The sequence below is a fragment of the Lissotriton vulgaris genome, chromosome 6 (assembly GCF_964263255.1).
Source record: "Lissotriton vulgaris chromosome 6, aLisVul1.2, whole genome shotgun sequence".
NCBI classification, from domain to species: domain Eukaryota; kingdom Metazoa; phylum Chordata; class Amphibia; order Caudata; family Salamandridae; genus Lissotriton; species Lissotriton vulgaris.
The window spans coordinates 1,773,876,064-1,773,948,152 of record NC_141694.1 but is presented as its reverse complement, the minus strand read 5'-3'; the positions used below and the strand labels follow the sequence as shown (position 1 = coordinate 1,773,948,152).

The 72,089-nt window shown below is 45.4% G+C and overlaps 1 protein-coding gene across 1 annotated transcript; it reads left to right on the top strand.

Annotated features, from left to right (window-relative positions):
* Window positions 1-19,955: 19,955 nt before the first annotated feature.
* On the top strand, window positions 19,956-49,942 carry POMC (proopiomelanocortin). Its single transcript, XM_086925485.1, has 3 exons — window positions 19,956-20,033; window positions 45,360-45,498; window positions 49,033-49,942. The coding sequence occupies exons 2-3, from the start codon at window positions 45,370-45,372 to the stop codon at window positions 49,684-49,686; spliced, it is 783 nt and encodes a 260-aa protein (XP_086781611.1). The 5' UTR covers window positions 19,956-20,033; window positions 45,360-45,369; the 3' UTR covers window positions 49,687-49,942.
* Window positions 49,943-72,089: the final 22,147 nt, after the last annotated feature.

Genomic DNA, 72,089 nt, shown 5'->3' with positions numbered 1-72,089 from the left:
TCTGCAGTGAAATTATGTTTTTTTTTTCAAAACCTTTATTGACAAGTTCAGTATAATCAAAATACATTTTGCATCCGATCAGAGCAACGTACACAGTGGATTGTTAGCCAAATATCATAAATGTAATGACATTACCAACATGCAAGAGACGAATTCCGTGAGTCACTGCTATGATACCAAAATGTACACATTTACTAAAGGAGGTGGGGGCCCCACTGTAGGGATGGGGCAAGCACAGTAAGCAGGGGAAGCAGGGGGATAGAGGGAGGCAGTTACTAACCTGTACCGGCGACCGCCGCGGGCGGGGTACAGGCAGGGAGCGAGGGGGAGGCAGCACAGCTCAAATGAAGTCGAGAATGAAGATATGTCACTAAGAGTCCCCATATGTCAATTGGGCGAGATGTCGCGGGAAGTAAGTCCCAGAATTCAGATAGCAAGGTCTGACATCTCGAGGCGTCTTCAAGCCAATGAGTGAATTGGGGCGATAGTTTGTTACCCCAGCACAGGGCCGCCCTACGCCTAGCCAGAATGAGCTGCATTGCAGTCAGGCGGCGAGAAGCATCCGGGCAGAATTTACCAAAGCCTAGCAGACACAATGGTGGATCAGGCTGTACCAGTGCAGAGGTTATCTCGGAGATGGCTGTGCACACCGCCTGCCAGAAATCTGACACTTTAGCGTACAGCCATGCTAGATCAGCAAAATCTGCAGCAGGGGCAGCGCAACGCATGCAACTATCATTGGGTAAGAGTCCCAATTTGTGAAGCTGAGTAGGAGTGCGGTATAGTCTATGTAAATATTTGAAATGAATAAGACAAAGCCGGTAGTTGGGTGACCGTTTCTTTGTATGATTGCAGCAGTAGAGCCAGTTAGCCTGGGCGATATCCATGCCCAAGTCTTCGCCCCACACCACGCGCGCTCGATCTGTGGAGTGGAGGTTGACGATAACGGGAGGGCGTATAATTTAGTGACTATTTTATGAGGAGTTGGGGATGTATATATGAAATCAAGAGCAGGCATCATAGGCGGAGGCTGGGGGAACATAGGATGTAACTCCCTACATATATAGCGCGCAACTGATAAAATAGTAAAGTGTCCAATGGACCAGAAGAGGCGGGAAGAGAGTAGAACGTGTCACCGGGATAAAGATTTGCCAATGTCGACAGGCCCAAGCGTGAGGCATGTTTGGACATGCTGGTTGATTGGAGAGGGGGAAAAGCAGGATGCCGCACAATCGGCATGGTGATAGCCGATAGCATTGGGACATTGGCGCAGTCCGGACCAGGCCTAGCCCAAGGGTTCGACTGTGTCCACCACTGCACACGAGCGACTCGCCGGGTCAAACAGTGCAGTAGTCATTGGCCAGGGAGATCAATGTCTGTCTCCACAGCCACGTGTGGTTGATAAGGAGAGGGGTGGGTCCAAAAATGCAGAAAGCTGGCCTGGGCGCTTAAGGCGTAAAGCTTAAAATTAGGAGAGCCCATACCTCCTACCGACATGGGGAGAGTGAGGATATCATACGCAACCCTGAACTGCTTACCGGCCCAAACAAGACAGATGATCAAGGAACACATTTTATGAAAGAAATGAGCAGTGAGGAGAATGGAGATGTTTAAAAAGAGGTAAAGGAATTTTGGCAGAACCACCATCTTGGCAATGGCTATACGACCAGCAAGGGACAGTGGGAGCTGATTCCAATGCAGAATTTTAGACTCTGCCAATCCATCGCACGCCCAAAGTTAGACCTCCAGAGGTTGTCCAAGTCCCTACTCAACCAGATACCCAGGTAGTGAGTGGGGCCAGAGGCCCAAACAAAGGGAAAACTCGGTGTAAATGGTTTGATGGCATCCGTAAGGGGGAACAACATGGACTTTCTCCAGTTCACCTGTATGCCCGACAATCCACCGAAGTGTATTATCTCATGCACATGAGGGCTGAGATTGTCTTGGGGTGGCGAACATACAATGTGATGTCGTCAGCATACATAGAGACCAGGAGGGAGTGGGCCGAGAAACCTATACCTGCTCCATTGCAATCGCGAAGCGCATAGGTGATAGCGGGCACCCCTGCCAAGTACTGCCTTCAATCGAGATGGGATCCGAAACGTGACTATTGATTCAGAGACGAGCCAAGGGGCAAGTATAGAGAAGAGATATCTTTTGTATGAACAAATTGGTAAAACCAAGGCGTGGTAGAAGAAAAAATAAAAAGGGCCTTTCGAGCATGTCGAACGCCTTAGTGGCGTCTAGAAGAAGGGCTACGGAGGTGAGACTGGGGTTGATTTGATGAAGTACCGAAAAAATAGTCCTGCAGTTATGCGAGGTGGCCCGACCAGGAATGGAGCCAGACCTGTCGGAGGGAGCCGCCATGTGAATGCTCGCTGTGGGGAGTGAGGGAGACGGAGACAAATTTGAACTGGTGCACTATCCGAAAAAGTGCGTGCTATATGAGTGGCAGAGGTGACCCAAGTGAGAACATCCGGGGAGGTGATCCAAAATTCAATGTGTGACAGGCAGCTCCTGTGACGCAGGTGCCCTCACGGGCGTTGGTCCACACATGACGCCAGGCATCATACAGCGAGTTGTCAGTAAGTATGGACTGAAGTAAAGTGGTGGTGCAAGGATGAGAAGAGTGGGGGCCAGAACTGTCCAGTGCCACTGAAAGCGTGACATTAAAATCCCCCCCTCAGAGAAGAGCCGCAGAGCTGAGGGAAGAGATAAGGTGCCATATATGGGTAAAAAGATCGGGATCATCCGAGTTGAGGCAGTACACAGCAGCGATCGTCATGAGTTGAGTCAACAAAGAGCCATGTAGAATCATGTATCTACCTTCAAGATCTGTAAGTACCTGAAGAGTTGGCCAGGGGAGACCCCTACATATCAGAATGGAAACCCCCTTTGCATAAGAGGAATAAAACAACGAATGTGATTCTCCCCAGTAGCGCGACTGGAGTCTGGAGGAGGTCTCGGGCAGTAGGTGCGTCTCCTCTCCTGTAAGAGACAAATGTCTACCTTGTGTCGCTGCAGGTGAGAATGGATGAGCCTGGCTTTCCGGTGATTTTTAAGACCACGGATGTTCCAGGTCCAACAAATGGTGTCAGTCATATTGTCCTATACCTTGGTGAAATAAAGTGCAGAGCGAGTAGGGCAGGCATCGGGTAGAACCAGATGATGTGCTGCGACATAGTGGTTCCAACCGGCAGGTAGGCAGGATGGTCACCCTTAGCAAATAGTTGGACAAGTTGGAAGCAAGCTGCATGGGCAGGCCAAGTCATAAAGGAGACCCCCAATGCACAGATACCGGAGAGGAAATAAAAAGGGGGCATAGCCATTTGGACAGAGAATGTGGTGCACAGACTTGCTGCAGAGGACAACAGTGGCAATAAAGTGATGCAATATGACCATAAAAAAATAGACATAACATCAAAACCCCAACCCAATGAAACGCAGAACAAACCCACCCACTCCGCCGAACCTTCTCTCAACCCCCTACAATCCCCAATCCAATCAACCTGGGACCCGAACCTGGCATTGCAAGAACAGATAAAGAGCATTTAGCAAAAACCCAATAACACCCCGGCCAGACCAAACCAATGTGACCCCCCACCCCAACCACCCGCATACTACACAATAGGAGACCTTGAGTCTTGCGAGGCAGTAAAATGCCAAGTGTAATCAGGAGCATTCTGAGAAGTCCGTCCCACATCCTACCACCCCACCCTCGAAGCCCAGAGAGCAAAACCAGAAGGACCCCCAACCGCCGCACCCACTCCAACCCCCCAACTAGGCTGAGACACCATCCTGAACCACCCCAGGAACCCACAACTAGGATGAGGGAAAACAACATTGAAGGTGGGAATTATCCTGTGAGGGCATGGCAGGGCTCGGCGTACTCCCCTGGAAGAAAGGAGGGTGGCCAAGCTAAAACTACATCAGACATCGTGCAGGAAAGGAAATAGCATACATGTTACAGCATTTCAATCATTGTCACTAAGGCGCTTGGTCGCAAAAGGCTGAGAGCTAGATGAAGGGGAACGTGAAGATCTGTCGATCTTCTTAGCAAAGGCGAGAGCGTCTCTGGGATCAGTGAATATAAGTGTTTTTGCGCCTTGCCGTACTCTCAGCTTCGCCGGGTAGGCCAATGAATAAGAGACATCATGTTTTTGCAGTATCCGTTTTGCAGGAAGAAATTTGCGCCGGGCAGCCTGGACAGTGGGAGTGTCGTCCGGATAAAACTAAAGGGAGTTACCTTGGTGTGTGATTTGGCCCATGTCGCGTGCTGCACAGAGGATGGCATCTCGATCTCTGAAATTAAGGAGTTTTGCTATGATGGGGCGAGAAGGTAATCCTGGACCAGGGTGTGGGCCAAGGGAGCGATGTGCGGGTGTCACCAGAGTGAGAAGGCGGGGAGAAGTGGCCACTGGGAGCTGCAGCCCCCCCCCTACAGCAAGTGCAGAGTAACCAGGAGAGATCTTCAGTGCTCCAATCTATGGGGGCAGCTGCGGCTGGCCTGCAAGAGTGGTAAGCACCAGAATTGCAGCACGGCAGCGTAGCTGACAGTGTATGGAATAGGAGGGTGGCCTAGTCCGAGAATACCATACCGATACAGCGCCCCACTTGATCAGAGGGCAACCGAGGAGACGAATGAACACACAGGACACCTCAATAAATCAAAGCATTCCAGCAGCAGGAGACACTCCCCGCAAGGCCAGTGACGATGGGACAGATCAGTTGAGCAAGAGAAATGGGAAAGAAGTGCAGAGTGTATCAACCCAGCAACAGCCACCGTCGTGAGTGTCAAGCATGGATTGGAGAAGGGGTAGACGCTCTAAAAAGAGGTCGCTAGAATGATACAGCGGTGTGTAGAGTAGTCATTCAGATTCCAAGAGCTGCGAGATCACGCCAGCACAGCCCAGGCCCCCATACTGCAACAGGACTGAAGGTCTGCAGGCCAAGGGCAGATTAGGGTCACAGGTGAGAAGCAGGGCCGGTGCAATTCCAGGCATTGTGGCGGCCCCAGGCACCAACAGCAGGGATCTTAGAGCAGCAAGTGAGGTATGCAGCGGTTATGAGCCACAATGAATGCGTCCAGATTTTGGTTCCGACAGAGGGCCGGCCCGCGGGGCCGAAGCTGCGCCGTGTCACAGCCAGGGGGCAGCGGAGCAGCGTCGGTGGCAGGTACAGTTGGGGGCCCACAGGCAGACTCCTCAGATCGTCAGGCAGAGCGCCAGGCGCCAATGACAGCAGGGCCAAGGATTGCCAAGCCGCAGATGGCAGGAGCCAGGGCATAGAGGCAGCAAGGCTCACCACAGCGCAAATCAGGTGGGGGTCAGAGGGGCGCACGTCAGGCTAGGGCCTCGCCAGCAGGGAGACATGGTGGGCCAGCCACACCCGTCACCGGGCCCGGGCGCCCGCAGCCGCTGTGAAGTGCGATAGAGGGGAGGAAAATATGGCACCCATGCCGCATCGCTCCGGGCCCGGTGGAACAGCTTGCGGACCCCCAACCCCACCGGAGATTTCCACTGCGGCGGCACCACTCACCAGCCACAGCAGCAATAAGTCCACCGGTGTCCCGCAGGCGACGCCGTACTCCAGGATCCCGCACCGCAGGAGAAGGAGGCAGGCCCACCCCGTCAGCCTCGAGGCACAGGCCCAGGGATGTCGCCCGGCTGCGCTCCACAGTCCCAAGACGTCGTAGGGGAGCAGGAGCTGGGTCAATCAAGTCCTCGAAGATCGCTGATTCAGGAACAGCTGTCCAAAAGCAGGTAATGTTAAGATGTCCGCAGGATTATGTCGGATTGTGTAGCTTGGCCGGCAGAGCCCACTCAGAGTGCAGCCATCTTGCAGCCGGCCAAGCCATGCTCCCCCTGAAATTATAGTTAGGAGTTGGGGTTTTCGACACCGATAAATCTATTATTGAAGGCATTGGCATGTTCTGCTTAGTATCTACCACTATAAAGTAGAGTAATTATCAACTAGCAAAGAAAGAGAAATTGGATTTTGTGTTATATATCAACCAGTACATTAAAAGTAAAAGGGTATATACAAGGGTATTCTAACATTTGTCAGATTTTAAAATCCACAAAAATGTCATCAGACAGAGAGGTCCAAATTTGCTTAGGTGTAAAAGCCGAATGATAGTTCATAAATGTGGGGAAGGTAACGCCACAATGTTCTTTAGGTTTTTTTTTATTTTAGAAAGAAATACAAGCTATATTTTTGTTCTGGAGATATGCAGTCAAACAATTATCAATTATTTTCAAGAATTCTTGGAAAGCTGTACAGAGAACGTTAACAAATGAACATTTACATAATTTTTAATGCCATCAAGTTGGCCTCACCAAGATAAGAAAAGAGGAGACCCCTTGTCAGAGATTGTATTGATTTTAAGTGTGACCTCTTCATGGTTAATGGGTATTGTATCTGTTACAGAATTGTATTTTAGAATTCCATTCAAACTAGATTATTTAAGACTATGTTTGTTGAGTGGTATGACTTTGGATTTCTCAATGTTCAATTTATAACCCAATACCACAGAATATGTATATAATAGTTTTTTTTAATGGTGAAATTAAAGTGTTAGGATTAGATGTGTGCAATAATATGTTATTCCCATAGTCAGTAAACTTCACCTCTATGTTCGACCTGACAATTTTGGGTGTTAGTCCCCTCCTCTTGTTTTGCTAAATTTGCTTTGCTGGCTTTATCACTGCTAGCCAGTGCTAAAGTGCTTGTGCACGCTCCCACAAACATATTACAATTGGCCTACACCTAATTGGTACATTTAATTTACATGTAAGTCATTAGTAAATAGTGCTACATGTACCCAGGACCTGTAAATTAAATGCTACTAGAGGGCCTGCAGAACCTATTGTGAAACCCACTAACGTACGAGAGAAGAAGGGATTAGAGTCCCAGCGATGCCAGCCGTGACAAGCCTGTAGTTCAGTTTTAAATTTGATTTCAACTGGAAAATAATCCTTTTGCCAGGCCAAATTCTTCCTTTTTAATGCTTATAAGTCATCCATAATGTAGGCCCTAAAAGCTCATAGGGCAGGGTTTATTTATTTAAAAAGTGGGACATGTGCATTTAAGTTTTACATGTCCTGGTAGTGAAAACTTCTAAAATCATTTTTCACTACTGCAAGGCCTATATCTCCCATAGATTTAAATTGGGTTACCTTATTACGTTTAATAAGTGATAATTTAAGTTTGGGAGCAACCTGAAAATTATGTTTTTACTCAAATGAATAGTAGTTTAAAATCCTCTTTAATGGTAAAGTCAGATTTTGAGTCACAATTCTAAAAATGCCACTGAAGAAAGTTGTAGAAAGTTGTTGTTTTCTTGTTCTAACCAATTGTGCTTTCTGCCAGTATCCTGGATCACACGACTGTAAATAACTTGGCAGATTCGCTTTGTGTATTCCTCCTAGACATTGAGACACAGAGGAACGAGATGTTGGCAGGACGGGCCTTTCTGACAGGATGGTTGGGGCAAAGCTGCTCCCTGCCCCACTTACATTTAAAGGGCTATCTACAGCACACACACAAAGGAACCTGAGGTGAGATATGTGAGTTTCGAAGAGGTGCTTCAATAGTGGTGCAGCGAACGCCCATGCACATATGCATGAGATTCTGTGGAGGAATATAGCAGGGGCCTGGGAGATTTTGTGCAGATAGATTAGGATTCCAAGATCACAGTGTCCTTCAAAATGGTGAACAGACAAAATATCGACTCCAAAATATCGACTGGACATAATATCGAGTTTTAAATATAGACTGGACAAAATATCGACTGGACATAATATCGACTACAAAAATATCGTTTTTCAGGTAAGTGAAGTAATATCGACTGTTTAAAATATAGATAGCAAAAATATCGAATTTTTAATAATATATAATATTTTATAGTGTATTTTTATGTAATAATATGTGTGAAAAGTGTGTATTAATGTTATAAAATATTTTATTAAATGGAATTTGTTTTTTTAATAATTGCGTTATGTAATTCTGTAGCGGGTTGTGGGTTTATAGGGGAATAGGGTGGGAAGTAATTTAATAATAATTAATTAATTAATATATGTTTGTAAATATTTATAATTAATAATTAATTGATAATTAATAATAATTAGTTAATTAATTAATATAATTTTGTACATATTTTGAATTAGTAATTAATTGGTAATTGATTAATTGTAATTAGTTAATTACATTAATTAGAGTACATTTTAATATATATAATTTTGTGTTATTGTTAAGTAATTAATTGGGAAAAAATAATATTAATTATTAAAATAATTACAGCTAATGTGCTAATATATTTACTTTATTGTTATTGTTAATTAATAATTAATTGGTAATTAAATAATATTGATACATTTTGGGTAAAGGAGTATTTTTAGGGTTCAGGGTCAGTTTTTAGTTTTTGGGTAAAGGGGCATTTTTAGGGTTCAGGGTCAGTTTTCAGTTTTTGGGTAAAGGGGCATTTTTAGGGTTCAGGGTCAGTTTTCAGTTTTTGGGTAAAGGGGCATTTTTAGGGTTCAGGGTCAGTTTTCAGTTTTTGGGTCAAGGGGCATTTTTAGGGTTCAGGGTCAGTTTTCATTTTTTGGGTAAAGGGGCATTTTTAGGGTTCAGGGTCAGTTTTCAGTTTTTGGGTAAAGAGGCATTTTTAGGGTTCAGGGTCAGTTTTTAGTTTTTGGGTAAAGGGGTATTTTTAGGGTTCAGGGTCAGTTTTGGGTTTTTGGGTAAAGGGGTATATTTTAGGGTTCAGGGTCAACAAATAAGATTGTAATTTTTTTTTATTATTTTCATTTATTATTTAATTATTATAATTTAATTTAAGTATTTTTAAGTATATTTTAGTCATTAAAATTTAATATTAATTTAATTTAACACTGTTTTTAATAAAGTCGATATTTTTTACATCTATATTATTGTTAACGATATTTTGTACTCGATATTTTTGTACTTACCTGTTTGTAGATAGAAAGTCGATATTTTGTCTGTCGATATTTTGGCAACGATATTTTTGCAGGTCGATATTTTGGCAGTCTATATTATTTCAGTGATCCCTTCAAAATATGTTAAAATCTCATTCACAATGCTGCCACATGCCCAGTCCAACACAAAGGCAAGGTTGAGGTCTTTCAGATCTCACACTATACAATCATCATGCTCTTAGGATAGGAAGACCCCAGCTCTGGACTACAGCCTGGCGAAGGCTAAAGCTTTGCCTTTGAACACAGGTCAAGCTGGCCAACCCTCTCACCTCTGAGGGGTTGGCCAACTTGAGCTGTCAAAGTTTGGCGAGAGTCCCAAGTCTGCTCATGAAATAGGTTTTCCATGGCAGCAACTTTTCTTCTGGGAGCATTCCTCCACTGTTCGTCTGCTTTTGTGCAGAGTTTTCCTCCTGCAATCCTTCTGTTTGGCTTTTTAAAACTTTGCACACTTTCGTACATTCATAAAGATGTAAAGAGTTCTCACAGTCTCTAGGGCCGGTACTTGACCAGCTCGTGATACTGGCCTGACCATGACGTACTGCTGAAAAGAGCACACACAACCACAAACAGCAAATCAGGGATCCTCCTGGAAAGAATTCCGGAGGCCGCACAGATCTCAAGCACATCACTGTTGACTAAAGGGACGCAGCTTCTAGTGCCTGTCCTAAGTCCCAGAGCTGTCTCCGTGGAATGCTGTGGTTGGTGAAGCACTCAACAGATCAGGCCTCGGTAAACAACGTTTACCCCGAAACATTTTACCCACAGGGAATTACAACGCAGTCGTTACAATGGCCGCGTTTTAATTCTGCATACCATTACTCCGCAAGTCGGAACTACGACTTGTGGAGGGGGGAGAAGGTGTTGGATTTAAAATCCAACACCTTCCCTAATGTCCGCACATACAGGAGTTGGAATAGTAAATTAGACTATTCCAACATCCAGCGACCCCCTCCGAAAGTCGTTGTTACGACTTGCGGGGTAATGGTATGCAGAATTACCACACTGTTGTTGTAACGACCACGTTGTAATTCCCTGCGGGGGAAAAGACTGCGGGATAACGAGGCATATTCATCTGCAACGCTCTCTTTCGTGACTATTTAATCAGCATAATAACGTCGGCCATTTATATACAAAAAGCCTCGAAGTGAAGTGTCTCTCTATAGAATTCATGTCATTGTTTCCAGAAGCATAGAAGATTGCCACAGGTGTGCTGCAGTCTGAACCTGTGATCTACACACACGATGTACATTCATGACTTAATTTGGCACACAACCTACTGAGCTATCCTGTCAACCTATCCCTTTAGGCAAACCGCTCTCCTCGTCAAGTAGTATGGGTGTACAACCCAGGGGCCTGGTTCACATTTGCACACCTAACTAAGGAACTACAAACGCACATTTGTCGAACGTTTACACGCTTGTAAATATTCCCCATGTGCATTTGTGCATGTGTAAATGCTTGTGATGGTGAGCACTGGAAAGCTGTAACTGTCACAGTTGCCAAGGAGCAATTTGGCATTTTTTTCAGCAGTCACAAAAAAGTAACAAATTTACTTCAAAATTAGGTGTAAATCTATAGGAGTAAATAGGTACAGCCTCTCCTGCTTAGGGATCTGTTGTCTTAGGGTTATTCTGGTGTCTTTTTAACTAGTGGACTTTGATGACAACCAAACATGAATTTAAAGTTAACAGAGGGAGCACAGCAGCTCTAAGACAGACTCACCAAAAAAATTACCTTTCTCTTGTCTCTCTTTATTTCTGTCACTTGTACTCCCAGGGGCGTAGCTTGGTCAGTAACCTTGGTGGGGGGAGGGGGCTTCAGATTTCTCAATAATCACTCTGGCATCTAATGTTAAAATACATTATACAACAAACAGGGTTCTTACAAGCAGTGGAAAGGTAGAGGAATGCGGATTGGTAGGTGTACCAAGTGAGAGAAACACAATATTTTGTAAGATAACCAACATTTTGAGGACTTTCAAAACAGAAATGAGTGTGTGTATGTGTGTGTGTTTTTGTGTGTGCGTACAAAGATCCGAGGTAAAATCCGACAGACGCCTCACCATACCCGACTGAAAGCACCTGTACCCAACTATGCATCAGAAAATACAATTATTAGGGGGGTGTACCTCAAACACCCCCTCTGAAGCTACACCCCTGCATAATCTAGTCCTACAAAATCCAAAATTGGGGTGTCTTCCCAACCCACAGTGCCCCATGGCCGAACAGATTGAATGGTTGGTGTGGACTGGGCCCTTTATATTCCAAGAAAAGTTCACTTCCACTTAAAATCGAATGTACTTCCGTGTTAGTCGAAGTTGTTTTTAATTGATTTGGATTCAAAACGTAGCTTGGATTCACAATAGTTAAAGAAAATGTAGGTGCATGGAAATAAGGGTACAGAGGTTTCCGTGGGTGAGCGCCAGGGCAAAGGCCCCGGTGAGTTATTCATCATAATATCACAGCTCGGAATTCCTGTCTGTGAGTTTGATAGTGAGAAAGTCGGTGAGTCACTTTATTTATTTATGTATTGATTTATTATTTTTATATTGGCTAGCTAGACCGATGGGTATGAGAACACTTTAGATATTATGAGAATGTGTTTAACAGTGAAAAACGTAGGGATTCATGAGGGTAAGAAAGGGCATAAAAAGTGAAGAAACCATACATTATTCAAGTTTTAGAAAATGAACATCAAATCATATTAGAAAGTGAACACCAACCAAATATAACAGTTTGGCAAACACTGTGGAAAAGCTGTACTTCTCTGAAATAAGGCTATGCTGGCTTATAAAGAGGTGCAGTGGGCGGTAATGCTCTATTACTTACCGGTAATCTTCATTACTCCTGGTCCCGTTGTCCTCGGCCCATTCAGAAACTTATGGAGATAATCATCTTCCAGACAGAAAATAAAAACAAGAGGAATGCTGGGATATCCCTACTGCCCCTCCCCCCGGGAGTATAAAGGTAGGATCTACCCAGCAGCCCTCCTGTACAAACAAGCCCAGACAGGAAGGCCGGCCGCCCGGGAGGGAGGGAGGGGCGTATGAATGGGCCGAGGACAACGGGACCAGGAGTAATGAAGATTACCGGTAAGTAATAGAGCATTACCCCCAGGTCCCTTATGTCCTCGGCCCATTCAGAAACTTATGGAGAAATACCAAAGCAGAAAAAGCCGGCCTTCCCAACCCAACAGAAGCCAACCCAGGAAACCACACCAAGGCAGCAACCGCAGAAGGAAAAAGGAAGAACCGGGGAAACCCCAGGCAGAGCCCCCGACAAGAGGGACCCCCACCAGACCAGCAGACACCCAACAAGAGCAAGGGCGCACAGCCAGACGACCAGACCGGCCACCACAGAGGCCAACCAGCCCACCGCAGGAACACCCGACAGTCAACCAGCGACAGGGAGAGCACAGACACCCAAGCCACCACAGGCAAGGGGACAACAGCAGAAGAGAGGCCAATCAAAGAGAAAGGCCAAGAGCCACCAGGCCAAAAAGCCAGAAACGGGTAGAAGAAGACAACCCACGCCAGAACAGGCAGGAGACAAGCGGACCAGAGGAACCAAAGGCCCAACAAAGAAGAACAGCGGAAGCCCACCAGAACCCGACCCGGAAGGCAAGACCGAGCCCAAGGCCAGGGAAAGAGAGAAACCCCAGACACCAGGGAACGAAGAGCAAACCCCAGGAAGCCAAGCCATCAGGTCCCGCAAGACGAGGACACAAGGCAAAGGGAACCAGCACCTCCAGGAAACCCGAGCAGGAAGAACCAACAAGGGCAACCAACCAGGACAAGAGACCCGGAAAAAGAGGAAAGGGAACCGAAGGAACCCCAGGAACCCCAAAACAGAACTCCAGCCAAAGCGGAGGAAACGGGAGCAGGAATCAACAGCCCGAAGAAGGCAAACCCGAACACCAAAGCAGGAGTGCAAACGGACGGGCCAAGGACCCGGAGGACCCAAGACAACAACAAGGGAACCACGAAGGACACAACAACCACAGCCAAGCCAAGCCAAACCAGAAAAAGGCCAGGCAGAAAGACCCCAAACAGCCCAAGCAAAGGACCGGGGCAGGAACCCAGAGGCCAGAGAGACAGAGGCAAAACCACCCCAGAGGACCTCACAGGAGCAACCGCAGCCAGGGAGGAAAGCACAAGCAAACCACACCCCACAGCCCGGCAAGACCCAAGGCAGGGCAAGCACAGGGGACGAACCCCGCACGGCGAAAAACCGCAACCAAGGATACAGACAGGAAGCCAAAGTCGAAGCCAAAGCAACCCGCAGGACCAACCCAAAACACGGGAAGGACAAAGAGGTCAAAACCCCAACAGAGCACAGGCCCGAGAGCCAACAGCCCCGCCGAAGCCCCAACGAACCCCAGAAGAGGCAAGAAGGGAAAACAAGAAGGCAACAGCGTGACGGCCAGAAACAAGAACCAGACCGGAACACACCACACCCACAAGCAACCGGAACCCCACGACACAGGGACCAGACACCCCACAGGCAGACAGGGCACCCGCAAAGAAGTGCCAAGCCACCCACGAAACCCCCAGAAGAGACTCCACCAGGCAGCCCAGGACCGCAGAAAGAGCACAACCAGGCAACCCAGAGCAGGACGCACAAACAGAAGGCAGACCAGCCCAGAACAGGAGCCAACAGGGAGGAAGCCCAAGGCGACAGGCCACCACAGAAAGCCACGGCCGAAAGCCAAGCAGAAGCAAACGCAGGCCACAGCAACCAGCGCAGCGCGCCTCCCACACGGCCAAGCAACGGGGAGACGCGCAGAGCGACCCGGAAGAAACGGGGAGCCGGCGCCCCCGCCCCAAAGGGCCCAGAAACCGGAACACCGGCCAGGAGGAAGCCATGCCGCCCAGCAAGCCCGGCAGGCCGGGAGGCAGACCCAGCAGACATCCTGCGAGACAAAAACCCACAGGCCCAGGAGAGGCAACAACAACGGCCACCCCGCACTACCACCAAAATCAGAAGAGGCAGGGAAGAAAACCCAAGGAAGAAGCCAATCGCACCCCGCAGCTCCAGGCGGCCAGGCATAAACCAACCAGGCCAGACCAAGCTACCGAGCAGACAGCGGAGCGTGGGAACAACACACCAACCCCGAGAACAGGAGGCATGACAGGACCCGGCAGCCGCCAGGAGTCCCCAGGCAGCCAACACAGCAGACACAGGAGGGGATGCCAGGAAACAGCAGAACCCAGCAAAGGGAAGGCCACAGCACCTGAAGGACCAAGCAGACCCCCACCACGCACCATGCCCGACAACAGGCGCAGGCCGGGAGGAACAGAACAGCCGGACCCAAGGCAGCACAAGCCACCCAAGCAGAGGCAGAGGGGAGAGAGCACCCCAAAGAACCAACGGCATCCACGAGATGAACCAGGCGCAGCCAAAGCAAAGGAGGGGTAGGACCAGGAACCCGGAAGGGAAGAACCAGGAACCCCAAGCAGGGCAGAGGCCACAACAGCCAGCCCGCAGAGGAGGCAAGACCACCGAGGAAGAACAGGACGGCAGGCCAACCTGAACGAGGGGAGCCCACAGGACCCACCGCGCAGAGGCCCAAGAAGCAGGAACAACGACCCACTACCAGACGGGGCAGAGAGCCGGAGCAGAAGGCAACCCAAACAGGCCGCCGAAGCAGAAAAGAAGAGACACTGGCACCAGAGCACCAGAGGGCAAGGCGCAAACCAGCAGGCAGGGAAAACCCAACCACACAGGGAACCCACGAGCAAGCAAAGGCAGGAGCAGGAAAAAGAACCAGCCACCACAGAGGCGACCGGAACCCAAGCCAGAAACAGAAAGGGCGAAGAAGAGAACCAATGGAACAGACCCACGGAACGTCCACCACCGGAGAACCGGGGCCAGCCGAAGGCAGCGCGGACCCCCGAAACAGCAGCAGTAGGAAACCCCAAAAGGGAAGGCAGCACAGTGCCCACAAGCAAGCCCGACACAAAACAGAGGCGCAAAACCGCCAGAGCGGAGGCCCACCAAACGCCGCACAGGGGACCCGAGGACCGACAGAGGGTAAAGTGTCCACCAACACAGCAAAAGGAAGCGCCAGTCAAGGCAATCCAGGAGGCGGACGAGCAGCAACCCGGCCGTGAGGAGCCCACAACAAGGAGAAAGGCACCCACACCCAGCCGCAGCGGAATAGCAACAAAGAGAACAAGGAAAGCACCCCGCACAGCCACGCACACAGACCCCCGCACAACAAGTGCACAGGAAGGCCAAAGGAAACCGCACACCCCGAAGGGAAGAGGACCACAGAGCCACCAGACCCAGAACAAAACAGGGGCCAAGGAACAGCCCAACCAGCCACCACGGCATGCAGCTGCGCACACACCCCTCCAGACCCGGGCCTAGGAAAGCATCCCAGAAACCGAGCCCCAAAGCCCAGCGCCGCACTCGGAAGCGCGTTGAGACAACAGGAGGCAAGAACCAAGGGGGGCAGCACCAAAGACTGCAGAGGCAGCCCACCGCCCAGAAACATAGGAGGAAGAGCGCCCCCGCCGAGACTAGAAACTGGACCACCCACCGCCATGTCGACCGTCCAAGCCAAAAAAGCAAGATAGGCAAAGTGACAGGGACAGAGCAGCCCCACCACTGCGGCAGGCAGCACACCCCCCCTCCCAGACCCAGGCCCAGGAGAGCAGCCGACATCCAACAGCAACAGCAGATGCCAAAAACAAGCCTCCGTCGCACACCCCCCTCCAAGAACAACCAAGAGGAGGTGAGCAGAAGGGGCGCAGGGCAGCAAGCAGTGAAGCGCCCCCACACACAGGCAGCACCGGGACCAGGGCCTGCAGCGAAGAGGACAGAACAAGAAAGGCAATGAGACCAGCACAGGAAGCGGAACCAATGCCGAGGATCGAACACGGGACACCAGCCCCAAAGACGGCAGCCATAGCAGTCACGCCACTCGCTCCCGCACCCCATGGAACACTCCGGAAGAAGACATGCCGCAGCCAAGCACCCTCCGGGGGAGCAAGAGAAACGCAGCCCGACACCGAGCACCACGCTCCCAGGCATGCGACAGCAGCAGCAGCAGCCTCGAGATGCTGCAAGGAGGCCGAAAGGGCGGTCCGCGCCGGGAATCGACCTGCAAAAAACAGAGATACACAGAACTCTTGCGTGGGCGCCCAACCTGTCGAGCAACCAAACATGCAAACAATGCCACTGACAGAGGGAGAAAATGTACCGCAAAGCGGGACTCACCCGGAGCGGGGGCCCGATCAGCATCAGCAAGGCCCCCACACACCAACAGCCGGATCCGGGATCTAGCAGCAAGCGCAGCGCGTCTCCCACCCGGCCAGGCTCGGGGAGACGCGCACAGCGACCCGGAAGGAACCGGGAGGCGGCGCACCAGCCGCAAAGGGCCGGAAAACCGGAACCACGGCCGCGAAGAAGTAATACCCCCCAGCAAGCCCGGCAGGCCGGGGGGCATACACAACAGGAAACACCACCCCTGCCCGCGAAGCCATGCAGCCGGGCAGGAGGAGCCAGAAGAGCCTGCACGCCACCCAAGCCCAGCAGGAGCAGGTGCAGCCCAACATCACCAACAGCATCCAGCAACTCATTCTGTCGAAGACAGAAAAAAAGAACAGGAGGGCTGCTGGGTAGACCCTACCTTTATACTCCCGGGGGGAGGGGCAGTAGGGATATCCCAGCATTCCTCTTGTTTTTATTTTCTGTCTGGAAGATGATTATCTCCATAAGTTTCTGAATGGGCCGAGGACATAAGGGACCTGGGGGTAAGAGAGATTTCAGCTACAGGATACCCAAAACCTTGTGATGCCCCAGGTTCATGGATTGTAAGGGATGCTAAGTGCTCACTTGCATGTCAGTACTGTGAAACAGGTAGCAGGTCTCCACCAAGTGTCCATTGGCACCAGCGGCCGGGGTCTTTTTTAAAGACTGCGCGCCCTCCACACAGAGGCGCGCCATGCTCTCCACACGGAGGCGCACCATGCCGTCCACACGGGGGCGTGCCATGCCCTCCACAAAGAGGCGCGCCATGCCCTCCACACAGAGGCGCACCATGCCCTCCACACAGAGGCGCGCCATGCCCTCCACACAGAGGCGCACCATGCCCTCCACACAGAGGCGCGCCATGCTCTCCACACGGAGGCGCACCATGCCGTCCACACGGGGGCGCGCCATGCCCTCCACAAAGAGGCGCGCCATGCCCTCCACACAGAGGGGTACCATGCCCTCCACACAGAGGCGCACCATGCCCTCCACACAGAGGCGCACCATGCCCTCCACACGGAGGCGCACTATGCCCTCCACACGGAGGCACGCCATGCCCTCCACACAGAGGCGTACCATGCCCTCCACACAGAGGCGCACCATGCCCTCCACACAGAGGCGCGCCATGCCCTCCACACAGAGGCGTACCATGCCCTCCACACAGAGGCGCGCCATGCCCTCCACACAGAGGCGTACCATGCCCTCCACACAGAGGCGCACCATGCCCTCCACACAGAGGCGCACCATGCCCTCCACACGGAGGCGCGCTATGCCCTCCACACGGAGGCACGCCATGCCCTCCACACGGAGGCGCACCATGCCCTCCACACAGAGGCGCACCATGCCCTCCACACAGAGGCGCACCATGCCCTCCAGACAGAGGCGCGCCATGCCCAACTACGCCTTCTGCAGACTCCCACATTGTGGTGCCCTTAGCAGGGGAGACAGGAATTTTCTCTCCGAGGACCTCGACTAAACCTCTTTTGTCTTTGTGGTTTGCAGCAGATTTGACAGATATTATGAATAAGCCACATGTGTACCAGACCGATGTATATTTACTGGTAGCTTTTGCAAACGCCTGGCCGTGATTCTTTCCTCCATAAAGGTGGGAATGGACGCATTGACAAAGGTGCATGTCTAAAGGCGTAAAGGTGAATGTTGAGTACAGGTGAATGTCTAAAGGTGTAAAGATGAATGTCTAAAGATGTAAAGGTGCATTTCTAAAGGCGTACAGGTGAATGCCTAAAGGCGTAGAGGTGAATGTCTAAAGGCGTACAGGTGAATGCCTAAAGGTGTAAAGATGAATGTCTAAAGATGTAAAGGTGCATTTCTAAAGGCGTACAGGTGAATGCCTAAAGGCGTAGAGGTGAATGTCTAAAGGCGTACAGGTGAATGTCCAAAGACGTAAAGGTGCATGTCTAAAGGCGTAAAGGTGCATGTCTAAAGATGTAAAGGTGCATGTCTAAAGGCGTAAAGGTTCATGTCTAAAGGCGTAAAGGTGCAGGTCTAAAGATGTAAAGGTGCATGTCTAAAGTCGTAAAGGTGAAAGTCTAAAGGAGTACAGGTGAATGTCTAAAGGTGTAAAGATGAATGCCTAAAGGCGTAAAGGGGAATGTCTAAAAGCGTAAAGATGAATGTCTAAAAACATTAAGGTGAATCCCTAAAGGCATTGAAGTGAATCTCTAAAGGATCGCATTCCAGCCTCATACATACAGATTGTTTTACAAAGACATTTTGTCACATAAATACCTGGCGCACTCATCCCAGATCAGTACAGTGCAGCATCTGGGGTCACATCATTCACCCAGAGGCACTGTGGCCGTAAGTGCCTGCACGTGTGCATTTTCAGAATATGGCCCTTTTTACGAGTGGTTCAATAGTTTCCGATATCTGCAGTAAACTCTGCAACCACACATATCTAAATTATGAGATTTGCTGTATTCATCTCGCCTGGGATATAGTGGGTGTGATCAAGGCACAAGTCCTAAAAAAAGATGTGAGGGTATTAACCAAGTTAGGCAGTATACAAGTGACATCATAGCGCAACATCATGACACGGCTTCACAGGAAGTGACATCACAACCCATGACCTCACAGGAAGTGACATCAGATACTAACACCCCACACATATGTTTCCCAGGTCTGTCATGACCTCATTACGAGATTTAACAAATGAGATTTTGCGTCAGGGTTGTGCCAAAAAATGTGACATCCCGAAGCAAAATGTGAGCCTCAATTTATACATTTATTTTGTAAAACCTCTGGAACAAAAAAACTGGCAACAAGGAGAAACGTGGTAATCTGAACACAAACTCACTAGTGGAATTTCTGTAGATAACAGTCAAGTTATTTCCACCAGTGGATTACCTTCAAGATTTAACATGTTCTCCAGAAATCTGAGAATTTTCCATCACTACCTACCACTAAAGCAGGCCGCGCGCCCTGCACTCCAACACACGCTTTGTTGACCTACCTCTTAGAATCCCTGGTAGATTTTGTATTGTGGAAATCTATAATCTGTGTGTTTACATATTGACCAGCAGCAGTACGTTCACGATAACACAACCCCACACCAAGATGACCTGGTGGAAACATCTGCCGTGGGGCATTGCCCACCCAGCTGTCCTGTCTGCAGGTGGGGCTCAGAACCGAAGAGCTTGTCAGATTGCATCCATCCCCTTCCGCCATATTCCTGCCCATCTGAGCTGCACACACCGACAAACAGACCTTCCCACTACTTTTTTGAGAAACACGTGTCAGGATCCGAGGCTAATCTGTGCCACTTAGAGCCCATCTAAAGGACGGTGACACGGTGGAAGGTCCAAGCACATCTGCTGCCACCAGGGTGCAAATCCAATCGGAGGCCGTGATTTGGAAACTTTGACGGAGCCCGGATGGACGTCCATTCGGGCAGAAGGTGCTAAGCCGCCATTGGTCACGCACCTGCTCCGAGTCACCCCAGCCCCTGTTTACCGCCGGACCCCTCCATTCGCTCCACTCTGCATTTCCTTACCCTCTTGCGTCAGTCTCTCTCCACTTCCCCACCTCCCTCCCCATCCTCGCTCCTTTGTACTCTCCCGCGTTGCTCTTAACAAGGTCTGTCCGGAAGGTCTTGTCGTGAAGGTGCCGCCCCGCGCGGAGCCGGCGCGCGGTATAAAAAGACCAGCTCTTGAGCTGAGAGTTACACTGACTCCAAGGGAGAGGGGAGAGAAGAGGAAGAAAGAGAGAGACGAGAAGGCGACCAGAGTCCGAGGGAGGCCAGACTCCCCATCACCAGCAGGTAAGCTCCCTCCAGCGCCTTATGCTTGGCTCTGGGTACAAGGCGCTTGATGCTGTGACCTTTTCAGGGATGACAATGTTTTGCATCGATCGCGCATTGAAGCTCAGCACATGTTTTGATCCACAGGGCAATGCACAAAGGACTTAGCTGTGAGGTTAGTCAGTGGGTGGGCTTCCGAAGCAGGCTGCCCCCGCCAGCTCTTTGTCCACACTCTCTTCACTTCTGCAAGAGCTGGGAAAGGCCTTGGTTTCTCATAAAGAGAAAACGAGGAATAAATGCGTTTCTACTTACCCAAGTGAAAACAACTGCCATGGTCTGTCATTCTTGAACATTGCAGTGCACAGGCGGGAAAACAGTCTGTTCTCTGAAGATATCAGACTAGGGGCAGGGGGGGGGGGGGGGGGGGGGGGGTAAGCATAACCAAAGAACACAAAAAAAAGGGCTCTTGACAAAGTTCACCAGCATCACCACTCGGGCAACTTTAACCCGACGCCTTGGCACATTCTGCGCCAAAGACACCCAACATTTGCATCAAAAACACACACAAACTGGTTTGTTTCCAAATGCATCTGAAATGTGTCTGCTAACACCACTGTTACCACCTCTAAGGGACTCAACAGGATTCCGGACAAGGTATTGGGGACCGAATCCTAAACCATTTTTGACTGGAGCCATTTTATGCCTGTGGTGTTAAGGTCTTTAGTGCAAAAATCTTTTTTTTCACTCTATTATGAAACCAGGCTCCGGAGGTGCTAGTGTGTGGCAGAAATGTTTGTGCTTATTCGTTCTGTAGCATTTTGTTGTGTTGTGATGGGTTCTGTTGATTTTTGAGCTGCTTTGTGTTTATTTCTGCATTAATGCTCTGTGATATTGTTGTTTTGTACTGTGGATACTGTGTTGTGCTCTGTCTTGAGTGTTTTGCTGTGTTGTGCCCTGTTATGGTTTAGTTGTGTCCTTATGTTTCTTTGTGAATGCTATTGTGTTATGTTTTATTGCTTACTTTAGATATTTCAACAAATGCAACTATATTCCCAGCCACTGGCAGCACAAGCCTTTGAAGTTTCTGTGACAAGGAGAGGTTTACCACAGTCTAAGGTGGTAAGAGCGCTGCTCCACCTCATCAGCTATTTAACACACCAGTCAGCCCAATACTGTGGCGAAGACGGTGCGCCTGATGCACAGTCAGGGCAGAGATCTCCACAGATTAAAAGATAGGCGAGGACTCTCTTTTTATATGTAGAGTTCTTCCCTCCAACTGCGAAGTCTCTGCAGTCGTAAAGTTACTATTAAATCATGAATACCGAAAATAGTGCACTTACACAAAAGTGTGTGTTTACCTTTGTGAATCCGGCACTTAGCGCTCACTTTAGGTGATCTGGCCCTGGTAGTGTATGACGAGAGAATGTGATCCCAAACTCGGTTGTTGCGGCCAGGCAGATTTAGAGGTGCCTCCGAGTGCGTCTCACAAATAGGTGCACTCCAGCACTGCTCTCCATGACACTCCCACAGCAGCGGCTCCTCCGCGGATGAGCGTCGCCCCGTTGCTTTCAGAGGAAAACGAAAAATTAAATGATAATACAAAAGCTTAATTATCTTTTTCTTTTTCTTCATGGTGGGTGCCGAGTCTTGGGGGCAGGGCCATCGTGACAACAGCAGCAGGGAGGAGGAGGCGGAGGAGTGGTGTGCACTGCTATCAGTCTGCATGTGGGTTCTGGCTGGCTGTCTTAGGACGGCCAAACCGACATGCACACTGACATCGCTCCAACCCAGCTGTGTTGCTGGGTGGAGAACAACAGCAGGCACAGGCTCCCATCACCCAGTGAGGGCAAAACCAGTCCACTCTGCCCAATCCTGACACTGCTCTCATGGGTATTACCACCATGAGAGCAGCATGTGGATTGGGCAAAGGGGAGCCTCAGCCTGTGACCAGAGGGGCAGAAGAGCGGCAGGTAATTTTTTTTTTTGTTTTGTTACTGGCAGGCGTGCTGGCCCACCTTTTTCCCCTTGACACCAGCCACTACTGCTCACCCATACAGATACCTCCTATTTGGCTTCAAGAAACAGCTGGTCAAATATTCAGTCTATGTCCTTGACAAACGTGTTGTGTGTAGTCAATCGCGGACCCTATGTAGTATTGTAACTAGCGCAGTGATTGATTGTTGGATAAGCATCCTTGAGTACTATCAATTTAGTGTCAAGTCAATGAAAAGGGGTCACTTGTCAGTTTCATTAAGTGACCCCTGGTGTGTGTTTGTGTCAAAAGCTCAAAGAGTTCTTTCTCAACAATCCTGGGAACTCATCAGGCACCACAATTCATTTGTGTCTAATCACAAAGGGGTTAAATCACTTGCAGCAGATGTGCAGACATTCTGCAAATGAGTCTCTAGATCTTTTGTAAGTGTTTAATCTAGACCTGAAAAGGTGCCTTTCTGTCTACAAATCACAGACCCAACGCCAGGGATGGAGTATTTTTATGGTCGCAGGTGATGCTTACTATTGCCAACATTCTGCAATATTGTGGGATTTTCTGCGATGAAAAGTGAGGTTTGGCGGCAGGAATATGGTACTCCCATCTCAATGCAACAGGAGGTGGCACTGGTGAACAGAAGTAGTCACTAGGGCTACTGTCTCACTGTGTGTCATCACAGACTCTACTTCAGGATGTCAGTTTTCAACCTACGAATCAATGCTTTCAGGTGTATGAGTCTAATAGTCTCAATGGAAAAAGGCCAAGACAGCAACACCCAGAATACTTTAGGTTGTCACAAGTAAGTCCAGGTTTGGAAACGATATAATGTTGGCTTGTAGTACAGTGGTTGCCGTAGTATTCAGAGACTTGCAGAAGTATTTTCCCACTCTTGTTAACTTCATAAATTGATCCTATTCCAAGCAGGTGTTAGAGGAGAATGAGTGTGGGAAGGTACCCAAAAGAGCACCTTTGCCAGGGGATGGGGGGGAGGCATTTGGGGTTAGGGGAAGGTTTTATCCATATGGCTATATGTATTCCATCTGAAAGAAAAGAAAGGGACAATTGCACTAACTGAACATCTACAGGTTACCTTCTCCATACTGATAATCCCATTCACTACTGTTAGGGCTGGCAGGTGGAAGCCACAGAAACTTCAAGACTCAAAGTTTTCTCTTAAGTCCTGTTTGTAAACCACATAAAATAGGCAAAGCTTTACAGGTCCTAGGCATGTACCTAAGCAGTCATGGGGCCTGTTCGAAAAGACAGCTTGGAGTACGTAAATTAGTACTAATTTGGTACTCTTTTATGCACTCAAAAATACCTTTGTGAATCGGTGCCAAAGCATCTAAAATGGGAAAAATCATCACTGTTCAGGTAATATTCATATACAAGTTGTAGAAATCGAAATGTGTACTTCTGTTATCAGAGAGTTGGGCATCTCGGGGACACTCACAAAGAGTACGTAAAGAGCACTCCTGTAGTACTACTTCCCATGCTCAAAAATGCTTCGGTGAAGCAGCCCCGCTATCTGTGAACGAGGCAGGGACGATGAGCGATGCTCCCGTACCGAGATCTTTTAGCATGCTGGAAAGGTTTTGCGACAAGGGTTGCGTATGGCTAAAGCAATGTGCAGGGCGTGTTACTACTAGCAATTGTTTATTAGGATTCCATAAGTAATTAGGGTCATTAATTGAACACAAGTGGAGATAACTTTTGGAAATCTTCGCTGATGAAATAACTATTGATCCATGGTCTGAGAGGCACTGTGCTGTTGTAACTACTCTTAGTGGCAGCGCACCCGCCTGGATTTACAGCTCATGATGCTAGACATGGGGAAGCTCGTCCAGCCCCCGGCTTTCTTTGCATTTGCACATGCAGTCCTGTTTACTCCTTTATAAGTGAAGGACAACAAGTACCAGAATGCAACAGAGGGGATCCAGTCTATGCACTCAATTGCTTCATCCCTATGAAGGGTTTTCGTATAAAAGAGTTATTTGGGCACTATGGCTCTTGTTTTGAATATCTTGCAGAGGTAGTGATGGTTTAGACTAGTCGCACATCAAATTCGACAAACAGTACAAAAATGTGTCACTTTCTATTTGGGGTATATAGAAATTACGGTGCCAATCACGGTGACAGAGATATCCCACTACCAAGGATGTCAGATCAACAGGTAAAAAAATACCTGATGTGAAATGTCTTATAAATTGGTTGTACCTCGGCACTCTATGATTTTAATTTACGCAGTTCGCATTATTTCTTTTTTATCAAAACATATATGTCTGATGGCCAAATATCAGATAGTCATAGCAAGTAGTAGCTCATGAATGGCGGAACGTCCTAGTTACTGTTCCAAAAAGAAGACGGGAACATCCAAAAATTATATGTATTATCTTGTTCTATTTAATGTTGTTTCAATTCAAAACATTCTATAGTATCAAGTACAGTAAGGTTCTTGGCATTATACCAAGAATTCCAAAGAAACAACCTGTACATAGGATATTAACAGTACATGTAATACATAGGATGTTGGCAGTACGCTTGATGTTAACATTCAATTTACAATTTACTTAATCTTTTAGGCACTACAAAAAGACAAAAAGTAATGGCCACGTTGGGAGTCCTGGTCCTAGGACCCTCCAGATCGTGATGGTCCGAAAACAGCCGATGACAGCCAACACGTGTTTCCTTACTTGTAATGTAACTTTCTCAAGGATCGCTCTTAGTACGTAGAAGTAGTGAATATATTTCCTTGACTTCGTTCTGGCTCTGTAAGTTGAAAATCTGATAGGATAGTTCACAGGTCGCATAGGCTACGTTTTCAAAATATATGGGATGCCATAAATTGTAAAACGTGATTGAATAAAAACCGTCAAGTGACCTGGTAAATAGTTAATTCACGTCTCGCCCCGTGTTTCGCTTCTAAACGCCTTGTAAGGGTAATTTCTGGCAAAATGCTCTCGTGTACGGTGTAATCTTTCGATGTGGGCCGCGGCCATATCAAAAGATTACCCCGTACGCGAGACATCACGGCCCGTCCTCTACCATGGACATATCATAGTTCTTGTTTGCTGCACATTACTCGAATTCTCTACGCTACTGTTGAAATCTGAAGAACTGAGAGCCTTTTGCCAGAAATTACCCTTACAAGGCGTTTAGAAACGAAACACGGGGCGAGACCTGAATAAACTACTTAACAGGTCACTTGACGGTTTTTATTCAATCACGTTTTACAATTTATGTCATCCAATATATTTTGAAAAGGTAGCCTACGCGACCTGTGAACTATCAGATTTACAACTTACAGAGCCAGTACGCAGTCAAGGATATTTACTGGCTACTTCACTTCTACATACTAAGAGCGAGCCTTGAGAAAGTTACATTACAAGTAACGAAACACGTGTTGGCTGTCATCGGCTGTTTTCGGACCATCACGATCTGGAGGGTCCTAGGACCAGGACTCCCAACGTGGCCGTTACTTTTTGTCTTTTTGTAGTGCCAAAAAGATTAAGTAAATTGTAAATTGAATGTGAACATCACGTGTACTGCCAACATCCTATGTATTACATGTACTGTTAATATCCTATGTGCAGGTTGTTTCTTTGGAATTCTTGGTATAATGCCAAGAACCTTACTGTACTTGATACTATAGAATGTTTTGAATTGAAACAACATTAAATAGAACAAGATAATACATATAACTTTTGGATGTTCCCTTCTTCTTTTTGGAACAGTAACTAGGACGTTCCGCCATTCATGAGCTACTACTTGCTATGACTATCTGATATTTGGCCATCAGACATATATGTTTTGATAAAAAAGAAATAATGCGAACTGCGTAAATTAAAATCATAGAGTGCCGAGGTACGACCCATTTATAAGGCTCTGGTTTTGAGGCTGTGACAACAACAGCTCTGTGCTGTGACATGATTTACATACAGATGACTGCAAGCCTCATGGATTTTAGCATGATGTGGTGGAAGTTTACTGCATTTGTGATGTGGTAAAGGATTCACACAGAAAGAAACTAGTCATTACAGTCTTTGCGTTGGGGGGTTATCCCCTGTAGTGTCCTGTGGGACACGTAGCTGATTCCAGCCCTCCCACTCCCTGAGGACTGGTCTTACACCCAGTGCTTTAAGTGGGCGGGTCCTACCGGTGCTCAGCACCAGCAGTTCTTAAAAGCATGTTCCGAGACGGGTGCCTGCTGGACTCTGAATTTTTACCTTCAGGGTGATGCAATAGTGCAACCCCTCACTGCTTTTGATGTAACTTCAAATAGGCTCATTTTTCAGTTTTATATAGCACAAACTTGGAGCAAACATGAGCACCAGTTACATTACACAAGGACATATTTATTTTTTGAGTCACAGATGTTGACCCGATGTGAGGCTTAAACCTGCTTTCTCAGCTCAACAGTCGGTAGCTCTAGCCTTAGCCACAACATCGCCCACAACAACAGAAGCATTTTCAATATATATATATATATATATATATATATATATATATATATATATATATATATATATATATATATACAATGCATTCATAGATTCATAGTTGTTGTTTATTTATCTAATGCAATTTACAACCATTGACAAAGCCAATAGTCCTGGCTTGTTGTAGGTGTAATGTTACTTGTGTTATATATCTGGATGAATGGAAAGACACAGCAAAATACCATTGGGGCAGCACACTGTGCTAAGCACAGATTTTTAGATTATGTGTTTTAAGCCACGCCATTAACTACATTGGCCATGCCGCTATGGGAAACTCCCAGTTTCTTCATCCAACTTAAAGACCTGCTTACACCAACCCCACACCCATCCAACACACGAGTGAGGTGACGCCTGCTAATAAAAGGGGTCGCACTCATGTGCACGTTCCCTGGAACAGTTCAAAACCTTTACTCGCAATGTCCTCGTGTGGGGCCCGAAGACCACACCCACTTCTAATAATTGCCAGCGACTCAGAAGTAACATGTTATAAAATTGAAGGCTGCCACATCCTGTTTTTGTGTTCTCAGAGGTCCCTGTCTGGAGAGCCAGGATTACTCATTGGTACCCTTGATGGAATGCTGGGATTGGTTCAGCCAATCAGAATGCTTAGAATGCTGACCCTGCCTGTTGCAGGAATGTGCCTTAGAGTCAGACAGAGACATTAGACGTGTCCACCTGTGATGGTGAAAATGAGCAGGGCACCTGCTAATAGCTTTAATGCCCACATGCCGCAGGGTGCCAACAACAGCTGAATAAGGTTGGTAGACATTCAACCACTGAATAAAGAGCAATAACAGTTAGTTATCATCGGTCCGGAGAACGTTTATGCCTTAACCTTTAAAGAAGTAACCATAATGGTTTGATAGTGGACAATAAAAATATGTCTGATCCATTCCTCATAATGTAATCACAGTAAAATGTGAGCAAATTCATTTTGCTCCATGTTCTGCTATTTTTATTGTTATTTGTGGTTAACGCATCATTTGGAGGCTAATTATGCGTGATTAGTTGCAGGATCTTAATTTTTAACTATTTTGGAAAAACAGCTCTAAGGTAGTAGTTCATGAATTCTGAGCTAAATCTTTTCTTTTATTTACAAGAGGATCCCCCACTTTACTCCCTCTCCTCTATCTTCTACCTGTAACTCTCCCCCTACATTGAATCTCACGGTAAGCATGGCCTTTCCTTCACTACTTACCTTTAACCTCCGTGATTTTTGCTCCAGTTGTTTTTTTGCTGTTACCCTCCCTGCACGCACCCCAGTATTTTTTTATTCTTGGTTTTTTTTTTTTATCCAATAAAAGACGCGTCCCTTCATTGCCCTGCTGGAAAAAAAACTTTACCCGATCTGTACTGGAGCAAAGTTAACTCGTCCCAATCCTTATTACACAAGTAATGTCATGTCATGTCATGTCAAAAGTTTGTATATATCTTATCACCGCAAGGTCTCAAGGCACTTGCAGCATACAAACCGACTTGATCAGAGGGGAGGCTAGACCCGAATAAAGGAAAGTGCTGAAACAGAACCAAAAAGGGGAAACTACTTGGGGAAGAGCCAGGGGCCTTATTTATGAAGGCCTTGCGTCAGTTTTGCGCCGCCGGTGCATCACTTTTTGTGACGCACCAGCGGTGTAAAAAATGCGCCCTGTTGCGTCATATTTAAAAAGTGACGCATCTAGGTAGATGCGTCACTTTTTAAACCCCTGTGCCACATTATACCTGCGTCAGGTATAATGTATGCAGAGGGGGTGTTCCCCCGCAAAAAGCCTCGTAATAGTGACGCAGTGAAATCTATGAGATTTCACTGCGTCACTTTTAGGACGCTGTTGCGTCAAAATCTTGTGCCTGCCTCACAGCAGGCGTAAGACTGACGCAAGCCCTTTCAAATGGGGCTTTCCCCATGTGAAAGGACGCATTGCTAGAGTTGCATCACTTTTGTGACACACTCCAGCAATGCGTCACTTTTGCGCTTACAGATGCGTCAGAAATACTGACGTATCTGTAAGTCCTTGCAACATGATGCGTCATACATTAAATATGACGCATCAGGAATGTCACAAGAAGTGCACAGTGAAAAGTGACGCATCGCTGTTTTCACGCAGCGATGCATCACTTTTCATAAATGAGGCCCCAGGTTTTCAGGGCTTTACGAAATTGCCTGTGCTCAACAATGGATAAAAGGCGGGGAGGCAGCCTATTCCAGAGAAAAGGAGCAAGATAAGAAAAGGACCGCTGACCGTACCTGGAGGTCCGGGGGCGAGGTTGAGTCAAAAGAGATTTATTACTGGACCTGAGGCGCAAAAGTGTATCCGGTCCCTTTAGTAACAGTGCAAAGTTTATGCATCCCGACCCCGGTTCCTGCACTCTTCCCGGATCACGAGCCGCAGCATCCTAGAAAATCATTTCAAGTCAGCGCAGCGGTCGAAGGGTCACCTCAAATGTTTCACAGATTTAACTGTGCACAACTGGCCACGGCCGCCTTGTGTCTCCAGCCGTCTCTAATGTTGCACACAGCTTGCAAATGGATTTCCTACTCCTTTGTGTGAGGCATTAGGATGGTGTGAAAATGACCCCGTGCAGAAGCAATAGCATGTTTAGGCACCAAAAAAAGAGAAGTTCCTTTCTGAGCTAAGGTTTGGTCGCAAAGAGTAATCTTTTGCTGTCAAAATCATAGCACGAGGCATGTGAAATATACGAATTGAAGTGCGACAAAATGTTACATTAAAGCAATCTGGTATCTGCTAAAAAGAGCTCCTGTAAATACGTGTTTATTACGCCAAATATGCTGCCACTTTTAGTAAAGTGTATGTTTTTTTTTTGCACCGTTGTAATATGAAGTAGAAAGCGGGACATTTGAGCAGTGCATATAGTGGGGAGCAGAAGTGGGTACACAATTCAATTATATGCAAAGCGCATGCGCACTGCATGTAATGCGGAGCAGAGGGGCTGCAAGTGCACGCTGTGTGCAAACCTTTCCTCGGTCCCTGCAACTTGGAGCAGAAAGGCAGGGGCGGCTCTAGGCTCATGGTGGCCCTGGGCAGGGAGCATAGGTAGGGAGCCCCGGAAGAGGGGTCTGGGCGGGGCGGACGCGGAGTCCAGTGAAGAGGAGGGGGGTCAGGGTGTTTGGAAGTGGAACAGAGCCGGAGGCCGATTCTCCATGGAGCCATACAGGAGCACAGGCGCGAGGCGCTCGTGAACCGCCATTGCTGCCCGCAACCTGCCTGAAAGACTACAACCCCCAGCATTCTGTGCGGCGCGCATGCCTCGCACCGCACCGTGAGCGCCAGGAGGAGCACAAAAGGGGGTAGGGGTCCCGCAGTGCGGGACGAGCGCGGGCATGCCCGGGCCAAGGGTGGGCCCGTCTGCGCCCGTCCAGGACCGTAAAGGGGCTGTGCCGGGCCACCCCTCTGACATCATCGATCAGGTGGCTCCTGCAGCGGCGAGTGGGGCTTTATATTAGTTCTATGCCCGGGGAAACAAACATTATGAGTAAACGCAACCCTATTCCAGCATCGCGTAACACCAGGACTATTGACAGCATGCTAGAGAGGGCGGTGAATATAGTCAGTACCGAAATCGAACTAACTGAGAGGCGCCTGTCCCTGGGCTTAACAAAATCCCATTTCCCTTTACAAAATGAGCACATCGATATGAGTAACTCCCAATTAACGTTGCCCATTCAGGCTGACCAGGGCCTATACCTTTCATCCCGAGAAAGCGCTTTGGGGGCTGAGAGGATCGTGGAAATTGGACATATAGGAGCAATAGAGGACACTGCATCTGAGGGCCCCTCTAGGGACATCTTAGCATCGGCAACCATGAACACATCCCCAAATCCAGAAGTGTGCGGAGCAAAGAGGAAAAGGAAAACAGCTAAACCGGTCTGTTCAAAACGGAAACAACCACCATGTTTGAAGTCTCAGCGCACCACGCTAACTACGTAGATTCAGGGCCCGAAAGATCCGGTGGACTCAGTATCTGGTAGTGCTCTGATTGACTTAAGCCCCTCTGAGCCTCTAAACCTTTCTGTATATATTCAGACTGAATCTATACAGACACCTTTTTCTAACTTCACACTTGGGGACACAGCCATTGATATTATCATTGACACTTTGCATGACCGAGTCAAAGCGCTCGTTGATAATAATTTTGCAAGTTTATGGAAGCGCCTAGACTGTTTAGAATCTTTAACCAATAGGGTAAATTCGCCGAGTAAGGTATTCAAACAGTCATCCCTACAAGGCAGCACTCACAAAAAACAGATCCAGAGTGAAGGAGTTCCCAATTATACTAAAGAGCAACAGGGGACCATTACCCCCATGCAGCCTCTTGCCTTTGTGATACTCATAGCAAAGCCAAAGATTTTATCCCCCAAAAATCACACCCTGGCTCTGTTAACACACAAAATACAGCGTCTACTGCCACACTATACCCCACTATTCAAACTGGTGTTCCCGCTGTTTTTACAGCCTGCACACATATCGTTGGTAATAATGCTAGTGGGTATATCGAGTCAAGTAAGGATGTTCTAAGACTACCATCAGCGTCCTGTCCGTATGTCCTGATTCTCGCGGGGGTGCCTCCGCTAGAGAGGAATAAATCTGAGTCCTGGGACAAATTAAGGAACAAAAGTATTGATTGGCTGGCTAAACACAAAGGGTATAGGCGGTTTGATATAAATGACATTTTAATGATCTGAAGGGTTGGTTGGGTTGGACCGTCGGAAAAAATCATCAGGGGTGATTGTATTGTTATTAACTTCCGACAACCAACACTTGTTAGAGCAATACTGGCGGCTAAGGAAAGTTATTGCCCCCTACCTGCCAACATATGGGCATTGCCCCTTGGCTTCTTTTATAGACCAACACTTGAGCAACAGCCACTAACCACCCCTTTATACCCGCTTGTAAATAGGTTCTCTGCCCTTTCTGATCTTGATAGCCTAGATTGACCTTCATCCAAATCACAATCCACTGAACCTGTTCCTTTGACACCCATGTTGACTACCCGGGTAAATGACAGCCGTGAACTTGAAAGCATCTCTGTAAATGATTGTTCTGAGCCACATGGCTCATTATTACATGTGTTAAGTTGGAATGTGGCCGGACTGGCATCTAAGTTAAGTCTTGATGAGTGGGCCAAGATGGTAAATAAATATGACATTCTTATGTTCCAAGAGACGTGGGCTATAAAAGAGATATCTTGAAGGGTATGAATGTTTTTACATTATTCCCCCCCCCCCCCAAGCAAGGCAGACCTTCGGGTGGCTTATCGATTTGGGTTAGCATTGCGTTGGGCGGCATTGTAAAACCAATCCCTACCAAAAATGCAACTTTCAAGCCTTGATGTACACACGGGGGGGTCTCGATTTGTTTTATTATTTTCTATAACAATGATTTTTTAACCACGCCTAATATGAATTTTTCCAACCTTTTCAACTTTATTTCGGATATGCATAATCTTATAGGTTAACAAAGACTGGCAGGGATATGTCTGGGTGGTGACTTCAATGCAAAGATTGCTGGGGTAAATACTTCAACTCCCACCCACTACATTTTAGGCAATCCATGCAAAAGGGGGCTTGAATTATTAGACTATCTATTAAACAGCAGTCTCTCAAATGTCATGGATGTCGTAGCCACAAACAATGGGGATAGTTTAATACCCACTTACAGAGGTCTTGGCCGGGCTTCAACTATAGACTATGTCTTCATATCGATAACATTAGAAGACCATTTAGTTAAAGCAGAAGTTAAAGCATCTACCTTTGGGCACCATTACCCAATTTTAGTTTAATTTAGGGTTGCTATTAGACGAGACCCCAGAAAGGAGATAGGGGCTGGCCATCTAGAACCTTCTACAGACAACCTAAGGGTTAAATGGAAAGGTATTGATAATCGCAGGGTGTTCCAAAAAATGGTAAAAACCTATACATCACTCTGTGAGACTTGCCTCACATTGGACGACCCCAATCCAGAGGTAGTTTCTGCATTTGTTTTACTATGTGCAGGCATTAAAAAATTGATCTCGAGACCTGTACCTGCATCTAACCCCAACCCTAGGTGGTTTACCAGCACTTGCTTTAGGACAAATAGAGAATTTAGGGCTGCCCTATCAGCCTCACCTAGGGATACTAGTCTTATTAGGTCATTGAGGCATGCCTATAAAAGAGTGGTTAAACAGAGGCAAGATGTGATCCTAAAAGAACAATGGAGTAATTTGGCCTGTGCTGCAAAGATTAATAATTCAAATGGGTTTTGAACAGCTGCTAAGTCATTGAGATCACTGGGTAATATACTTACCCCGTTAAGCTGTAACATAACGAGCGAAGCCTGGGTAGCCATCTTTTCCAAAATATACGCTGCTACGCCTCACCGTGATGATGCTCTGGATACTTTTGCTGTAACCCGAATCCAAATATCAATAATTGAGATTGCGGTTGCAATTAATCAAAGTCCGGGCAATAAGGCTCCTTGCCCGGACGGGCTACCAATTGACCTTATAAAATTTAGGCCAGAGTTCTGGGCTCCCTTGGTAGTTACTGTTTTTAATAATTTGACAACAACCAAAATCCCCAATACATGGTCTACATCTGTAATTGTTCCTATTTTTAAAAAGGGAGACAGATCCAACCCAAGTTGCTATAGACCAGTTTCCTTAATCGATAATACACTTGAGATATTGGGGAGGGTCCTTTTTAACAAAATCAGAACCTGGGCATAGGAGGAAAATATTTTAAATAGATGTCAGTTGGGCTTCCAAAGCCATCTTAGAACAGTGTCTCAACCTTAATTTGATCATAGGTAAATATACCATCGCACAACACGTCCCCATTTACCGGGCACTGATGAACCTCACCTCTGCCTTTGATTTTGTTAATAGATCTCGGCTTTGGCAATGCCTCTTATACTACGGGTTGGGTGAGGACATAGTGCACTTTTTAGCGTATCTACACAGGGACTTAAGGGCACGGTTGAGAATTAGCACTGATGGGGCAGTCTCAGGGGACATATTGGTCGGAAGGGGTGTCAGGCAAGGGTACGTTTTGGCCCCACTTTTATTTATTCTATATATTAATGAGCTGCATAATGTGCTGTCCGACCTGACCACAGATGTCCCAATAATTAACTGTAATAAATTGCCTGCCCTATTATATGCAGATGATGCTGTTTCAATGGAGCGTACACCCAATGCCTTGTGTATATTAGTTAGGGGTTTTGTCAATTTTATGAATGGTCCGAATCTTTGTACGAATTTTAAGAAATACTTTTTAATGTGCTGTGGCCCTAAAAAATGTCTTATTAATGTCATTACTTCTGGTTCGGAAACCCTGCTATGCACTCGCACTTTCCCGTACTTGGGTTTACAATTTTCCGATAATGGATCTTGGGCATCCAATTTGGCATATGGTGGACCAAATTTTTAAAGACAGTTAATTCGATTTAAAATTTTCCCCAACCAAAAAGAATTGAGGTAGTGTTGGCCCTACTTAAAATTTATAAGACACAATGTGTACCCATTATAACATATGGGGCTGAAATCTGGGGTTTTACAAATTCCAAAAGCGCCCAGGTTGAAGAAAATTGATTTTGTAGAGGAATTCTGGGGATACCGATCTCATCCTCTACTTTTGTTTGCCACAATGAGTTACAATTACCTTACTTAGAGGTCTATATTAGGTCCCGCCCTGCCCTGTTTTGGTTGAAGGTTTGGCAAAATCCGCAGCCACGCTAACAATGGAAATTATAGTCGACTGTTTAAAATGCGAGAAGGGCGGAGACATACCGTGGCTGGCAGAAGTAAAGACTAATCTAATGCAAGTTAATCTTGGTCATATCTTTCACAAACCTGATCAATTAGACCGAATCGATAAAAAGACTGTCCGTGAAGCTTTATACAAATATTATGGGGACATAAGACACGCACAAGAGCTCACCAAAGCATCGGTGGCACATTATATATCAATGATAGAAGATGGTGGTCCCTCTTCTCATTAACCAGCTAGTTATCTTTTAAGAGATATTACCCGCTGGGAACGAAGTTTGCTTTTTCGTCTTAGATCTGGCTCACTAAAATATTTGTTATGTTTTCCCTTAGGCTATCAACCTAATATTGAGGAACAGCCTGCCCTTGTGGCAACTCAGGCAAGCAGTCGATGCTGCATTTTTTGTTCTTCTGTACTTTTTATCAAAAGTACAGTATGCAACTTTTGATTTCGTTCTTTAGGGCTAATAAAATACCGGACCTCAAGGCTGCATATGGAACTATTCTCCAGCGTAATGATGAAAACTTAACATCTCGAGTCTGCACTTTTTTGAAAATGGCTACTCGCTCACGTGCTTCTATAGACCCCTGATAGGTGGGCCAGATTGTATTAGACACACTTTTTAGAATAATTTGCACTTTGCACATTGGTACTTTCTTATATGATGCTGCTACTTGATACACATATTATTGTTATTGTTATTGTTAACTTGGTGTTTTATAGCGCCAACTCACCAACAGGTCTTTAGGCGCTTAAAAACAAATAGCAAACAACAATGCATGAGGAAGAAAGAGAGCCAGGGACCTGTAATAAGATTTATTTACATGGATCAAGTGCCTCCTTAAATAAAAAGGTTTTTAACAACTTCCTAAAATGCAGGAGATTCGCTTCTTTCCGAAGTGATTCTGGTAGATTGTTCCAGATCTGCGGAACCAAAACCGAGATTCAGCGGACCGCAAGACTCGCTTGGGGGTATATAACTCCAAGCGCTCTTTAATATACGCAGGAGCTTGCCCATAGATGGCATTGTAGGCTGTACACAGGCTCTTAAACTCCACCCTCTGTTCAATGGGGAGCCAGTGTAACTTGAGTAGTAGAGCAGAGGCATGGGATCTTCAAGGTAACTTGAAGATCAGACGCGCCGCGTCATTCAGGACCTCCTGCAATCTATTAATCAAGATTTTAGGTAGGTCTAGATAAAGGGCGTTCCCATAATCTAGCCTCGAAACAATGGTGGCAGAGACTACCATACGGAGTGCGGAAAAGGAAAGGAGAGGGGCCAGCTTTCGTAGCTGTCTGATCAAGCCAGTACACATCCCTACTACTGAGGAGATCTGACTGGCCATAGACAACTCATTGTCAATCTTGATTCCGAGACTTTTTACATTGTTTTTCGGTGTCGGTGAGGGCCCTAGTTCCTGGGGCCAGTAGAGATCACTCCAAGGCGAGGCTAGGGTGGAGACCACCAATACCTCAGTTTTTTCCGGATTTATTTTCAACAGATTGGCCGTCATCCAGCTAACCGTATGTCTGAGGATGTTCTGGGCACTAGTTTGTGCCAAGATCGTATTATCAATACTCAGCAACAGCTGGGTGTCGTCAGCGTAGTTAAATACACGACAGCCCATGTTAGCTAGAGAGTCAATCAACGGCTGGAGATACAGGTTGAAAAGCAGTGGGGATAGTGCGGAACCCTGAGGGACTCCACACTCCAGAATACCCACTTTAGAGATGGCATCCCCCAGTTGGATCCTCTGGGTCCTACCGGTCAAAAAAGATTGGAGCCACTGATGGACCTGACCCCTTATCCTAAACGCAGCCAATCTGTCCAATAGCAGGGAGTGGCTGACAGTATCGAATGCCGCCGATAGGTCTAAAAGTATCAGGGCGCTCAGTTTCTTACTGTGTCAATTTTGTAATGATTTACATAATTGTTTAATGTAGTTAGTGTTTTACGTATGTATTTAAACGTAGATGATGTTGTTATGTGATTTAACAGCTAGTCCATCCCTGCTGCTATTCTCTCAGAATCATTTTGCAAATTGCACTCTGGCACTTTATCAAATGATGCTGCCTCCAGACATACCTGTGATAATTCTGTGATGTTTTACTGAACTGTTTTATATCGTTAAAATCTTTTTATGTAAGTTTTTAAACTTAGATGATGCTTTGATGCAAATGTTTATGTGATTAATTATGTAGAAATGTTTATGCTTTTATGGATGTTGCATATCCAAATAAAGATCATTGAATTGTTATGTGACTCCTACACCTTATACCCCTCAAAGTCATATATAACATTTCCTGCACATTGTTTTTCCACGTTTGATTTATTGTCAATGAATAATGTGTTCACATGATGTAACGTGCTCTGACACCTTGCATTGGGATGAGTAGTGCTAATAATACATTTAATAAAAACATGAGTAAGTACTGTTTAAATTATTTGTTTAACTACTCATACAGACTGATACATCTCACAGTCTTATAGCGCATACATACCTCATACACAGGGGTTGAACAAAGTAAAAAAAATGGACGCAATACCAGGCCCAGAGATTAGTTACCCTGTCGAGATCAAGACTAGAGGTGTGCTAAGTTCATAACTACTCAAATTCTCAAAGAAGTTCATTTTGTGAACTTCACCCCAAAAATTTGGAGGCAATTTGTTAACTGCTAAAATGAGGGCTGAGGATTTTTTTCTCCAACAAAGCCTTCTTTGGGGGGAGTTTCACCTAACCTACTAGTTACTAATCTTGGGTTCCAGAGTAGAGTGCTACTCGCCATAAAAAGTGTTTCATTGTCTCGTCAGGGGTCATAAGTTCTATATAAATACATTTACAATTACAATCATATATTTTTAAAAATTTGCTTCAACTTGGTAGAGTCATAAAGTTTACAAAATTATAAAAAGTAGACAAAGTGGTACAGACAATGCTGAGGAATTTTGCACATCCTAGATAGGACTCACAGGATGGGATGTTTCCGGAATGTAATCCCCTATAAGGCTGGGGCAAGTGCATCTCATGCAACTAATTGGAGATGCCTGCATGTTATTACTGTCCTCATTTCAAGACAAACCTTCTAGGTCCTTACTGCGAGTTTTGGCATAATGTTGACATAGTTGGAAACTCTAATTTCTGACCATAGGATTACAGGTGTTGCAGTAATGCCCAATTTGGTAGTGGGAACTCCTGGGAATTTCATGTGACCCCAACTGACACAGAAAGACACACCTGAAATTATGTTCCACAATCTGACATTTTAATAGTTTTATAAATATGTAGCTTAATGTAATCTAATACAAACATTAATCTATTTTTTTTTGTTTTTCTTTTATTTGTTAGTCATGACCAGTAAGCACATAATAAAATATGTCATGAATAGAAGTAAAATGTGGGCATTCTCAAGTGATTATTCTAACATATTGATACACTAAATGTTTAAAAATATGTTGAGTTCATTTTTCTTCCTACTGACAGGTGCTGTTCTATGACATGTTTCTGGGTTCCACTTCCACCCTCTTGAAGCACCATATTATTGTATAAGTGGTTTTAAATAATTTAGCCTGAGTTTCGTGTCTGATAAGATCTCCTGGAAACCGGAGTATTATTTTTATGATTTTTTTTTACCATTTCCGATGGGACAGGAGTCCTCTCTGTGACATCTGAAACCCTCTCTGTTCAGTTTCCCTGGTACTCTTCTCTTCCCCGTGAGTGCCTGTTGTGGATTTGCCCCCAGATTCATCATTCTCCTCTTTTGCGAGTCCTTAATAGCGATTATTAAGGAATCGCTATTAAAGACTCGCAAAACGGGATGCATGTAGAAATCGCAAAATTAATAGCGATTTCTACATCTTCCTTATTTGCGATTAGCTAATTGCTAAAGGCCCATAGGAATGAATGGGAAGACATATCAATGTGCGAATCGCTATTAGCGATTCGCATGTTGAGTTTGCGATTTCAAGGTTTCAGGGGTGTCCAAAGGACACCCTGTTGCACCCCTGAAATGATATTGGGTGCTGGTGTTACGCACACACATGTCCCAAGGACATGTGTGTGTGTAACATACAACTTAGAAAAATGCACTTAAGTGCATTTTTCTAAGTTTCCGCTATTTACCAGGAGGTTTGATTTTGCGGTAAATAGCGGCCCAAAATTGCGAATTCGCAATTTTTAAATGTTTCATGAATTGCATTTAAGGAATCTCAAATAGAGATTCCTTAAATGCAATTCCTCGCAAATTTGCGAATTCTATAATAGCGACTTTTGCATTTGGGATGATGAATCCCAAATGCAAATATTGCGCTCGCAAGGGCCAGATTCTCAGATCGAGCCGAATTTCCGTTGATGAATCTACCTGTTGGTTTTATATGGGGCATGTCTTGATACCAATTACAGAATGAATGGCGTCTTTTGTGAGGCCATATTGCATGTGGCACTAGATGGTGGCTCCTTGCACACTATACAACTACTTCTGGCTTCCTGTCCCTGTAGCAGCGCCTGAGGCAACATGCATTTAGTCCAGAGCCCTCCCTGTAGACTGACCAAAATGAGTTCTACTGCTTGACCAGTTCTGCCTGAGGATAAGCTGAGCTTCTTTCACTGTCTGGTGTGCAGGAGGCCTAATTACATACTTCGCCTATCTTTAGCCATCCTCCCCTTGACATGTTTGACGCCTTGACTGGAAATTGCAAAGTTGGCACCCAGTCAGGCTACAAGGGCCAGCTGACTGAAGCCTATGATGGTTTTTTCAAAGAAGTTAGTCATTTAGGAGCCAGAAGGACCTTGAGGCCTGGATGGCCAGAGCTGAACTGAAAACATCTGCGTTGGCAGGGGATTGAAGATGTGATGTTCCAAGATTGCATTTGTGATGAGTTCGCATTGCCATTGTCTGATCCTGACTATTTCCTGACTGTATGCGAGTCAATCCAGGTCGCAAAGTAAATGGGCTGCTTGCTTGTTAAGTACACTCAACATCACACACTAGGCCTTACTTAGTATGACTTCAACATTTTATCTTTCAAAGACATCCTCAAGCTTTGAAAGACTTTTGGTCTGAGTTGCAAAGAAAACTGTAAAGTAGAATTCTAGAAGTAAATCTACTTTTAAACCTGCTCCTCGCGTAGAGTGTGGTGGGAAGCGTGAACATCACCATCACAGAAAATGTTCCTGTTTATTGTTAGGCAGCTCAGTCTATTTGTACATTTTTAAGTATTGTTCCAAAACTTTGCAAATAATTGTCTGCAAAGATCTTACCACTTCAAAATTTGAGGATGATCCCTTCTAATTTCCCAAACTGATCTCACAACCATGCCAACTGTGCTATTGCTTTATATTTTCAAGTGCTTTCAAAGCAGGATCTTTTATATATATATTTTTTAAACCAAAAAGTCCTAGTTGGTGGGCATTTCCAATAGTATTGCATGATCTACCCTTTTTACCACACTTTTCATCTCATTTGCCTTCCCCTGTTCCGCACTTTCTCGAACAGAAGTGTATACCACCTCTGAGAATCATGACTTATTTTTTAGGAGAAGAGCTCAGTTGTTAAAGCCCCTGGGTAAAACTATTCTCTCTAAAATACTGAGCATCACCCCCAAAGTCTGCAAACACACTAGGTCGTGAAGAGTTGTAAAGAGACTAAATCTATCACTTTATTGTAGGACTTGTCCGGTGCATTTTACAGACCTGCTATGCAGATTATATATGATCCCTGCAGCTAAAGGCACCCCTTTTTCTATAAACAAATTTGATGATAGCACTATGGGACAAATTTAAAGGGGTAACCAATCCAATTTTGCTTTTGTGACCATGAAAATGCTTTTTCTTGAGTACCAATTCCATTTTAAGAGTCTGACTTGGGATTCCAACTGGATACCCATGTGGAATAGGCGTGTTGTAGGCGTCCTTTCCAAATACTGAATCGGTATCTAATGTTTCAATGTTTTGCGACCGAAATCTAGCCACAAAACATAGATATTTTTTTGTTACTGGCAATTAAAAGGAGGAGGTAACCTATTCACAGAAGGGAAGAGGCCCTTTTTGGATTCTTTCTCCTTTGTGAATGTAAAAAAAGTTTATTTAGGAGTAGGCTGTGCTTTAGGAACCACTGCCTCCTTTTAAATAAGCTTAAAATAATAAACTTTTCTTTTTAAATGCAGTGTCATTTTCTTTTTTTATTTGAACATTTTATTTACATATTCGTACCATCAAAAAAAAAAAATGAAAACAGACGAGAAGTAAAGAATTGTATCACAAGTTATATGAGAAACCAATTGATGATAAAATACATTGATAAAAATACATTATGGACTTCAGTTTTAGTATTGCGAAGATATTAAAAATCAAATCAGTAAAGAAATTCATTGGAGTGATAAGAACTGCAAAAGAGTTATTATTAGGTATTGCGGCAGTAACAACCCTGAAAGGCTCTCATGATTGGGCGGTGGCAGGATACTTCTAGTGTGAAAGGAGGGAAGAGTGAAGAGGAATACGTACCTGGAGAGGAAAGTATAAGATAAGGGGGCAGTGCCATTTTTTTTAACGAAATGGTCCAAGGAGAACTAACTCTAAGAAAGCCCTGTCCACCTTACACTGGCTGCCAGTAGAGAAGAGAACCATGTTTAAGGCATTGTGCTACTGCCACCGCATCCTCTCACATAAAAGCCCAAGAAACCTGCAACCATTGCTGACTAAATATACCCCAGGACGAAATCTGAGATCCAGGGACATGGCGCTAGTAAGCATCCCAAGAATATTCAAGGCCCGTATGGGGGCCCGTTCTTTTAGGTACTTAGCAGCCAAAAGCTGGAATGCCCTGCCGATTACCGTAAGAACAGAGCCCAAGGAATGCCCATTCCGCAAGCAGCTGAAGACATGGTTGTTCACAAAAGCCGAGGACGGCACGAACTAAGGACCTTGTAAACCACACTTGTGCTCATCTAGATATGTCTCAGCGCGGGGACACACCGTTGGTGTAACCAGGCGCTTTACAAATGAAATAAATAAATAAATAAATACATTTTAAAAATAAAGTTTGCTCTATTTAGAGAATTACAGACATGATGTTTTGACGACCCCAGCAAACTTGTACATTTGTGAGTATTCAGATTCATTCGACTGGTCGACGTCCACCCTTGAAAAACAAGTATTCTTAAACGCAGAAGAGGATGTTTTGTCCAAAATGGAAAAGGGAAAGGAACGCCGAGTATTTAATTGACGAAAGGGCTATTTTCTCTGTAAAAATTAGCTTTGTGCAGGTCACAGACTAAACACCCACATACCAGGTGACCATTGATGAATTCTCACACCAATAGCATCCCACAGCTGCAGCACCGCCCCTCCTCTTGTTGTCTGTTCGCCTCCTATAGGTCACCCCTGCACCCACCCACTCCTTGATGTAAATATCGCCTGGGATGCTGACTTGCTGCATTTCCCCTTTACCTTTCTTCTGCACTACCCACTGAAAACCCCCATTGTGTACAATGTCTTTCATTTGTACATATGACTGCCCCATACAAGTCACATACAATGACATGGTTACCTACATATGAATTACTTATGCAGATGTTCCACCTAGTGTTGTAGAGTGCTCCCAGGATGACTGGAGCATCTACACAATGTTGGAAATCTCCTGGAGGTAACCCGGCATTTACAAAATCTGCCTTTGAAATCAAACCCTCAGATATGAATGTCCATACAACAGAACGCTCCATTGTACGTTGAGCAAACTCATCACAAAGCTAAGAATAGTGTAAAGGAACTAGAAACGTTGTTGAGTTTGGAAGATTACTTATTGCAGGGATAAAATATGACATTTCGTTAAGGCGGCAGAGGAGGCCTAGAAACTATAGATCGCAGAGGAGGGGTTTTTTTTAATGTGGATTTTGCAATTTTTAGGACTGAGCGTTTGACCTGCGCATCATTCCATGATGTTTTATTGGAGGTTGAATGTTGGCGTTTGCCATGCAATGCCAAGCTGGCAAAGCAGAGATTAACTTGTTTAAAGCACTATTACACTTGCACCGATGCAAACATTTTTTTGCACAATATTTGCCACTTGTGTAATAGGTACTGAAGCAAACATGTTTGGTTATGTTCTGTGTAGTGTTACATACATTTTTTGTACCTGTGTACAAAAATCATTTTAAAGGTTGTGAAACAATTGTGTATTACACTTGGCATATCTACTGCTTATGAGTTATTGTACATGTAATCGTTGCGCTTTCGGCACAGTTTATTTTGATATCCTTATTGAGAGGCTTAGGAGGGCCGGGGTCTCGGCAGGAGCCAGCTCTTGGATTCAATCCTTCCTCAAGGCAGAACGTTTCAGGTTTTTGTGGGGGAATCCACCCCCAGGGCATTACCTCTCAGCTATGGAGTTCCTCAGGAATCCTCCCTGAGCCCCACAATTTTTTATTTGTTTATGAGGCCATTGGCCGAGGTCATCCAGCAGTATGGGGCAAAGTTGTCACGCAGATGACACTCAGCTGGTGATATCTCTAAATCACCCCCTTAATGACCCATCCGACATACAAACCTGCCTGGAGAAGGTGGCTTCCTGGATGCAACATTCGTGTCTCAGGCTCAATGGAGACAAAACTGAAATCATGTATCTAGGTAACACCTCCAATAAGGAGCTCAAACTGGCATGGCCAACCTGTCCGGGGCCCCCCCGGTCCCGAAGTCTAAAATAAAGAGCTTGGGCTTGTGGCTAGATAAGTCACTTAAAGTCGACCAGCAAGCAGTGTTAGTGTCAGGGGTCTGTCATGGCATCCGCTAAATGCTGCAAAAAGTCCTTCCCTTAAGGATATCGCTGCAAACTCGTCCCCCAGTAACAAAACCAGCCCCCACCCCTCCATCCTTCCGGGCAAACGCCCGATGCAAGCTACAGCCAGTCCAGCCCTGATGGTGAGCTGGATGGTCATTACAAAAAAGAATCTACTTCCCCGCTTTCTACACTTGTTTCTAAACATACCCATCTCTTTAACAAACTCTTTTTTGCTTCACTATGCACTCTGCTCTTAAAATTATTCTGGGCTGGTCGTAGACCCCAGAGAGCTTGGGACACCCTCACCCTACCACATGAATGCTGTGGTTTTGCCGTCCCTGATTTTCATATCTATTTTCTGGCTTCCCAGGCTCAATTTGCATACTATTAGTTTCACCCAGATACCCATCTGCCTTACATAAAACAGGCACATGATCTGGCCGATCTCACACCTTTAAATGCCCGGCTACCACAGGGCCTCAATCAGATATACAAACTCTGTCTACCACATGCTAGGCCTACAATTGATGTTGCTTGTCAGTACTCAAGATTTAGTCAAAGCATGAAGCAGGTACTTTAAGGAGACAGATGCATATGTATGTTCTTTATTTGGAGAACGGGCTGTTAGCAAAATAATAAGGCCATAATAATATATAGGCAGGAGAAATGTGCCACAGCCAAACACAATGGATGTTCTGTTTCACAACTTCCACACAGCTCCTCATTTAGAGTGACTGTGAAGAGGGCCACAGGCTCCACCATCAGAGATACTCTCTAGTTGATGTAGAAAAAGCCACTTAGAAAGAGGTTGGCACCTCTGCTGCATCTGTCTCCTTAAAGTACCCGCCTCACACTAAATCTTGAGTCCTGGCAAGCTATAACAACTGTTGCCTACAGTCTACTCTTTCTAATTGTTAAAAGGTCCAGAATAATAAAATAAATCATAGATACATTATAGAGTGGATACAGATATATATCTTACCTACATTTTACCTATTTACTGAGTAATATATACATATTACACAGTAGTTAGGTACAAGGCTCCATAGGAAGTCATTTTTGTTTCTCTAATTTCATTGGCAACATTTGACAAAACTTCACAAACAGTTCCCCCCAAAAAGTTAATCCGCCTCAGCTCCTTCCTGGAAAGGTTTGCCCCAATCCGTCAAGCAGGGCCAAGAAAAAAGGGTCGTCCCAAAGCATTAATTTCCCATGTTAATTTCCTTAGAACATTTTGGAACGCGATACAGAAATAACAGCTGTACAGAATTGCACCAGATTTGACAAAAAGCTAGAACTTGACTCAGAAAGAACGCTTTTCTGTATTTGGTGTAAATCCATTCAGCCATTTTCGAGAGATTCACATTGAAAGAAGTGCTCAGGGTGGGCATGAAGGGGTTACAATGTAGGGATACCTAGATGGTTTGTTGGATAATGAAATAGACTGGTTTCTTTTCTGGTACGGACACTCAATTCACAGAAAAGATGCCTCAATGGGAAAGAATGGTAAATATGCATATACCAGCTGAAGCTCCACTTCTGTAAATGACAAAACAATGGTAAGGCTGTGTGCTTGACCCATGCAAAGTTAAGAGTGTTCTCTCTACACTTTCACATTGTACAACAATTTGATCTGTGAGAGCGGGACAGCGGGGCAGGGGCAGCAACAGAGGACAGTGGCAGCACAGGCGAGCGGGGAGGGGGTAGGGGCACGTAAACAGAGAACGGGGGCATGGGGAAGTGGGCATGAGCAGTACGCTGACCACAAAGAGCAGGAGGAAGGGGCAGGAGAACATGGATAGTGAACGGAGGGCAGACGGGAAGAGGGTAGGAACAGCAAGCGTGCCATGGAGTGCAGACTGCAGTGGGTTGACCAACCATGGAGGAATGGCTTGGGCCAACCCTGTGATGCGCATGGCAAGAGACCCTGCACAGAGGGGTCGTTGGCTGCATATGTTCAAATCCTGAAGAAATCCACTCAAAAAACACACCTAAAGAGACATTATAGTTAAGAATGGCAATAGGACCTTCCCTTTTATTGAAACCCCCCCCAGAAATTTACTGAAAAAAACTGAGGTTAATGTAACGTTATAGTTTGGTGTTGAAATGAGGTAAAAATCAATGTTTAAAAGGCCAAAACAAACACTGAAATTCACCAGTTATAGTTCAATGAGTTAACTATAACGTCCATCCTACACTGCTTCTGACTTCACATGTTACATCACTCATGACATGAAAATTACATAATTGATGACATCACTGATGCCTTGTGTGAGCTTTATGTAAAGCACTATCTTAATTTCAGTCTCTTTTCTTCTCAGGGTCCCGAAAATGTTAAGACCAGTATGGAGCGGTGTCCTTGCCACACTCGGAGCCTTATTATGCCACACGGTCTTGGCCCACAACCAATGCTGGGAAAGCAACAAATGCCGAGACCTGGCTACTGAGGGCAGTGTATTGGTAAGTCGAACATCAACAGCAAATCTACAATTCTGTTATGTACCACTCATCTTCTCTGCCCATGCATGCAATACTCTTATCTAGAGAAGCTACATTCCACCACTACATACTAGAACTTTGCTTTAGATTTCATTGACTTGACCCATTGATTTGGCGAGGCACAGCAGTTGGCTGCCTACGAAACTGACTCAGAAGATAAATAAATTCATCAATATCACTGTTTAAATGCCCTCATCTTGTCCTATCAAATCCCTATGAAGAACTGCACAGTAGGTGGTTAGCTCATGAGCAATAACAGTTTTCCTTTTAATTAATCATTAGCAGTTTCAGTGGATGATTGTGTTGTAGCATCAGCCCTTCTTACACAAGGATACAGATGTCAACATGCTGGAGGTTAGTTCATCATGGGCCCCAACCATTAGGACCAGCAATTTATGACTTTCTCATCAATGCTCGTTCCAAACCTTGATTGTCATGAAAGCAGCAAGTTCAGCTGCTTGTGTCGGAGGTTTCCAACATGTTCACCTCTTATGTAGGGAGTAGATTTCAGACTTCCCCACTCAACAAGAGAAGCCAGTTCTCCAACCCGACTGTGGAACCTCTCCGATTATAAACTTACTATTAACTCGTAGTTGTGAACATAAAAGAAATAGTTAACGTACACAAAAGTGTTTGTTTACCTTTGTGAATCAGGTCCTATGTTGCCATTGTTTGGGTTTCAGTGGCATGCCTAGCTCCAGAATTTCTGGATGTATAGGGCAATGATGAAGCATTGATAAACTATGGGACTGCATGGGCAGATATACAAAAAATGTATTGAATTTGTGAAGACCAACTCTTTTCAGATGTTGATGAAATCTATGTAAGCAATTACAATGTAACAAATGCCTTGTTTCCCAATCAACCAACATGGCATCTATGAACTTTTCTCATGCACTTACAGTGCCATGGAAAGGTACTTGCCAACGGGCATGGCCACTGCCACTGCCATGTTCCTAATAGATACTGCAAACAGTGGGACATGCATAGCTATAGACCATGCCTCCTGTCCAGTGCACAGAAACAGGTGACACCCAGGAGCTTCCAAAATTCTTAAAAATCAGATAGTTTATTAAATACAGATGTCAACCAACAGAAAATCCATAATTAAAATAGTACATATTACGTACTACAGCAAAAGGTCAGATAAAAATGTTGGCCTCATGACTGACCATCGTGCCTTCAGGAGCTGATAAGGGCATTATAGCGCCATGAAACCATCATTCACAGATGCCCATTATTTATTCTTTTAAAATATAGACACACAGTATGACAGCTTTGGCTTTGTTAAATACCGCCCAAGTGAACTCAAAATAAGTAAAATCAGCTTCTTACAACTGTTTTATGCTCCTGTTATAGCTCATCTGAGAAGCATAGCTTTGTCTAGAATGTTGGTTTATTTGATGATGTCATCTTGGGTTTATAGATCTAATGTGACATCATTCACCGGATAGCCTCTTTAAGAGTCACTAAAGCAAATAATCACCCTGTTAACTTTACAAAACTATTCCTTAGGTGATGAACCCCACCTGATCAGATCTTCAGCCAACCAATCCCAAGCATTGTGCAATGTAACATCCGACTTGTTCATGACTAATATCAGGGTAATATGATTTAACAGGACATTAGATTCAAAACACCACCTGAACCACAAAGACAAACCCACTCTGAAACATCTTATTGACAGTCCAAAGAATCATCCAATACAAACTTCTTGATGCATGCACCTGCGTCTTAGACTCCATCGATCACTTCAATAGGAAGCAAATAAAAAGAACTACAGAAGCAAGTAATCACTACACCTCTCCTTAAAAGCCTATTTTCCTTCCCCAAACATCTTACCACGTCATGCCTACTGCCAACATCTCTTCCCTCATCTAAATCTTTGTGAACATTCTGTTGGTCCAGCACCAAACATGTCTTGACAACCACAATCCTGTTGATCAAATACAGTCCAGTTCCATCCCCAGCAAAATTGCATACATTACCTTATCCCCAGGTTGGCTTGAGGGGAAGAAACAATACCACAATGAGCTGCTGCTGCCAGTTCGAAGCGCAACACTCGCTGCTGTGCATCTCAACACATCCAGTTACCCTAAAACAATCTAACCTCCTTAGCACCCTTCCTAAATCTTTGGGACCACTCTCAACTCAGCGATGGCACTGAACTCAAAAGATAAGTTAATGGATGCCACCTATTCAACTTCATCCACCTCTTTCATTACATGGTTTTATTTACTCCTCATCCAAAGACAACTAGGTGGCAGTCAGATACCACTTACCTCCTTTTCAGCTTTGCCTATTCAGTTTGCATTTGATGTTGCTTGGTCCTGGTCAATTTAACAGAGGCCTTAGGATTTGAGATGCAAACATGCTATGAATGAGTTTCAGGTCAGTATCGTATCTGCGAAGCATATGAGCATCTTCCAAAACACATTGAAAATCTCAGTATTTTCCATTGGTGTCATATCACTAAATTAGCAAGCTGCTAAATGAGGCCAAACCCAGCTGATGTTGACCAATATAGACTCCTGTGACCAACATAGACTCCTATTACAAACGTTTCAGTCATGTCTTCCACTGTATAAAAGCCCATCTCATTAAACTAGTAAAATATTTCTCATTGTTACAGCACTTGAGTTTTAGTTGTCTCTCCTGGATAAATTATGCCATGGTAATGATGTGTTTCAATAGTTCTAGGGCCAGATGTACGACCCGTCTTTGCATGCACAAATAGGTTTGCGACCCGCTTGCACATGCAGAAACCTCATGGGCCATGTACAAAGCCTATTTAGTGAGTCGATATTTATTTGTGACTCGCTATATAGGTTTTGCGACTTGCTATTAGGAAGGGGCGTTCCCTTCCTCATAGGGATTGCATAGTCATGTACCAATGTTTTGCGACCGAATTGCAGTCGCAAAACACTTGCAAATTACCACCCTCTTCAAGAGGGTGGTAATGGAGTCGTTAACGGGAAGGGGTACTCAGGGGACGCCTTCCCCTTCATGACTGGCTCTGAAAATATTTTTCGCGGTCAGGCAGTGCTCCCAGGGACCACTACCTGCCCTTAAAATATGAAACGAAAATGTTTCATTTTCTGTTTTTTAAATGCATCCCGTTTTCCTTTAAGGAAAACGGGCTGCATTAAAAAAAATGTTTTATTTAAAAGCAGTGCCAGACATGGTGGCCTGCTGAGCCCAGCAGGCCACCATAGCTGGGCGGGCCTGCCATTTCCAATGGGGTTGAAAATTGCGAGTGGCTCATTAATATTCATGGGCCTCGCATTTTGCGACCCCACTATGAATTGCTAACAGTGTCTCTGACACTGTTATACATGCCAAATAGCGAGTCGCAAATTGCGAGTCGCAAAAGCGTCGTATATCTGGCCCCTACTCTCCTAACCCATTTTGCAATGAGAGTAGATATCTCAAGTGAAATTTTCAATGTATACCATCACATTGGCATTTCCTAATAATCTTGTTCATTTTCCGCAGGAATGTATCAAGGCTTGTAAAGTGGAACTGTCAGCCGAGTCTCCCGTCTACCCTGGGAATGGCCACATGCAACCACTGTCAGAGAACATTCGTAAATATGTTATGAGCCACTTCCGCTGGAACAAGTTCGGTAGACAGAACAGCACCAGCGGCAACACTGCAGGAAATAAGAGAGAAGATCTCCCCAGCAATCCAATGGTCAGTGTCTTCACCACCTCAGAGAGCCAGAGCAGCGGCGCCCATGATAGCAGCAAAGAGGGCGAGGGCATGGAAAGGCAAGACAACAAACGCTCCTACTCCATGGAGCACTTCCGGTGGGGGAAACCAGTCGGCAGGAAGAGGCGGCCCATCAAGGTGTACCCCAACGGCGTTGAAGACGAGTCCTCCGAGAGCTATCCCCTGGATCTCAAAAGAGACCTCTCACTTGGGCTCGACTACCCTGAATACGACTCCCAAGAAGGCCTGGAAAACAACGAGGTGATGATGGGCCTTGCAGAGAAAAAAGACGGAACCTACAGGATGCATCACTTCCGGTGGGGAACTCCACCCAAGGACAAACGCTACGGTGGGTTCATGGCCCCTGAGCGGAGTCAAACACCACTAATGACTCTATTCAAAAACGCCATCAAGAACGCCCACAAAAAAGGGCAGTAGGGAGCTTTGAGAGTGAGTCTTAGTGCACAGCTAGCTTCAGGCACACTACGAGCGCGCTTCACATCAATACAGTTACGTTGACCAGTTCCTGTTATATTACTGAACGGTCTGCTGTTTCTGAAATCTGACTTTATGTTCTCTTACTTTTGAATGTATAACCCTTCAGAGAATGAATAGAAAAAATGTAATAAAAATGGCAATGATGTACATAAGGAACGAATAATAAGCTTCTATGAGTGAACATCTAGTTTTTTGGTTGGCTAAATTATTTTCATATTCAACAGACTGTACAATACTGTAAATGAATGGAAGAAAATACATTTTTTGCAAGCTAAATTAGTCTCCTAGATGTCCTTCCTAGTTTGTTTCTGTGTTGTGTGGTACCTTCAGGAAGCATGGTGAGACACATAACTCTGCATCCTCCTGTTAACACGGTCACATCTGTAACAACATTTGGAAGCAAAATCAAATCAGATGAATCAAATTCAACATTTGATTCTGAGGCTTAAGAAAAACTATGTTTCTAAGATATCTGAGAGCTTGTATGTGTCATATGCAAAGCTACTGTGTGTAAGTTGAAGGGTGCAGGTCTAGGTTACAGTAGGTGCACTCAACTTTATGCCAAAATGTGTAAGCTAAACACATTTTAGGTATGCCAGTGACAGCATTATGCTAGCAAGAGGTTGTGTATTCACAAAAATGAGTTTAAAAGCAGTATACTCAGAGCGCCTTTGTTCCGCCTCCTTGTTGATCTTCCTCTTAATTTAAGCTTCATTAGACTGAAGTTGTGTCCATCCACCTAAAGAATGCCTCAATCGCAGTGCATGGAAGGTAGCATCACTGTTGTTGGAATGAGGTTACTTTAGCCCCTGGCTATCCCATAGCACATACTCTAGATCTGCAGGAATATGCGGTTCCTTCAAGTCCCTGGTTTCATAGCTGCACTGTAATTGCTATTTCATTTAGCAATGACCCACTCTGACTCCAGCACTCCATTTGTACAATGTTGCTTTGGCTCACAGGCTATCACACACAGCCTAGGCATGTGTGGGGTTGGCACATTGACCATTGTGAGAGCAAAAACGTACCCCAATATTTTAAGAGTCTCCAAAGTGAGACATTGGGTTGTTGGTTGACTGGGGTGTAAGCCCTGAACAAGCAACAGCCACAATCCCTTGCAGGGAGAACCACAACAATTCACTAATTTACCTGTGCTTAACCTTGGGGAGCTTGGCACAGAAAGCAGCCAGGATTAACTTAGATGCAATGAGCAAAGTATTTATGCAACACACAAACAATAATGAAATGAAACACAACACAAGAAAAATCACAAACCAATTCAGAAAAATAGAGCACATTTTAATAAACTATTTGACACCAAAACAACAAAAATCCAAACAGTAGAAGTGAGTGAAGCAGGTTATGTTCCATCTCCTAATGGTTCTCTGAGCACTTAATGGCCAAATTGTGCATGTCCTCAGCTTTGGAAATTGGTTAGCTGGGCACCTTTCGCACCACAACCAAAGGCACAGGACAACTCTTGGGGGTTCAGGAATCACTCATTATGGGTCCAGGTGAGGGCTCAAGATGGTCGGAGCCTTTTATGTTATTGTGGCTCTAAGCAGGAGACCAGCAGACTATTATTATTATTATTATTATTATTATTATTATTATTATTATTATTATTATTATTATTAACGAATTTTGTACCGCGCACGGTTACCCAGGGGCATCCCAGCGCTTATTGAGACCTAGAGCAAGCTGCCAATACAGAGCAGAAAGAGCTAAAATTATTCTGGAAATAGATAGGTTTTCAGATGTTTCCGGAACCTGAGAAGATTTGGTTCAGAACGTAGTGAGAATGGGAGGGAGTTCCAGGCCCGCGCTGTATGGATGGAAAAACTCCTACCACCTGAACGGGCTCTCCTAATTCTCTTTGTCTGAAGGAGGTGTTTGTTGTCAGAGCGTAGAGCTCTTGTGGGCTTGTAGGGCCGAATCATGTCCTTCAGAATGGCTGGTCATTTCCCCTGTATGCTCTTGTGAGCAATGCAGAGGGCCTTGAAGGTCACTCTCTCTCTGACAGGGAGCCAGTGGAGTGCTTTTAAAGCAGGCCTGGCTGACTGCCTGGCCGGAACGTTCCGCAGCAGCCTTGCTGCCGCGTTCTGCACTTGTTGCAAGATCTTGAACGTTGACTCCGGTGCTCCGAGAAAGACTAACCCTTGGAATCACTTTTGGTAGTCTTGGGTGCAGGTGAAGGTGCAGGGCTCAACCGCAGGGCTGGCCTCTAAGGGTTCAAAGCAGGCCGCAGGCATTAAAGCAGTCCTTCCAGGTACAGTAGCAGGGAGTCCTCTGAAAGTCCTTCGTCAGGTCCAGTAGTGAACAGATGAGTGGGTCTGAAGGTCTTATTTTTATACCCTGATGCCCTTCTTCTGGAAGGTGGGAGAACCTCCTGCAAAGGTTTTTTAATGTGTGTGGAGTTTCCTGATTCGCCTGCCCTGGCTCCAAGCTGGCTGCAATGGTAATACAGGGTTGTTAGGTCCTTTGTGTGAAGGTAGATCATAGGCTATTCAGGTGTAAGTGGGGCATTGCTTAGCTGCGGGAAACAACCTTTACAACGCAACTTTTACAACGCACTACCATTACAACGAAACTTTTACAACGCAACATCCATTACAACGCATGCATTTACAACGCAACCATTACAAAGCATGACACTACAACGCACACCACTACAACGCATGTCATTACAACGCAGTCATTACAACGCATACCATTACAACGCATAGCATTACAACACATTGTACCCTTAAACTATCCAACACTTACCCTACTGTTGCACCCCCTGGAGTTAGAATAGTAATTTTTACCCCTACACTATCCAACACTTACCCTACTGTTGCTCCCCCTGGAGTTAGAATAGTAATTTTAACCCCTACATTATCCAACACTTACCCTACTGTTGCACCCCCTGGAGTTAGAATAGTAATTTTTACCCCTACACTATCCAATACTTACCTTACATGCAATGTAATGTTATGCGTTGTAATGGTATGCGTTGCAAATGTAGTATGCGTTGTAGTGGAATGCGTTGTAAAGGTAGTTTCAAAGAATTCATTGTATTGGCATGCGTTGTAATGGTATGCGTTGTAATGGATGTTGCGGTGTAAAAATGCGTTGTAAAGGTAGGCGTTGTAAAAGTATGCGTTGTTATGTCATACATCCCTTAGCTGCACCCCCATTCTGCCAGCAGATGTGCCATTGAGGCACTCCTAACCCTTCCATTGCGTGACTCTCTGGAAGGCATTCAAAAAGTCTAACTGCCAGCTACACCCAGTCATGTGAGCCAAGCCAGGCTACAGGCACAAAGGGATAAGGAAAGGGAAACACCAACTTTCTAAAAGTGGCATTTTCAAACTTGCAATGAAAAATCTGACTTTACCATTAACAAGGGTTTTTCATTGCAATTTCGTAGGTACCAAACATGATGTATATACCTGGTCCCAATTAGGACTTACAGCATATTAAATGTAATAAGGAATACTCAAGGTTAGCCTATGAGAGGGGTAGGCCTCAAAGTAGTGAAAAACGAATGTCGTGTTTTTCACTACCAGGGCATTTAAACCTTCAAAGTACATGTCCAACCTTTTAATTGCACAACACCCTGCCCTATGGACTACCTAGGGCCTACCTTAAGGGCAACGTGTATATATAATAAAAGGGAGTTTAATGCTTGACAAGGGGCTTTAAATGTCAAATCAACAAGGCAGTGTGGCACTGCATACAAACTGCAATGGCAGGCCTGGGACATGTTTTGGAGGGCTCCTTAAGTAGGTGACAAAATAAGTGTTGCAGGCCCACTGGCACATTCAATAAAATAGTCCTGTCGGTGACAGAAACAATTCAGGAAAATCCGTATTTCTTTAAGGTAAACAAGAAGCATAAATCAACATACGGAGGAAAAGAGAAAGAAAATGAAAACAAAAAGTCAGGAGGGAACTTACTGCACAAAGACTGTATTTTGGCAAATACATTCTTTGTGCAAGTACAAGGCAAACAAGCCCTAAAAAGGTTGCTCCAATGTGCAGAAATGTGATTAAAGTGCTCATGCAAAGCGACGTGAAAGATATGGTGACTGACTATAAAAATACAGTACAAAGGACGAAAAACGCAGTGCTCAAGCCACCTGCCGTCTGTCTGTCAGGTATAGTTCAATCCAAATCGCAATAGGCAACTAGAGGGTTTCGTTAGAACTCCAATGGGGGAATTTAGGACTTAGTACAGACACTTTAGAGAGGGTCGCTGTTTTGATCCAAGAATAAGCAGTTACATCGAACCATCAAAAAGGGTAGTGGGGGAGGGGCAACCTGTGTGAAGATAGCAAGAATAAATCAAAAAGGGGACACGTCTGACATGTGTTGAAAGACTTAATAGGTGCCTGATTCATGCAAAAGCTAAAATGAGGGATTCAATAACAGGTTACCTGTGTAAGGATCATATAGGGAAGGAGTTGATATCTATTTACACACTCAGCGATGGGTACTGAGTTCCAATTACAAGAATTGCTCTTAAGGCCCTTTTGATGATTAAAAGAATGGGCTGAAATCAAATAACTCTATGAAACAAAAAAATGCATGGAACATTCTACCCATGGTCATTGTAATTAAAGTCAGTGAAATAACTAAAGATGCGAGTACAGAACTGTTTACCGATGTGTAATTAATGCTGTGGGGGGCCCTTTGCAATAAATGAGCAAGAATGGGCTGTGAAAAGAACATACAATTATAAGGAAATGCGCAATTGATTTTGTCTGAAAAGAATATGAATGCTTCCAATAATATGGGCAGGGAAACAAGAAGAAACACTTACCGTCTGAGGGCAGCTCTGCCAATAGTTCAGAAGATGGCTAAGCAGAGGGCTTTCTTCAGCAGGGAGATAAAAAGGATTCCTTTGTAGGTGCAAAAATTACACCTTGTCAAGGATTAAAAAGTTGTGCCAGTGTTGTACAGTCAATGCCGAACTGACTATTATTAGTAAAAAATTAGCAAAAATCAAACTGACTGGTATTGGTAAAAAATAGTAAATAGCCCCCGAACAAGGGGACAAATCACGGAAATCCATGATACGTTCTTGTTGAGTCAGAACCAAGGGGAACTGTGTCTTGTATTCCCAATGGCTCAGAAAGGTACAAACACATTCTATGGGCACATCCAGCCATAATATTATTATTGTCCTGAAATGTGATGGGTATAAGAGGGATAGTTGGTTTTTGAGCCCAAAGTACAAGAAAAGTATCCTAGAGCTAAAAGGACGAATCTCATATGCAGAAGAATGACAACTAAGGACAATACATATGATGTGCTGCCGGGTCAGGGGAGTGAGACTAACCTCGTGTATACAAATATGACAGCATCACTGTGTACATTCATAGTAAGGAAAAAATTAGAAATCTGCATCTCAGGACTCAAAACATATGCTTCATATTCAGAAGAATGACAACTAAGGGCAATTCGTATCATGTAATGAGTCCAAAGAATGAGACTAATCACAGGTGTATACAAATATATAAATATATGCATATGACGGCATCACTGTGCACATTCGTAGGAAGAACAGCAATTCAAATCTGCATCTCAGCACTAACAAACATCCATTATGAAATGCCTTAGTGATAGGATACTTATTGGCCAATTAACATTAACCGTGCACAATTAAAAGAGATACTGCACATATTTAGAGAATGTAAAAAACATTTGGTGGAATGAACATGGTCTTCTACATTATTACATATGGTCAGAGCATCGTAGCAAAGCAACAAGGAGCGATGAGAGGGATTCAGCCATTATTCAGTGCAGCCGCCTGTTTAGCAATGTCCTCATTTCATTAACCCCTTCGATGCTGATGACGAGCTCAGCTACAATGGGCGTGTGCGGATGACGAGCTGAGCTCGTCATCTAACGCGGCTTTTAGAAAAAAGCAGCGTAGCGGAAAAATAACCGCTGCAGCGATGCGGTTAAGCCGATCGCAAACCGTGTCTAAAAGATGAATGTGTTTGCATTCTCTCATATTTAGGACGTTGGAGATATCCCTTCCTCTTGGGGTGGTGGTCATTTTCTCCACAACAAACCACTTGAGACTCTAAACAGGATGGTTTAGGTCCGCAAAATGTTCAACTGGAGGGGCCCCTTGTTCCTTACAACGTATCCTGCTACAGTGTTGTAATATTCTGTCCTTCACTTTGAGGCGCATTTGTCCCACATACCATTGATCACAGGGGCATGTGTCTGTACTGTTGCAATTGGTATGGGTCTTCAAGATGCAATTACAGCCATTGTGTGTGAAATCCTTAAGGGTCAGTGTGAGGGCACATGCTGTACAGCGTCTGCAGCCAAAATGGCCTACAATGGGATTAAATTCCAACACAAAACCAGAGCGAAATTGGTTTGTGATTTAAATAGAGCATGAACCACAGGATCTTTAACATTCTTGTCCATTTTAAAGGCATACATTGTTTGTTCTTTCGTGTCAAGCTCATCTTGGCACCGGCACTGCATAGGAGTTGGTACAAATGTAATCAAGGAGATCGCAGCTCTGAAGAGGGAGATACTAGATGCTCAAGCTCAGGTGAATGCCAAGGAAGCCTTAGAGAAACTTGAGAAGGCCATACTCAAGTTTGACATAATCACATAATCTTGCAATTTCAATACACTTGCAAAAGACATCACATTTTATGAAAAAGGAGTGACCTACCCCTCCCTGCAGGAAGAATATTACAAACAGGATCACCAGGGGAGGTACACCAGTAGGCAGCAGACCATTTGTCAGGAAATACACCAACTTTTCTGAATCTTCAGATTTAAGTGGCTAAGACATTGAAAATGGCCAACCTAGTACCAGCTCGGGGGCACATGATAAAGGTACAGGATATCAAGACCAACAACCAGGGACTTTGGTAGGGGAAGGAAGATGATCCCCCCCAGGGGTCAAGGGCAGGATCAGATTTGGAACAGGGGCAAAGGCAAGATCAAGTGCGGCACTGAGGGAGGTACTGAGGCCTCATGGCTGTACAGTTCTTCCCACAAGAGAGCCACAGAAAGATTTAGTTGAGGAAACATCACTGCAGTTAGTGGGGAACAAAAGAAACCCCATAATTAATATCTCTGACCACATTCTGACTCCAGGAGCACTACAGATATTATTCACAGGATTATCTTATGTTCCACCTACACCGCCCAACTTCTTTAACATCAAAATGGAGTTACATCAGTTCTTCAGAAAAGTAAGACTAAGGCATGACTTCAATAAGGTCCCCTCTATAAGTAAGCAAACGGACACAGGCTTGAGGACACCCTCTACATTTACACTTTTTGCACACCTACGGTCCCATCAAATTCTGCCATTTGAGCAGGTTGTGCTTCGCGATGTTATGAACCTTTTGTCCCACAACAAATATATCAGTAAGATAGTAATAAAATCAACTGACAAGGGTGGAGTGATTGTTGTGCAGAATGTAGATGACTATAAAACAGAAATTCTAACCCAGTCTATTAACCGAGACCACTATCTTAAGCTGAGAGGGGACACCACTGTTGAAGTGGGTAAATTGATAAAGAAAGTCACAAGACGTGGCCATTGAATTCTAGACGCGAACCCTCCTACCTATTTGAAAGAGCATAGACTATATTCATGTAACCATCGTCCTGATGATGACATCAAGTCATAGAGGTTGAAACGCCGTCGACGCTGCAACGCCATTTGCGGCATTCTATTGGTCAAACTGCAAATAATGAAACTTTGTATATAACTGTAAATATCGTGTATTGACCGTCACAGATTATCTCTTCACCCTGCGCCGCCTCACGTTGTCTTATAATCACTTGTGTCACTGCGCCGTTTATTCACTTACACTTTGCCAGTACACTTTTGGTTGTTATGGTTACTGCAATTTACTTGTGCCAGTATGCTTCTATATGTGAATAACAACTTTCAATTATCCCTAGGTCTCCCTTATTCTCTTTTCCCTGTGCTATGTGATTTACTCACGCTTTATTTGTCTGTCTACGTGATATTCCTGTTGAGACACTGTATTATCGTTATGATTATTAGGGGCATTAACATCTTTTTGGACACAATCAATTGCGTATTTACATAGGATTTTATGTCCTTTTTACAGCCCATTCCAGCTCATTCAATGCAAAGGGAGCCCCACAGTATTAATTGACTATTGGTAAATTTTTCCCTGCCCACTAGTTATTTCACTGACTTTAATTACAATGACAATGGGACAAATCTTCCATACATTTTTTTTTGTTTCATAGTTATTTGATTTCAGCCCAATTGTTTAATCAGCAGAAGGGCTTTATCAGCAACTCAGTACCCAAAGGTGAGTTTGCAAATTGGTATCCACTCTTTCTCTATGTGATTATCATATGGATAGCCTGTTATTGAATCACTCATGTTGTATTCCGAAACTTGTTATGATGAGCAGGCTTGCAGCCTGACCACCTGAAAGTGCTTTCATGCAACCCGAGGTGAGCTTTTGCAACGAATCAGGCAGCTATTTCTTTTAAAACATGCCAGGCTTGCCCCCTTTTTTTTGCTTTTATCACACAGTTTGCTCCTTCCACATGTCCTGATGAAGACCCTCTTTGATGGTTCCAAGTAGCCACCTATTACTGGGTCGACACGTTTATGCTCTCCAAAGTGTCTGTACTTAGGCCTAAATTCTTCTATTGAACATCTAGGAAAACCCTCTAATTGCCCTTTGCAATTTGGATTGAACTGTACCTGACCGACAGCTGGCAGGCAGCTTGAGCACTGCATTTTTGTCCTTTTTAATGTATTTTTATAGCCAGTCACCATTCCTTTCACATGTTACTTTACACGAGCCTGTTAATCACATTTCTGCATGTCGGAGCAACCTTTTCTGCCATGTATACAGATATCTTCATGTACTTTTGCCAAAATACATGCCTTGTGCAGTAATTTCTCACCTGGTCTTTTGTTGTAATATCCTTTCTTTTTTCCTGGGTGTGTTAATTTATGATTCTGGTTTACCTTAAAGAAATAGTGATTTTCCTGAATTGTTTCTGTCACTGACAGGACTATTTTGTGACTGTACTAAACATACCCAGGTTCTGAGGTTCATGGGTTACCCGGTTAGATTGTAATGGCAACTCCACTGGTAGAATTTAATGTGTGTATACTATACTACTCTAAAAGGGACTTGGAAGTAAATCAAATATGCCAATTAGGTATGTGCCAATCAAATCATGCTTAGGGGAGTGAGGACAAGCACATCAGCACTGGTTGCAGAGGTCCTTAGGCCAACAAAAAACTTAACCAAGAATACATTGGAGGAAGTAGGAAAAAGTTTGAGGGAAGGCCACCCTGACAGGTGGGACACTCAATATTTAGGAACCCCAAAATGTTTACCTTTTATGGTTCTCCCACAGAAAATATGTGTGCAAAACGTTATCCTCCCTGACATCAAATTAGCCAAGTCATAAATGAAATAATTGGGACCACTCAAAATTAAGTTCTTGATCGAGGGAAAAAGTTTAAGGGGCATATGTATGAAAGTCCCGAATTGCGATTCTGAAATTGCGATTTTTACCGAATCGCACTTTCAGAATCGCAAATCGGTATGTATGATTGAAAATGCAAGTAAATAGCGATTCCTTAAAAATCGCTATTTATTTGCGATTACCCCAAATGCGATTCCTTAACCAGTAGGAATCGCATAATTTCTGAAATCGCACCGGAAAATCGCTATAATAGCGAAAAATCGCAGCGAGAAAATCGCTAATTAGTGAAAAATCGCAAATTGCGAATTGGTCATACATATCATTGCGAATCTGAGAATTGCGAAATGAGCCAATCTGCGATTTTTATGCGATTCCCTACTTTTGCGATTATCATTTAGCGATTTTCGCTAACGGGAAAATCTCTAAAATGCTATATCGCAATTTTATCGCAGATTGCCTCTTTTCGCATTCTGCAGATTCGCTCTTTTAGCGATTCCCAATTTTGCATGGCTTATACCTTCATACATGCCGTTCTGCATATTCGCATTCGCTAAGGCCGAAATTCGGCGAATTTCGACCTTTGCGAATGCGAATTTGCTTGATACATATGCCCCTAAGGGGCATATGTATGAAAGTCCCGAATTGCGATTCTGAAATTGCGATTTTTACCGAATCGCACTTTCAGAATCGCAAATCGGTATGTATGATTGAAAATGCAAATAAATAGCGATTCCTTTAAAATCGCTATTTATTTGCGATTACCCCAAATGCGATTCCTTAACCAGTAGAAATCGCATAATTTCTGAAATCGCACCGGAAAATCGCTATAATAGCGAAAAATCGCAAATCGCTGCGAGAAAATCGCTAATTAGCGAAAAATCGCAAATCGCGGAGAAAAATTTGCTAATTAGCAATTTTCTCACATGATCCAATCAGGAACTCTGGTGCAGCATGATGACATCACAACCAGGAAGTGAGTGACTTCCCATGCTGCACCTGACTTCCTGAATCTGAGGCAGAGTGAAGGAGTGTTTGGCAGTGAGCAGTGTACACCTTGGAAAACATGGCTGACAGTGGAGCCACGCCCAGGCAGGATTCACAGCAGCAGGAGACTGAGAACACCAGGAAAAGAAAACAAAAGTTCTCAGAGGCAGAATTGGAGGCCCTCATACACAAAATGGTGTCAAACCATGAACTTCTTTTTGGTGCAAAATCCAGGGAGGTTCCAGAGAGCCGCAAAAGGAGGATCTGGGAGGAAATCCAGCACCATGTAAATGCTGTGGGTGTGACACCCCGGAGTATTGAGGACCTCCGAAAGCGCTGGTATGACCTGCGCCTGCGCTCGAAGGAGAAACTTGCTGCAAGGCTGGAACAGTCCAGGCAGACAGGTGCTGGGACCTTAACTGTACCTGCATCTACACCCCTGGAGGAACTGGTTGAGGGGACCCTGCAACCAGAGTGTGTGGGAGGAGTGGCTGATTTGGACAGCTCTGACCAGCCAGCAGCAGGAAAAGGTAAGAATCATGCCCTCACAACCCTCACACCCCCTCACACCCCCTCATACCCTCTCACACCCCCTCACACCCCCTCACACCTCCTCACACCCTCCAGCAGTGAGCCAGGTGCGCAAAACAAGATATGTAGTCCAGAGCAGGCACACAGGCAGCCATAGCAATGCATTATGGGAGAGGTAGTCACATATAAATGAAAGTGTCCAATTTTAAGCAAAAACAGTCTATCACATTATCTGCTGTTCTTGACAGTGAAACAAGAGCACAATATAACAGAAATATAAGTGCAAAATGTATTAACACAGTGCAAAATAGTGAAGTAAATTAATGTGTGCTGTTCTATTCACAGCACCATCTACAACACAGCCCTCAGGCAGTGGGACAGTGGCTGAGAGTCACCAGTCGGGAGATGGCGGCCAAGATGCCAACACAGATGGGGATGAGAGCCCAGTGACCAGGCGCAGACATGGGAGGAGACAGATTGTCAGGCCTCTGCCACCATACCAGGATGAGGCGGAAGTTATTGGAGAAAATGACAACAATGCTGACACACAGCCAGGGCAAGAGGGACATGCCACACACCAGCAAGTCCCACGTAGTGCAGCCAGGCGCAGACGACGCGCAGCAAATCCATTTGAAGGGCGAGGTGAAGAGTCAGTGTATGCAGGCCTGGAACTGAACATGTTGCAGGTGCAGCGCCTGCAGGCAAAAAATATAAAACTATTACAGCGGGAGATGAGGGAGGGCTTCCGAGCACTCAGGAAGGACCTGCAGGATGGTGTACAGGCCGTATGTGACCAAATACGCACAAGTACGCAAAGACAAGACAGGTACACCAGGGCCATCAATCGCTTGGCGGCTATGTCTGGCATCCAGGCAAGGCGCAGCATCGACATGCAGCGCTAATTCACTCACGCTGCCCAAGACATTGCCAATGCACTTTTGCAGGTGACCACTGCGGTAGATGAGTTGCGCCAAATACGCGCTACTGGGCCGAGAGTGCTGACTCCCAGTGAGGAAGACAACCAGTCTGTTAGGAGCAGCATCACACCACCACCAACCCTGGAGAGACGCCGTAGTGCCACAACCAGTAGGGCTGCACCTACTAATGACCAATAGGCTGTGCAGCGTTTGACTGGTGCTTCATACTTGTTTTGTTTTTGAGGGCACTGTGATATTAACATGTGCTACAGTATTCTATGACACTACTGTTCATTTTCACGTCATGCGTTTCCTGCCATTAAGGAATGAAAGCTAATTTACACACTTGCATTACTTGGCATTGTGTTGTTTTTTCTTACCTAAAAATAGTTGAGCGTTATCTCATCACGCCTCTGTCGCCCAGCTGCTGCTACCACGCTACCAGCTACCATACGTCCAGGTCCATGCCCCTCTACATCAGAGGATTCAGAGTCACTCAGTTCCACTGGTGTCCCTTTTCTTGTTGCAATGTTATGGAGCATGGCACAAGCCACCACTATTTTACAACACGTATTGGGGCTGTATTGGAGTGCACCTCCACTCTTATGGAGGCACCGGAATCTGCTCTTCAGTATACCAAATGTCCGTTCTATGGTGCCTCGGGTAGCAATGTGTGCCCTGTTATATCTGCGTTCACTTGCATTGTTGGGATTGAGGTAGGGAGTCAAGATGAAATCACGAACAGCATAAGCACTGTCACCTGTGGGTTAGACAAAAAGATGTTAGCATGTGACATGCACATGGTAGTTCTATAAATGACCCCTATGTGTGAAGGCATTTACCGAGTAGGTATCCCTCGCCAAACTCCCCTCTTGCGAGTCTACGGTAGATTCCACTGTGTCTGAAGATGAAAGCATCATGGGTGCTGCCAGGGTACTTTGCTACAATGTCAGTAATGATGTGTTTGGCATCACACACCACCTGAATGTTCAGTGAGTGGTAGCATTTCCGATTTCTGAAGAGGTATTCATTGTGTGCGGGTGGGGATATTGCAACATGTGTGCCATCAATACATCCTATCACGTGTGGGAAATGCGCGATTTGATAGAAGTCCTGCTTTGTCTGTGCAATTGCCTGAGGAGTGCTGGGGTGGTAAATATGATGAGGCATCCTCTGGACCATGGCATCTAGGAAGGCATGGAAGAATCGCGATAGGGAACTCTGTGACACCCCTCCTGCTGACGCTATCACCCCCAGGAAACTTCCAGAGGCCAAGAGATGTAGTGAACACAGGACCTGTATTTCAGTGGGAATGGCATTTGTCCTGCGGGTGGGGTGTTCAAGGTAGGGTCTGAGTTCAGCTATCAAATCATTAATGCTGTCTTCATCAAGCCTGTAATGGGTGTGGAGGTCCTCCTCAAGGCGCTGGGAGATGCTGATGCGCGAACGGAATACCCTCTCCTGCCGCAGCCTCCTCTGTGCAGCAGCTCTCAGTCGCATCCTCCTTGCTATGATGTAAAGCCCCGCCATTGTGGTAAACAGTTTTTTGAATTCTGTTGCTGCTTAAATAGTTTGTACCTGGTTACCACCTGCTCCTACTTGGTGGTAATTGCGAATCTGAATTCTGCGAATTAGCGAAAATCGCAAATTGGTCATACATATCATTGCGAATCTGAGAATTGCGAAATGAGCCAATCTGCGATTTTTATGCAATTCCCTACTTTTGCGATTATCATTTAGCGATTTTCGCTAACGGGAAAATCGCTAAAATGCTATATCGCAATTTTATAGCAGATTGCCTCTTTTCGCATTCTGCAGATTCGCTCTTTTAGCGATTCCCAATTTTGCATGGCTTATACCTTCATACATGACGTTCTGCATATTCGCATTCGCTAAGGCCGAAATTCGGCGAATTTCGGCCTTTGCGAATGCGAATTTGCTTGATACATATGCCCCTAAGTGTTTTATTACAGAAATTTCAAACTCAAGCAATACAGAATAAATGTCATAAAGATTTAAATGCTGAGTTATTACAGAGTAGTGGAACATCAGAACTCATTCTAAGTCCTACAAAGGAAAGGGTCAGACAGCATCCCTAATAGAATAGGATAGTGTTTTGGCTCACCCCTAAAATCAAGGAGTTCTTATGCACCACTCTTGCATATCATATTAGCTAAATTAGCAGATTCTTCATTGAATGATTGTAAATAACAATCATTTAGTAAATCAGACGTTTTAACATCATTACCTTAAAACTTAGGCACTATCCCATTCTAAGAAAGCACTTGGCATATTCTGTACTACTGTCATACAGAGAAGTTCAAACAACATCTTAAGCATTTCAACAATATCATTTCACACAAATGAATATGACGTACAGTGGAATTACAGTAGAAAGACCTTGAATGTTGCAGCATATCAGGAACACTAGAAAATTATTGAAAGCTTTGTATTCACAACTGTAGGCGTAATCCATTACATCAGCTCTCTTCACTCAGTGGAGTTTGTGAGGAGAGGAGCTGCGCAGGGGGACTTGCTGGGAGGGGTGAATACAGGAGTGAATGACTGACACTGCATCCATGTTATCAACAATAGAGTTTTCACAAACAAGTGGCATAACTATATGATATTAATAAACACTCTTCTGTACATTATAGTAAACTTGTTTCAACTGCAATCATGTTAACTCGTTGTTTGCGTATTGGATCCAACATAACAATAAGATTATTATTTATTGCACAAAAATATAGCTTGGAAAAAATAAGAGCATCCTCTGGATGGTCAACAACCAATAAAATCATGACCAACAGAGGCTTAAAGTAGGGATGCGTATTGGCCCCTCTACTCTTTCATTTGCACCTAGCAGACCTGCCCGATGGCTGGCTCTCCCTCAAGCATTTCCGCCTAGAATCACATCTATTAAAATTCAATCAATGCAATATGCAGACGATACGATTCTCCTCAATCAAACCCGGGTGGGCCTCCAAAGACTCTTTGATTCTTTGGTATTGTACTGTAAAACAAACATTTTAGATATTAACATAGCCAAAGGTGATGATAGCCTTGAGACAACGAGCAAGAAAGCGCACCTGGTATATTGAGGGGAAATCAATAGAGGTAGTCTGGATAGATCACAGAGGAAGACCAGCTCCTCATATTGCTGCAATGCAAGGAGTGGCTCGCTGCCTGGAGGGTGCCTTCTCAAGAACCAAGAAAGCCCTCCATTCTCCAGATTTCTCAACATTAATCAGAGCGATAGGTGCCAAACTTTTACCGACCTTTGCTTTTGGCGCCATAACCTTCAAAGATAAAATGTTTACCTGGTTAAACAGAGCGTATTCAGCCTGTTTTCGCAGAGTGTTCCATTTGCCCAACTCGACCTCTTACGCCCAAATCCGTATGGAGTTTAGCTTGTCATCCGAACACTGTATTATGAAAGCAAGATTTATTGCCTGCTGCTTAAAAACTAAAAAGGCCTGTGACCTTACACTAAAGAGTTGCATCTGGTCCCTGCTAAACAACCCTAGAACCTCCTGGAATCAATTTTTAACATACTGCTTGGACGCGCTAGAAGCTAAATATATATGGGCTACTGCGCTGCCCACTAGGATGGTCGCAAAAGTACTGACCAAACAAGGGAAGATCTTGTCAGCGGAACATGATGCACTTGCCGTGAAAAATCTCTCCCATGGTAGCGGGGCGTCAAATCTCTATGATCATAAAACTCTACCACACTATCAATCAATCAATCAATCAATCAATCAATCATATCATTTGTAAAGCGTACTACTCACCTGTGAGGGTCTCAAGGCGCTGGGGTGGGGAATGCTGCTACTGCTCGAAAAGCCAGGTCTTGAGAAGTTTTCTGAAGGTCAGCAGGTCTTGGGTCTGCCGTAGGTGGATGGGGAGGGTGTTTCAGGTATTGGCGGCGAGTTGGGAGAACGGTCTGCCGTCAGAGGTCGCTCTTCGGAAGCGGGGGACTGTGGCGAGGGCGAGGTCGGCGGAGCGGAGCTGGCGGGTGGGGGTGTAGAAGCGGAGTCTTCTGTTGAGGTATGTTGGTCCGGTGTTGTGGAGTGCCTTGTGTGCGTGGTTGAGGAGCTTGAAGGTTATCCTCTTGTTGACTGACCAGTGCAGGGCTCTCAGGTGGGGTGTGATGTGGCTGTGTCGAGGGATGTCGAGGATCAGGCATGCAGAGGCGTTCTGGATGCGTTGGAGCCATCTCAGGAGTTTGGCCGAGGCTCCTGCGTAGAGGGCGTTTCCGTAGTCCAACCTGCTGCTGACGAGGGCCTGGGTGACCGTTCTTCTCATTTCAGCAGGGATCCACTTGTAGATCCTGCGGAGGGTGTTGAGGCAGAAGGAGGAGACGGCGTTCACCAGTTTAGTCATGGAGAGGGTGGAGTCGTGGTTGACCCATAGGTTGCGTGTGTGGTCAGTGGGTGTTGGGGCGGTTCCCAGTGTGGTCGGCCACCAGGAGTTGTCCCATGCCAATGGGGTGGATCCGAGTATGTTCCTCATCCATTCAGCAATGGCCTTCATTCCTTTGTGAAGGTTGGTTTTGGCAGTGTGGGGTTCCTTGGTGAGGGAGAGGATCTGCTGGGTGTCATCGGCGTAGGAGATGATGTTGAGGTCGTGCCGACAGGCAATGCGGGGGAGCGATGCCATGTAGATGTTAAACAGAGTTGGGCTGAGGGATGAGCCCTGGGGTACGCCGCAGATGATCTTGGTGGCTTCGGAGCAGAAGTGGTGAAGGCGGATGCTCTGTGTCTGCCGGAGAGGAATTAGGTGGTCCAGTCCAGGGCCTTCTCTTGGATCCCGGCGTTGTAGAGGCGTGTTCGTAGTGTGTGGTGGCAGACCGTGTCGAAGGCGGCTGACAGGTCCAGGAGGATGAGGGCCGCCGTTTCTCCGTTGTCTAGCAGGGACTTGATGTCGGTGGCGGCGATGAGGGCAGTCTCGGTGCTGTGGTTGCTGCGGAACCCAGACTGGGAAGGGTTGAGGATATTTTTCTCCTCAGGGTAGTGGGTTAGTTGTTTGTTGACGTTCTTCTCGATGACCTTTGCCGGGAACGGGAGCAGGGAGATGGGCCGGAAGTATTTGAGGTCCTTGGGGTCTGCCTTGGGTTTCTTGAGTAAGGCGTTGATATCAGCGTGCTTCCAGCTCTCCGGGAAGGTTGCTGTCTCAAAGGAGGTGTTGATGACTTTTCCGGAGATGGGGTGCGATGGCTGTGCTAGCTTTGTTGAAGATGTGGAGTGGGCATGGCTCTGACGGAGATCCGGAGTGGATGGTGTTCATGATCTTGATGGTGTCGTTGTCATTGATGTTGGTCCAGGAGAGCAGGCGGTTGGTGCGGATGGTGGTCGTGGGGGTGGAGGTCTCAGTGGTTGTCGGGGTGGTCGTGGTGTTGAAGCTGTTGTGGATGTCTGCGATCTTGTGGTGGAAGAAGGTGGCCAGCGAGTCGCACAGGTCTTGCTAGGGTGGGACGTCGTTGATGTTGGAGCTGGGGTTGGAGAGTTCCTTCACGATGTTGAAGAGCTCTTTGCTGTTGTGTGCATTGTTGTCTAGGCGGTCTTTGAAGGAGGCCCTTTTGGCGGATGTGATGAGGTGATGGTGTCTGCGGGTGGCGTTCTTGTGGGCTGCGTGGCTCTCCGGTGTTCGTTCACGGAACCAGATCTTCTCCAGCTTTCAGCAGGTTTGCTTGGAAGCCCAGAGGTCTTCAGTGAACCAGCTGGCTTTCTTGTTGATGTGACTGTTGTAGGGTTTCTTGATCGGGGCGAGGGTGTTGGCGCAGTCGTTGATCCACTGTCTGAGGTTGCGGGTGGCGGTGTCAGGGTCGTTGGGGTCAGTGGGTGGGCTCTGGGCGAGGGTGGTTGTTAGCTGGTCTTCGGTGACTTTGCTCCAGCAGCAGCGAGGCATCTGTTCAGTGTGGTGGTGTGTGATGGGTTTCTTGAAGGTGAAGTGGATGCAGCAAAGGTCGCTCCAGTGGAGTTCGGTGGGGTGGTTGAAGGAGACGTGGGGGCTTGCGGAGAAGATGGGGTCAAGCGTGTGACCGGCGGGGTGGGTGGGTGTTGTGACGAGTTGTCAGAGTCCGAGGATGGCTAGGTTGTAGATCAGAATGGTGGAGGTGGTGTTGTGGTTCTCGTGGTGTAAGTTCAGGACCCAGAGGAGGATGTAGTCCGTGGAGGCAAGGGTATGTGTGCTGCCGAAGTCGGCGATGGAGTCGCTGAACTGTGGTCGGGGCCCGGAGGGTCTGTAGATGAGGGTTCCTCTGAGGATGGTGTTGGGGTCGGTGTGGATCTGGAAGTGCAGGTGTTCGGCAGTGCTGCAGGTGTCATCGGTGTTGGTCGAGACTCTGAGAGTGTTCCTGTGGACATTAGCGATTCCTCCTCCTGCTCCGTTGGTGTGGTCACTGCGGGTGATCTTGTAGCCTTCCGGGACTGCTATGGCTATGTCGGTTGCCGAGGCAGGGTTCAGCCAGGTCTCAGTCAGGAAGGCGATGTCTCGGGAGGTTGAGTCGAGTAGGTCCCACAGTTCAACGGCGTGTTCGTGGGCGGAGCGGGTGATGAGAAGGATGCATCTGAGGTGGTTGGGTTCTCTCCTAGTCGGCAGCATGGTGGGGCGGATGCTTGTGAAGCTGCAGTTCAGGCAGGTGAAAGCTCTGTGGGTGCGCTTCGGGGCGGGCTGGAAGCAGGTATGTGATCATCCGGAGTTGAGTGCGTGGAGGGTTCTGGCATCATAGCGGTGTCGGGCGTTGTGGCGTTCACGTGGTCTAGGGGTCCAGGGGTCCTGGAGCTGGGCACGGTCCAGGTGCGGATGAGCGCAGATGGGCTTGCCTTTGGCGCGCCAGCGGCATGCCCACTGCGCGGCCTCTATATGAGGGGATGCGAGAGGGAGCAGCAGCTGGGAGGTGGGGCGGTGAATGGGATTGCAGGGGGGCGAGACCACAGGGACGCAGAGGTGGGAAAAACGGGCAGACGCCGAGGGAGAACTGGGCACAGGAAGGAAAAACAAGTTTAGGCAAGAAAACAAGTACAGTTATGGGGGAATTAAAACACATCTGGGCAAGAAAACAAGTACAGGCACAGAGGAATAAAAAGCAACAACAGTCACTGCATTTTTAATAACTTTTAAACATTTAAAGAAGAAACAGTCTTTTTTTAATCTGTAGATTATGTGGCAGATGATGGATTACGTTGCAAATGCTGCAAATCTACAATTATGCGCAAATCGAAGTGGACGCACAATCGCATAATTCCAGTGGCCCTGCCTTTAGGGCAGTAGTAACTTTAATTGTTACTGCCCGAAGGGTGGCAAAACAGTAAATTTGGTTTGTGGATAGCAATGTCTTACTTGTTTGTATTAGCATGTTCCTCCTCACCCCTCCCTAAACCTCTCCATATACCCGCAAACCCCTCCCATTCAGTAGTGGATATTCTCAATTTCCCCCCTCCCCGACTCTTCCTAGTCCGTCCAAAGTTTACTACCAGACATTTTGTCTATCTACCTAAGTAGTAAGCTTCCATGTGCAGAGATAGCATCACATTAAATGTAGGAGAGTGGAGATTTCCACCTGCAGGTTTGTGAGTTGCATTTTGTAGTATGTAGTACTAGTTTAAATACTACAAAAAACAGCATGTGAATTGGAACCTAAATGTTATTTTCAACATTATTCATATGTGTCAGTATATTTAGCTTTAGTGATCAGGACTACAATGTGTTCTATATATTCAATGGGCACATCTGTGTGAAATTGCCTTGTATCATTCTAAGATGGCTGGTAAATTAGAGGGAACCTTACCAACTAGAGTGTATTCCAAAATGGAATCTAGTCCCTTTTTCTTTCTGTGCACTGTCTCCTCTTCCTCTTGAGCCTGCACTATTTTGAAATTACTCTGTGTGCTGGTACTGTTTCCTAGCTCCATTAATATCCACACCGCAAGGTTTTATAGTTATCTATTGGGCTTTGGAATGTGTTCAAAATTGTTCATGAGTTAATGAGTGCTCTACAACCTAACAAGGTCATTTTGTGGACTTTACTCTAGTTCTTTAATGCCCTGTGTATGCCATGTTATACTTTGCTGCATGCCCCTGACTGGATTTGGTGAACCAAGCTGATGCTGAATTGGTTGCAGTGCAGATATATGCAATAAAGTTCAAGTCACCTAGGAAAAAGATAGCAATAGATGTCCAGAACCTTTTTCAAGGCTTTCCACTTTGTTCAAGGCCATCCACTGGAGGTGAAGAGTCCGATGTTTTTGAGTACACACAACTTCTTCTTAGACAGTCCTAAAGTTCCCAACAAGCTGGGGGAGACTTCTTGGATTCAGGTCACTGTTCAGCATTTGTTGGGGGAGGTGGGTATGCTAAACCATGTGCTTTAGCCACAACTCCGGCACAGTCTCCAGGGCCAACTGGAGACTGGTTCTTTATCCAAGATGTATTCTGAGAAGTGTGGCTCAGGGGTTAGAGGCGGCAAACCCGGAAGCTGAGATCGTTCCTGGACCAGGTTTCAATTCCCCGCCTCGGCGGGTCTTGGGCTTAAAAATTCCACAGACTCGATAATTCTCGTTCCGGTGCCTACTCGACTCACGGGTTCACACTCTGCGACTCTGGGCAATAGCTTGCTTAATCTCCACTACGGCCCCTCGCGGCGGGATGCCTGGCTTTCACCTTGTGGATACCCTGCTGGGGTTATCTCACAGGGGAATACCAGGACGGGTTCCCAAGGCAAGCGCCTTGATGCCTTCGGGTGATACGTGCGCTATATAAATCGCAATACATTTACATTCTGCTTCTTTTGTTTACAAGAGGCTACAGGAGACCTTTTGTTCTGACCCTTGAGAGCACTTCCAGAGGTGTGATACAAGGATGCAGTAGGATCAATAGTCATATGCTCTCATTTAGCGAATAATGGATGGATACTCTAGCACAAGTGTGGTGGATGTCTACTGTATTACAAGTGCACTTTAGACAGGATTGCTGCCAGGTTTTGACAGAGCATCCTATCTGCCCAACTCTATATCAGACCCTTAGTCTTTTCTTAGGTAGACACAATAGGATCTTTTCCTCTTTGGTTCCTCTAGCAGCCCAGTTGTGTTCAGAAATTCTGGTCACAGGAACCTTACCTTATAGTGGTTACTAGGGAGGGAATGATGATAACGTCTATTCCAGCGGTAAGAAAATTCCCCCAGCTAGAACAGCCAGTCTTTTCAGCAGTTCCTTTTGTTTTAATGAAAATATTCCCAGGAACTATTGCTTTTGGGGTCTTTTAAATTATTGAGACCCCAATCTCAGTGTGAGGCACACTGAATTCCCACTCATGGGATATCTTATTATACTGAATGAACTCTCTTTGAAAACCAACACTGGCTATTTCAGAGAATAGCCCCCCTTCTGTGTAAATAGATACAACTTGGCTTGGAACAGACCACCATCAAAGGCATTCCTCACAGTGGAATCCTGGTTATACAAATATCAAATATTCAGGCTTCTGCAAGGTCTTTTTAATACCATCCACTGTTCTTGTCCACGTCCCTCAACCATCTTGCGAGATGACTAGCAGTAGATGGCATGCAATTAACTCTTCCATGTTTTCCAGTATTGTTCACTCCCAGGAAAGGTATTTTACACTTCCTCAAATAGTTAATTATTGTCAGACAAGAGGGGGAGCCTAGTCAGAACTGAATTAATAACTGTTGAGGATTTCAGACTCAGAAAAGCATGTTTTAAAATAAATGACCTTTGCTGCATATCTATCAAACATCTTTGTTCACCTCAAAATGTGTTTTGATTGATATTATAAGAGTTTATGGATAGAATATGTAGCTATGTCCCAAGTTTACTTGTGGAAATTGTGACTTTTATTCACAAGCAGGTTGTCACTATGGGAGAAAACCTATTCAGGAACATACACAATCTTTTTATTGGCTGCAATGTGCTAGTTTCTGTAAGCTTGTAAAGGAGTGGTTGCGAAATGAACTAGAAGTAAGAAATTAAATTCTATGCCTCGAAGCAACAGCCCTATGAAAAGCTTTGTCTGATTTGCACCCAAGGCAGTGATCTTCAGTCAAAGTTTAGAATCATTCTTGGAAGACTAAAGCATATTAACTACAAATATGACTTATAGTTCTCTCTCTCTCTCTCTCTCTCTCTCTCACACAGACAAAGACACACCCACATATTTAGTATAGTGAATATATATATATTCCAAAGACTCCCCAACCTCCAACCGGCGATGGAGAGACACACGAACTCCAGTTGCTGTGATTTAGTTATTTTTTATTTTCTGCTTTCTGTGCTCCCACAACCTGCCATTACGTGTTTCGGCCAGCCAGGCTGGCCTTGATCACATGTGTATATATATATATATATATATATATATATATATATATATATATATATATATATATATATATATATATATATATATATATATATATTACCTACTGGCGGT

Coding starts and splice junctions, on each gene's coding strand:
- POMC (XM_086925485.1), top strand. CDS start 45,370: ATGTTAAGACCAGTATGGAGCGGTGTCCTTGCCACACTCGGAGCCTTA. Junction 45,499..49,032: donor CTACTGAGGGCAGTGTATTG/GTAAGTCGAACA, acceptor CATTTTCCGCAG/GAATGTATCAAGGCTTGTAA.